A 59,814-nucleotide genomic window follows, 5' to 3' on the forward strand; every position below is an offset into this window, starting at 1 on the left:
GTTTCAAAGGGAGGTTTAACCGCGAGCCCGCGCGTGTCGCTGACTGGTTGGAGCTAGGAGCACGAGGAGCGCAAGCTCATTCTGTAGAACGTGCTATGAACACCAGGAATACTTCGTCTCAACTCAGCATGGACCATTGTTGGTCACACGTGCTAAAAGCGCGAGCTAATTGTTTTGGATGACGCCTCGGCAGGCACACGAGCGCTCGCGGGTGCACAAGCACTAAAACAGCATCTGCGGTTCATTCGGAGGTGAAACTAAGTATAGCGCGTGATGCACGTTAACGACCTCAGGTTAGCGGTCGTGCTGCACTATACTCTGTTTCATACTTAGCGTGCAACGTTGTCGGAGCTACTGGCGCGAGCGTGGGGCTTGATCTCGTTGATCATTTGCACGCGTTCTCGCTCAAACAAAACCATAGATGAAGCCACGCGCTCGCGCCAGTAGCTTTCACAGCGTTGCACGCTAAGTATGAAACAGAGTATAGCTACGCGTGTCTCATGTACAGCGTGAACCAGTGTCGCAAATCTTGAAAGGCAGACCGACCTCACGCCGAATAATCTCTCACGAACAGTTTGACCTTTGAATCGAGTGTACACCAACTCATTGCGTGTAAACAAGCACGCGTTTGCACACAAGAGCTCCGCGCACGACGCGCTGCATGTACCCATTTTCCGAAGTGTGAAGCGTTCGGCCATGCTCCGTTCAACAGGCTGCGCCACCGCCTAAGCGCGACGTCATAGATTTGGTGTAGGTGGGACTCTTGTTTAATTAACGATTCACTATGGCACATCGACTGTAATTTCGCCCTCATTTGTTTTGAAATAATGTTTTCATCCGAAATACTATCTATAGATTACGAATGACGAGTCACTGATCATTTATACGCCAGGCGAGCACGGGATGGCGGCCCCTCTCATTGGAAATGCACCGGTGATTTTGGCACGGATGTTTATTTCAAATTTATAATATAAGCACTCCTGACCTGTCCTATCAAAAAGATGTTTGCTTTTTTTGGCAGCAATGACAGCAGGGTTGCACAGAAGCATATATGCATTTAAGCACGTCCCTTATTATAGGGAAAATTTAATCGAGAAAAGTAATTAAGGTAAATTAACGTAAAGTTCTTTTGTATAAAAATAAAAAAAAATTCTTCGATATAACTGCACACGTCAGTACTTAAATGATTGTGTTGTTATCCATGAAGCGCGCGAGAAAGACCTTCTTGAGAAAAAATGTGAAACAGATACTTTTATAAATATATTAATTAATTCATTTATGTATTTTCCGTGTTCACAAACATAACAAATAAATTATCGTTGTCCTATATATTTATGCATAATTGCGCATGGAATACCTACTATCAATGACACATTCAAAGTGTCACTAAATCTTTGTTCTGTGGAGATGCCAAAACGGTATTCGGTCATATATTCCGAAACCGTTCGTAAAATCAAAAACAGAATTAAAAAAAAAAAATATGGCAGCGCTACTCTTCCTAGGCCCCATCGTTCGCAAGGCATCCGTTCTAAAGTTCCGGGAAGCTTGCTCGTGGGCAAAACGATCTTGTTGCTTTCAAGGTTGGAGGTTTCGCGCGCAGAAAGTGATGTCAGGCGATAACAGGCCGGAAATTGATTGTAGAGGTGAGCTCTTATTTCGTTCATCTCTAAGTTGACAATGCGGTGAAGCTAAGCGTTAGCCAACCATTCAGTGGCCTGACTCCTATCGCTTGATTTCGCTCGCCTCGCGTGTGTATGCGGAGAAGGGGTGACCACGTGGTGCGAGACTGACAGTCAAACGGTCTAACAAGCACGTAGTTTCCACCGCGCTGTCAGCTTACGGGGGTAAAGTCCCCGATCCATGACTAAAGGCTTTGTGTGGCAACTGAGGACAGCGTGTGCTTCCGAAGGCGGTAATCCAGGGAATCCGGACTCAACGGGCGCCTCGCTCGTTCCTTGCGCACCTTGCACCCAGCTTGCACTAATGCTCCATACAAAAAAAAAAAAAATAAGAGAAAAATATTAACGAATTTTAGTGTCCGCAGCATGCCCATTCCACACCATCTTTTTTGCTTATTTATTTGTTTTTTCGAAGTTTTTTTTTAAAGTTTTTTCGTGAAAATATTTGCGTCGTAAAAGAGCTGGTTGGTCGGTGCTGGTTTGTTGTCGATTCGGTAACTAACAAACACAGGAGACCAAATTAAAGTTCACAATCTTTCCACATCATGACTTTCAGCTGGCTGGATTGGTACCAAGACCAAGCTTATAAGTAAATTTGGCTGTCTCTAAAAGACAGATTTATTTATCTTCTAAATTCCTCTAAATTTATTTACTCTCTAATTTCCTCTTGGTCCTAAAAATTTTTTGTGAATCGGATTTCTTTAGCTCACGGATGCGGCAGGCTATGCCTCTCGGGACGCGCTGACCCACGTCTTCTTTACAGCCCATTTAGGGCATTCGGACGGCACTCCAATGCGTGCTTAGAGCATACCTCGGCAAACCTCACTCATGAGGGCCCTCACTCACCCTCACTCACCCTCATCTTCACACGTGAGGTGAGGGTGAGTGAGTTTCTGAACCAGGAAAATTCATGAGCGTGAGGGTGAGTGAGGGTGAGTGAGGGCCGTGAGGGCCGTAAGGGCCGTGAGGGCCGTGAGGGCGGTGAGGGCTGTGAGGGCTGTGAGGGCGGTGAGGGCCGTGAGGGACGTGAGGGCGGTGAGGGCTGTGAGGGCTGTGAGGGCTATGAGGGCGGTGAGGGCCGTGAATGCGGTGAGGGCCGTGAGGGCGGTGAGGGCTGTGAGGGTGGTGAGGGCGGTGAGGGCCGTGAGGGCCATGAGTGCGTGAGGGTGGTGAGTGCGTGAGGCGCCCTTTAGATCGAGCATCTTTCTCAGCAATTTTGGTGTTAATGGCGGGTTGTTCTCTAGCTTTCCCTAGATCGACGCGAATTGCTGAGATCGGGTCCGGCTCGAAATAAGCAAGCAACTCGGAGCAATTCGAATACGTTTGAAGCGGCTGCATCCAATCAGGGACGCAAAATTTTCACGTGATACTTGGTGACGGTGATGATGACACCCAAAGACTTGGTTCTGGTTTGAAATCGATCGTATTTTTTGGAAATAACCTGTTTCAGAAAGGTGCATTAGTATTCTTAACGAGATTTAAATGCATAAAAACACGTTTTAACGCGTAATTGTGTCTAAATAGTGCAAGAAAAATAAAATTTTATGATGACGATGGCAAATTGCAACAATTGGTTGCTGCGTGTGATCGCGGGTGGCCCGTGTTGCTGGTGTTGCGACGTAAAGATTTTGGGCGAAATTGCCCCATCTGAAGCTGGCCTGAGTGGCGTGAGGGCCATGACTGACGTGAGGGGCGTGAGGGGTGTGAGGGCCGCAAGGGCGGTGAGGGGCGTGAGGGCGGTGAGTGGCGTGACGGCGGTGAGTGGCGTGAGGGCGGTGAGTAGCGTGAGGGCGGTGAGTAGCGTGAGGGCGGTGAGTGGCGTGAGGGCGGTGAGTGGCGTGAGGGCCGTGAGGGCGGTGAGGGCGGTGAGTGGCGTGAGGGCTATGAGTGCGTGAGGGCCGTGAGGGCGGTGAGGGCCGTGACGGCGGTGAGGGCGGTGAGTGGCGTGAGGGCTATGAGTGCGTGAGGGCGGTGAGGGCCGTGAGGGCGGTGAGAGGCGTGAGGGCGGTGAGTGGCGTGAGGGCCATGAGTGAGTGAGGGGCGCGAGGGCGGTGAGGGCCGTGAGGGCGGCGAGTGTGTGAGGGCCGTGAGGTTCAGTGAGGGTGAGTGAAGGGCTGAAGGTGAGTGTGACTGTGAGGGTGAGGATGAGTGAGGGGCTGAGGGTGAGTGTAGCTGTGAGGGTGAGGGTGAGTGAGGGGCCTAGGTGAGTGTGGCTGTGAGGGTGAGGGTGAGTGAGGGCGACCTAAAATGCCGACCTCTGGCTTAGAGTGCCATCGGACGTGGGCACTTGAACGCTTGGCAAGAGTACCACGGCACTCTAGACACAGGCTTTTTCAAAGGCCATGCTAGATGGAGGAAGCTACCGCTAGTTACAGAACATATAGACATTTTCGCTCATTCATTTTAACTGAGCTTCTGTCGTCCGTGTTTCGTACCTCGGGGACATTGAACATAAGAAGCTTAGCATACTTTTTAACATATCGTAGGGCGACATAGAGCAGTCTACGTTCTCCCCCAAATAATTGAGCTATCGCTTGCTGTGTAGAATCAACTGAACGTAAGGTGAACCCGTCAATGGCAGTTTACATGTGGCTCTGTTGGACAGCGAAATAAGACTTCTGTAATACACACTAATGTATCTATATTTAAAGCCAGTGAGATCCGTACCACAAATATCGATATCCGGAATGCTACACGGTGCTTCCGCTGTACATTAGGAACTGTTTGATGAACAGCGGAAAAGAGCAGCGATCTTGAATGTTCTCTTATATCGAAAACCTTCCTGTCAAGGGAGCTTCGGAGAGTGAGGTTAAAACAGTTAAAGGATGTAGCTAACTGTGCAGAGTTAAAGGTTTAACCCCCCAGAGCTTTTCTTGAACAGAGCAGAAGACTAATCGACTCCCTCGCTTCGGAAAGTAAAATGTAAATATTGAAAAAAAAGGTAGTAGTCAAGCCAAGTTTATTTAATGACTTAAAACAAAGACCGCATAACAAGTTTGGAAATCATCGCTAACAACTTTTCCAAACGCTCTGGCTCCGTCGTTTATTTTCTCCACGGCGGTGAAAATAAGGGAGCCCCTAGTGTCACGTACCATAAACCTGGCTTGCCGCCATGTATAGGTTTTTTGAACCTATACATGGCTTCGAAACGAACGCCGTGTTTAGGGCGACGCTTTATGAAATGGTCGTCACGTGGCGTATGCAATAGACCGCGCGAAGCCGACCTCTTCTGTCACGGAGGGAGGTTTTCCTCTTTGCTTGCTTTTAATGCGAATGTGGAAAAAATACTTTTTTTTATACATATACCTGTTCCTACGATCAGTGAGGTCGGGCTCAGCAGTAACTTGAAACGACACCCCAAAAATATAACAATGCCCCAAAAACATCCCTGGGCTACATAACAACCCTAGGCACTTATGTAACGAAACATAATCGCACACGCGCGTCAGTATCCGCTCATACACCCGTTTACACACTGATCTACATGTTTATTGTTTAATATATCTGTGTAGCAAAAACATTAATTGCCTATTGCTTGGATAAAGGAGTGTCCCCCGCTCCAATGATCTTCCTGCCGCAGGTAATAGTTAAGTTAATAAATACTGAAATATAAACCCGTCAAGGCAGGATGTACCAACTCATTTATTAAAACATCCTTGCCCATCTCCCCCCCCCCCCCCCCCAAAAAAAAAGAAGAAGAAAAAACAAGAAAAAAAGAAGAGCGGATAGGAAAAAAAGGTTTCTCCGAGAAAACGAAAAAAAATACCTGCGCCGAACTGCGTCGAACTTGCGCCGAACCCATAGCGGCGCCATCTATCGACAGCCCGTGATATCGCGAGGAGAAACTAACTCTCGTTACAGTTACTCTCGAGGTCGAGGGAGGGTTAAGGGAGAGTATCATCGAAAGAAGCGGTCGGGAAAGAGTAACTTCCATGCAGATAGAGTTAAAGGAGAGTAAGTTAGGGCACTTACTCTTTCTTGACACCTTTTTTTTTTTAGAGTGTAGACTGCATGTCCATACTGGCTGGTGTAGTTCGTAAAAAGCTTTCTGATCACTATTTTACTGTCTGTGTCGCAATGCTGGATAACATAGCTGCAGAAAATAAAAATGATAAAAAAGAAATAACAATATTGGACAACAAGAATGTAGATAAATTGATTTCAGAGTTCGACTGGAACTCTTTAGAGCATCTTCCTCACACTCGCATATATGAAACTATGGTTGGAGTGTTCTCTAATATATACAAAAACTCCCAGAAAACTATCAGACTGAAACAGAGAAGTGTGGGTAAAGTATGGATCAACAGTGACATACTAGAGCTGTGTCGACTCAAGGACAAACTATGGACTAGGTGTAAACAAAATCCGGGAAATCAGTCCTTAAAAGATGAATTCCGTTCAGTAAGGAACAAGTTGACAGCTAACCTCAGATTTGCAAAACGCAGTTACTATAAAGAAAAATTTAATAATACTAAAGGTAACGCTAAAGCAGCGTGGAACCTAGTAAATGAGCTAACAGGAAAAGAAACAAAAACAAGCATTGATGATACAATCGCAAGAAACTTCGGTGAATCAGCTTATTGGGTATCGTTATGTGAAACATTCAGTAATAAATTTGCAACTGATGTTGAGGAACTTAAAGCGAAAATGAACTTCCAGCAGCAAACCGGGATATCAAATCTAGCACACAACCTGGAGTCGGCATATCTGCCTTCGATGACTGAAGCAGATTTGCGTTGTATCATAAACACTATGTCGATAAAAAAGCCGGCAGGAATTGACCAGATTCGTTTAAGAGATATTGTACATAATTTTGATAAGCTAAAGGATGTGTTACTATCTGTTCTAAATGGCATATTCGAGACGGGGGTTATTCCAGCTGGGCTTAAAAGTATGATTGTAAGGCCGTTATTCAAAGGAGGAAATAAAAAAGATGTAGGAAATTACAGACCCCTATCGATTATGCCAGTAATCTCCCACATAATGGAGTAGCACATTGCAAACACAATAAACTGTTTCTGTGATAAATTTGATTTAATTAATAAAGCGCAGTACGGTTTTAGGAAAGAGAAAAGCACAACATCGCTTCTTGAGGATTTCACTGATGTTGTGAACGAAACTCTGGATGAAAATAACGTTGGTTTAGCATTGTTTTTAGATCTGTCAAAGGCATTTGACACAATTGACCATTCAAAAATGCTTAAGAAGCTCTTTGCTTTGGGCTTGAGAGGACCTTTTTTCAGTTCTTTAAGAGCTATTTTTCTAACAGAACGCAGAGAGTTAAGGTAAAGAATTATATGAGCAAAACTGTAATGGTAAATTATGGAATACCGCAAGGATCATCATTAGCTTCCTTGTTGTTTAATATTTTTGTTAATGACCTGGGCACACTCAATTTGCAATCGAAATTATTTCTGTATGCGGATGATACGGCCTTAATTCTCCCACATGAAAATTACGAAGTTGCAGTAACAATATTTCAAAATGATATAAACGTATTAATGAACTGGTTTAATGAAAATAGGATATTTGTAAACTCAAAAAAGACCAAATGTATGTGATTTAGGAATCCACATAAGCGAGTAGTTTTGGATCGTTTTTTATACCTATGTGAACCAAAAAGGGGACCTCAAATTTATACCGAAATTAATTATGAGACCAGCGTAAAATATCTAGGGTTGCATTTTGACGAACACATGACCTGGGAATATCACGTGGACTACATAAAAAAGAGGTTGAGAATTGTTTCTTCATACATATATCGAATTGGTACGGCAGCGAGTGCCGCTATAAAACAAAACATCTATCGTGCTCTTGGAGAATCTGTGCTCAGATATGGTATATTAGTTTATGGGTCCTGCTCAAAAACCAGACTACAGACAGTAAATAAATTGATATTTAGGATAGTAAACAACATTTCATATGGGACTCAGTTTCAACAATTAGGTCTGTTTCACAAACTTGAATCATTTAACATAATGCCATTGCATATTCTATTCAAATACATCGTTATAACAACGCATTATTTCTCTAGAACGGAATTCAAACAACCAGTTCGTAAAAGGCCCCTCAGAAAGGCGGAAAGGTTCTATTTGCCAAGAATACATACGCTCTACGGAAAAAGACTAAGATGTTTCTACATTCCCTGCACTTTCAATGATATACCCGAAGAACTTATGGACCTAGGGTCTCTTAAATCAGTAAAAGACAAATTTAGAACATGGTGCTTGCAAAAGTATATTTAGAACGTTTTATGTCTTCCTGTGTGCTGACCTTGATGCCTCTTGTACAGTGATTACAGTATACGTATTAGGTATATGAATTTTAAGGAATATCCTCCTGATCCTTATGTTTGTTGGGCTGATGATCTCTTTATATTGTATAATTCTGTACTCTGGTATATGTGCTGAATTTATGTGTTCAAATTATCAAGTATTTTAATTCAATAATGCCTGTCTCTATTGTGCGAATTGTGTCCTTTATGCTTCAGTTGCTATATAGCACTTACAGGAACTAAGATTTTGTGATGTATCAGACGTTCAGATTAGTGAATGTATATTTGAACTTTTGTCATTTGTCGTTTTGCTCTTTGCAGATGGAAGTCATCGTCCTTTCTTTTGTACTAGGCTTGAAGTTATCTTTTCTTTGTTTTTCTGATTTTGTTCAACGCGAGGAGCAGCTTTTGCTTAGTTTAGTTTTGAGACTGCCGGGCCACGTCATACAAGCCTCATGGGCTTTGACGGACCCGAACTTTGTAAAACGAAAAGAAAACAATAAATTATTAATATTATTATTATTATTATTACTCGCGGCATCGTCATGCCAAACCACGCCAGCCGCCACCCCGACAAAGTCCTGTCGAACACTCTCCGGGACCCTCGCCGCAATCTCGTAGACGGAGGCCAGCTGGTCCACTCATGGTGATGGCGCAGGCGCGCGAACTTGGGGCCTTTAGAGAGAAGGGCAGTCGACTCCGCCGACAGCTTGGTGTCGGACAGGTTGATGGGTGATCCAGGCCTGCCTGGCGGCGGGAAGCAGAACCCGCGAGGATGCCCTGGAGCACGCGTCTCCACGATGTCTCGAGGAGGTTGTCCGAAGATTCCCGTAGAAAAACAAAGGCGGGGTGCGTGTTGGTAGCAAATGCCAAAGCAAGCGCTCGGAGGTGACTTCCGTCGTGGAGGAGCTCCGCCGATCAGATCTGGTGCTCTTGGAGGTGACCCCTACCGACATGCACAAAAAAACACGCGAAGTGCATCCGGCCCTGCACAAGGGAAAAGGTGTATAGTATTCCTCTTGTGTGCGGGGTGTTGTAAAAACGGAAAAGCCCCGGACCAGACCCTCCCTATCTAATCCGTCCGGCAACGGTGAACTCATTGAGTAGCATCGCCACATGGCTCCGGTCGGCTTGCCCGGAAACGAGGCGAGAGGCGACAAGGGGGTGCCGTGGGACCACCGTGTTGGCGTCGCCCCACCTAGGCGCGGAGCTAAGCCGGACCCTTCTTTCTGGCTGCGTTAACGCTGGTCCGAAACGGGGTCAGCCGACTCAAGAACCGGGAGGATTACCGGGCCAGGATTCCGGGTAACGACGCGCCAGCTGCGGGACCTCCGTGAGGGTGAGATTATCCCCGGACGCCACCTGCGGATGATCCGGCCAAGCCCTTTCCCGTGCCTCAACGCCGTCTGATGGAGGGGTCAGCACTACCACGGCCAACGTCGTCACCCGGGCAAACACTGGACCCCTTGCTGTCGCCTCCTCGGCGCAGCTTTCGAGGGCAAGGGTGCCTCGGCGCCGGAGTGTAAAGTCCGGCCACAGCTGCAGTGTGTGCATTTGGGTGTGTGCGTGCTCAGGGGATGAGTGGAGGCGGGGCCTGAACATGATTTGTTGGCAGCTCGGCCACCATTGGCCGCCAGCCGCGAGAGTACCGAAGAGCGACCCTATAAAAGGGGCAAACAGAAGGTCGCATCTGTGCTCTCGGACGTTGTAAATACTTTGTACATATGTATTAAACAAAGTTTCGTTGCGAGAGACCCTCCCGTCTCGTCATGTTCCTGGACGGCAGTCTGCCCGCTGCTCCTTTCCTGGCCTGGCCCTGCGTGACGCTACCCGGAGAACCCCCTCGGTCCCAACAACTGGATGGCAGCGACGGGATCGACTTCGCCGGATCATGACTTCTTGTGTGGGTGAGTGCCCGGCCCTTTCTTTCTCAATCTGCCAGACCCATTAGCTCAAAGTTTTGCCTATGGGGGTTGGAGATAATTGTTGTTAGAAGGACTGTGTGACCGTTCTAACGCGAGCATTTTATGAGAAAGGGGGCCAAGACAAGCTAGATCATGAGTCTAGAGGCGTTCCGTTGGCATGAGCTGGTACAGGTCTGTACCGAATTAGGAATCGATTTGGGGCAGACAAAAAGAAAACCGCACATCATCAAACTCCTTCAGGCCGAAGACGTCAGTGTTGAGGAGTTCGCAGAGGCTCTGGAGGAAGTTCGCGAAAGGGAGCGGGAGGAACGCAGAAAGCGGGCCGACGAGGAGGCTCGCGAGAGGGCTAGAAAGGAACTTGAGAGGGCTCTCGAGGCGGCGAGATGGGAGCTCGAGAAGGGCGAGTATAAGCGCGAAATGGAGCGGCTCAACTACGAGTTCGAGCAGCTTGAGCTCGCGAAGAAAGCGCGGGAGTTGGAGGCTCTTTGTCGGGCAACAACAGGCGTTGAAGCGGTAACAGGGAAGGCGTGTCCGAGAAAGGAGAAAGTGGGAGCTGGGGACACTAGGATGACCGGAGACCAGCGTCTTTCTCCCGACACGGCCGTCACCGTTCTTCGCAAGCCCGACCCGAACTCCGAGCGGCGGGACGGTGAGAGTGACGTGAAAGCAGCAACAGAACTGGTGTGTCAGGAAAAGAGGAAAATGGAAGCTGGGGACACCGAGGTGACCGGAAACCAGCATGTTTCCTCCGACACGACCGACGCTGTTCCACGCAAGACCGACGCCGTTCCGTACAAGACCGACCGAACGCCCGAGCGGCGGGAAAAGGAAGAGAAGGCTCTTCGGGCGTACAGCTGCGACTTCCTGGAGGATGAAGGCAACGCCAAGACAGAGACGACGCCGGGGGAGTCCAGCCAGCTCATGGAGAGCAGCGCCGAGATGCCGGGGAGAACGGCCCAGCAATCAAGCCAGGATCCTGACCGCTCTGATCGGCACGCGTGCGGCTTTGAGGACAAGCCCACGGCGCCATCGCAGGAGTCCAAGCGGCCCACCAGGAGGGAGGTGGTTGAGATTTCCTTCGACGAGATCAACCACACCTGCCTGGAGTGGTTGGGGAACCCGGACTCCAGGTCATTGAGGGAGTCCAGGTGCAGGGAGGACGACGAGTGCGCGTCCGGCAGCGAGTCGTCATCAGGGTTGGAGGACGGGAGACTCCAAGCCGGCCATCCCAGGGGACCTGCAACCGGCGGTGGCTGCGCGGGCAAGGGACCCTCTGGAGTCACGATGGAGCCCGGGCGGGACCAAACAGACCCGACGCAGGTGCCTCTAAGGACGTCGTCGTGCTCGCGGCATGGGGGATCCGCCACCGAGAACTTGGAGGCCGTCATGATCCAGCGACCGAGACTCAAGAGGAAGAGGCGGCGCCGAATCAGCGTTGTACGCTCTAGCAGCAACGCTTCCTGCGAAGAACGCCAAGAAAAGCGCGACGAGCGCCCCCTCAAGAAGAAAAAGCGGTCCTCGAGGCTGGGAGGGGGAAGACTCCGAGACCTTCGTCCCAACGAGCCACGGACCCACAGCTCAAGTACGAGCAAGCAGCCTGGAGGAGGCAACAACGAGCCTGGAACGACTCGGCGAGGTTCCAGACGGAGTCACAGCTCATCGCCTGTAGTTCAGCCTGGCGTCACGTCGGACGCGGAGACTAAGGGAGATCTCCGAGACTGCAACTTCGGGCCTGCACGCAAGTCCAAGGAGAAGAACTTGAACAGTCCGAGTGATGCCAAGAACAAACAGGGCGTGGGTTAGATACAAAGAAGGACTTTCGAGGGACAAGGTGGTTCTTTAAGTGCTATTGAGTCGACTAGGTTATTCGGCAAGTTTATTAGCTTTTCTTTTTTTGGGAGTCCGAGTTTTGCATTTCGTTGTGCTTTAGCTTGTTGTGTTAGCGTTGTTCCTTTAAACCGGTCTTCTCCTCAGTAGAGATTGCATTACGGAGGACGTGATCAAATTTAATAGGGATATACCCTATGTGAGTTACGTTCCGGTTTGTAATGTGGTTTTGTTTTCACGGGAGTCCGTTTTATTTTGGGCTGAGCGTTAGAGGGCTTTTATTGATCTACAAAAGTTTCTTTCGCTAAAACAACCTGTCGTAGGAAATAAGTTTATGTGTGTCTTTCGTTGATAGAATAGCACGGAACTTTCAAGTGGCATTTTTTTATTGTTGTTTAAAAGTGGTCTGGCGGATTGAAGGTATGAAGGGCTGGGCGCTCGCCTGCGCGGAGTCTGGTTCGGTGTTGTGTGTTGCGTTACTGTCACTTCCCAGAGTTTACTCCATCCTGGACCTCAGTCGCCAGCCTTGCCGTGAGACCGCGTCTTTCAAGGGACCAGTGTGGACTGCTCCCCTTCAAGACACTCTTCCCAGCGGCGGAGGAGCTGTTGTGAAAACGGAAAAGCCCCGGACCAGACCCTCCCTATCTAATCCGTCCGGCAACGGTGAACTCATTGAGTAGCATCGCCACATGGCTCCGGTCGGCTTGCCCGGAAACGAGGCGAGAGGCGACAAGGGGGTGCCGTGGGACCACCGTGTTGGTGTCGCCCCACCTAGGCGCGGAGCTAAGCCGGACCCTTCTTTCTGGCTGCGTTAACGCTGGTCCGAAACGGGGTCAGCCGACTCAAGAACCGGGAGGATTAGCGGTCCAGGATTCCGGGTAACGACGCGCCAGCTGCGGGACCTCCATGAGGGTGGGATTATCCCCGGACGCCACCTGCGGATGATCCGGCCAAGCCCTTTCCCGTGCCTCAACGCCGTCTGATGGAGGGGTCAGCACTACCACGGCCAACGTCGTCACCCGGGCAAACACTGGACCCCTTGCTGTCGCCTCCTCGGCGCAGCTTTCGAGGGCAAGGGTGCCTCGGCGCCGGAGTGTAAAGTCCGGCCACAGCTGCAGTGTGTGCATGTGGGTGTGTGCGTGCTCAGGGGATGAGTGGAGGCGGGGCCTGAACATGATTTGTTGGCAGCTTGGCCACCATTGGCTGCCAGCCGCGAGAGTACCGAAGAGCGACCCTATAAAAGGGGCAAACAGAATGTCGCATCTGTGCTCTCGGACGTTGTAAATACTTTGTACATATGTATTAAACAAAGTTTCGTTGCGAGAGACCCTCCCGTCTCGTCATGTTCCTGAACGGGAGTCTGCCCGCTGCTCCTTTCCTGGCCTGGCCCTGCTTGACGCTACCCGGAGAACCCCCTCGGTCCCAACAGGGGCCGAGTACATCGGCCAGACGGGGCGGTGCGTGAATGACCGTCTCCGGGAGCACGCCAAGGAGATCTCGTCTCCCTCTCCGGACTCCTTCCATCCAGTCGTGTTTCAGGCCAAAAAAGACTGCCCCTCGTGCACCCCCGAGTTCTCGAAAACCAAAATTGTCGGCGGGCACAAATCTCGATTCGGCAGGGAAATCCTTGTGTCCCTACATATCAAATCTTCAGTCTTAAACCTGTCGAGCCCATCCCTTTCTCTTTCCGATCGAGAGATTCACTTCCTGCGAAGCCCGAGAGGGTTCCTCCAAAAAACATAAGAAGTCTAAATTCGCGTATATTCTTCTCCTTCTCTTCTCAGCGCCTTCCCCTCCCCCCTCTTCCCTTCCTTCCCCAAGAGAGCATCGCCGGCACATCTTCTCCTGCTCCTCTTCGCCGCGCCTTTCCCCACCCCTCCTCCCGTCTTTCCCAAGGAGGGCACCACCCGCACTCGGGGCTGCGTGTAACGGCGACGTGTCGATTGACACACAGCAGACCCCCCTCCGGCATGCACGCTTAGCTGGGAGCTGGCTCGCGCTTTTCTCACCCACCATCCTCCCTCTCTAACTCCCCGAGCTTCAGGAGGCGAAGTCGAGCCAGTAAACGCTTTGTTGAAAGTCGAAAGCCTGTCTTGTCTGTTTGTCTTAAATGTCCCTCTTTCCTTATCTTAAATTAATAACCAACACGCTCAACCATTTACATTACGTAAGGAGCGTGTTGCTAGAGACTTATGAAAAACAAAGAAGGGATAAACATTTCATACGATTGCGGTGAATAAAGCGGCCGTAAGTGGGCCGTCCTACTTATTGGTAGTAAATCTAGTGAGTCCTACAGGGGAGTTGTCTCAGTGGATCAACTATGGAATCTGGTGGGTCTGATGGTAAAATCGCGTGATTCTAGTAAAACGGCAGTCACTTGATTCTAACGGAGAAAATCCAGCGACTCTTGTGGGGAGTTTAGAAAATTCTTGCAGTGAGTCCTTTGGGGGAGCACTCTGACTCCATCAGATATGGAATCTGGTGACTCATGTTTGGGTCGCGTGAGTCTAGTAAAGCGTAAGTCAAATGATTCTATTTGAGAGAGTGCGCGGACCTTTGTGAAATGTGTGAAAGGCCTGTCTGCATGATTGAAGGGAGTCACTGACGCCACTGGATGATATTATCACCAAATTTCATTGAGTTCAGAATCCAATACTGCCATTGATAACCTACATGAGAAATTTGACTATTTTAGAGGTATCACCAGAGCGATACTGCGAACTCTGCTAAATGGAGTAAGCGTTAACTCCTTTTCTGAGAGTGTGATCAAAGGCTGGCAGCCTGAGGCATTGAAAGTGTGTTATGCCTTCTAGTATTTTAATTACTATACATCGGTGCCGTTCTGATCCAGATACAAATCGCTAAGGCAAGGCGAGCTTCCACAATTTGTTCTGTAAGCAGGGGTGCGGTAGAGCTCTGAAACAACGTCAAACGAGCGCGTATTTTCGTGTTTTCTTTTTCTTTGTTTTTCTTGACAAATAAAGGGAAAGAAACCACGTATATTAATAATCTTTATGTAATGTAGCTTTCTTGAGGCCCAAAGAGGGTTTCGAAATGCGCGAATTGATTCTAAATCATGCGTAATTGTTCTCGATTCAAGTTGTTTTTCTATACGAGACACGCAACTTTATCTGTACGACGAGATTAGCCTAACTGTATTATTTATCTTCTTTTTATTGCATGCCGTAAACAGGAAAGTAGAATAATTAATAGGTACAGCCGTAACCACTGTTACGATAAAGGCCGAATATGGATTCAGCAAAACAGCAATAATTTCAAGTAAAGTTCGCTGCTTATTCATTCACGTATGTGTAATATTTTATGACATGTAAACAATGCTTCTATGGCATAGTTGTAGTTGTTGCATTGTCACTCAACCGGTATTTTTTCCCCACACCTTAGTCTTCATTAAACAGGCGTAAATGACAGGGTAAACTCTAATATACAAGAACAAGGGTGCGTGCTGTTCGTCTTTTAACGTTATGTCTTTCAATGCGAAGAATAGTGCAAATGCAGAGTCTGGTAAAATCGGCAAGTATTTTTGGAGGAAGCAACACAGTTCAGAGGGCGTACCGGTCGCTCTCGAGCAAACGTAAGAGAAGTACTATAACCCCATACCTAGTTGTGAACGATCACTTTCAACTGTGAATTGTTTCGTTAATGTTCCTTGGTCTAGAGGTGCACGCAATTCCTGCCAACATAGGTATTAGAAAAAAAAGTAAGAGAAGATACCACTAAACACAACCGCACAACCAGCTAGCCGGTTTATTTAAAATCAAAAATGGTGCATAGCGAACAACGGGTGCCACCGAAAATGATTTCCACATGTCAGTACATTGCTCTTGGACACCCGAAACCATCTTAGCCTTTCTACGACTCTGGTGAAAGTTAATCCTCGACGACACCAGTATAGGCGGTAAGAGTTCTTTATTATAATTTATCTAAGCAAAGTGTACAAAGGCAGCAGAATTGTATAAGTTCACAGAATGAAAGGCACAACTAAATTTTATCATTTCTGCTGCTGTCCTGACTGTACAAGTACTCATGATATTACCTGTAAAGTTAATGACATAGGCGACAATTCCAGATATGAAATAGCAATTTTTGTTCATAAAATTAAAAATCACTGGAAAATATAAGAGGAAAAGTGCATATCAATGCACATAAGAATATTACGTACAGTTGAAACGGCTGATATTTGGTAATTGAATCATATTTATTGTCATCGATATGAAGAACATCTGAAGTATTCGTCAATAACGAAAATCACTTGCAGTTCTTGTAAGTACCACATAAACACCGCAAACCACTGCTGACATTCCTCTTATTCCCGTCCCCGTAAGTGATCCTTAAAATGGGCAGGTTTTTGTTTAGGTTGCCAAAACGTAAACTTCCGGCGTCTGGCTTTATCGAAGATATATCTGAAATGAATTTCGGACGTGTAAACTCTAAGCTTACTCTAATCTTACACTCACTCAGTCTACCCAGTGCGTTCCAGCGACGCCCTGCCAGTTGGGCCGTTCACAAGCGGACTTCCTAAGTGCAGGCTGATCTTAAGTGAAAGCTGAATAGGTTCTTGAAAAAAAAAAAAAAAAAAAAGAAGGGGCGAATGCATAGTATTCTTCAACCAGTGAATATGAATATCACGTTTGTTTTCTTTAATGATGTAGCTGAAGGCGAAAAAAAAAAAGAAACCTCCGACTAGTCGTTACTCCATTAAAGGGTCATTCGGCCCCAAAGCGCATGTCGCTCGTGTGGGGAGCGCGTGCAGTTGCTAGTTTGCCAAGCATATTCTTCCGCACTGACACCGGCCCTAATATCGTTGCCTGATCTTTATGAAAATATCAAGATTGCACACGATAGCTTTGATAGACGCTGAATATGCGCGAGAGCGGAGATTCCGAAAACTCCTTCTATGACATCACGCGCCGAAAACGAGGGGCTTTAGCGGTATTTAAAATGACATCCTGCAGTCTCCGTGCACCATTCTATAAAATCCCTTATTTTCGCGGCCCCTATTTTTCGCGAATAGGTCATAGAGAACATAAATTCGGCGACTAAATTTCACGAATTCCAGACGCTTGCACTGAAACTCTTAGAGAGCGAAATTTTCGCGTGCCCTTTAATTTTGCGAATTTTTCAATTCGCAAACATTATGGGCTCGCGATGATGAAGCGTTTTACAGTATGCCTTATCATGAGGCCAAATGAAGATGATTTATAAGTTTTAACTGCGAGTCAACACTATTATATTGCCACGAGCGTCGCCGAGCGGGAGCGTGCGTGGCCGAATGGTTACCGCGCTTGACTGTCGCGTGGAAGATCCGGGTTCCTCCGGCGGTAGTGCAGGTTCTTGTAGCGCCAATTTGTTCCCTCCCAGGTCGATGACAGCGGCGTATTCGCACCTTCATTTGATAACTGTGGTGTCAAAATATGCAACGCGCGCGGTTACGCCGACGCCGCTCAATCCGGAGGCGGGCGCACAAGAGCTGCGCTCAAAAAGGAATTACTGCCAAAACAATTGTGCTTTTGGAGAAAAATAACGAACTTCACGTAAATATTTTTTTGTTCTTTTCAAAATACGGTTCTGCTATTGGGAGCCCTCATGAAGTCTACTTAATTGATCAATTAGGGTCAGCCAAGATTGAGCCGCCCTATTCGTTTTCTCTAAAAAGTCACCTGGGGCTCCCTCCCCTTCAAACGCGAGTGAAGCTATCTCGCCTTTGCCTTTTTTATAAAATTTACTACCACTGCCCAGTGCTAAAAGAGCGGCCTTCTCTGACACCCCGATAGAATAGCATCCCCCCTAAATAACACTTAACATCACTCCTAAATAACACACTAACCTCACTCATGCAGCAAAGTTTTATGATCTTCTACAATTCCATTTAAATTGAATACGAGTATTACTTGTGCCGTCTTTATGTTTTGTATTTTGTTACTGTTCTGTTTCTATTGTAATGGCCGATATATTGACCCCTGATGCCATGCCCTAACCGGAGTTTCAAGGTTGAAATAAAGAAATCAATAGAAAAATCAATAAACAAATAAACGTGAAATCTCTATATTTTAGTAATTATTGTCTCACATCTTGGTAAAACCATATTTGAACCTATATTACTAATAAAAGTATTGTCTGCTACTCTCACGACTACACAATTTCTTCTCACACTACAGGAAAAACATTCACCTCAAAGCTTAATTACGCACTAATACCTAAAAAACAAACTTATTAAGCCTTTTATTTCTCTAATTTCCGCGTTTTTATGCTTCAAATCATAAGCAACGCTGGCAACAATTTTTAATTCAGGAAAATGTTTCATAATTACAATATTGTTTAACTTTATCTCGCGAGCTAACTCTAACCGAGGGCCATTAGCGGCACTGTTTGCGGTGTGTTGGTAGAACGAATAACCCCAGGCAGCACGCAGTGTTGGGCCAACATTGGATTTGATGTGGCAAAGAATGACCCAACGATGGCCCAACTGAGCCATATGTTTCCCAATATTGGAAACACATTGGACAATAATGGACTATCAAAGCCAATGGTTTTCCAATATTGGTGATACGTTGGCATATGCTGGTCAACATTGGACTGTCAAAGCCAATAGCTTTCCAATATTGGATATATGCCGGCATAAGTTGTCCAATATTGCACTGTTGCAGCCACTAGCGTTCTGATATTGGCTATACGCCGGCATAAGCTGTCCAATATTGGACTGTCTAAGCCAATAGCTTTCCTAGATTGGATATACGCCGGCATATCCTGTACGATCTTGGACTGTCAGAGCCAATGGTTTTCCGATATTGAATATACGCTGGCTTAAGCTGCTGTCAAAGTCAAGAGTTTTCCAATATTGGTGATGTCTTGGTATAGGCTGGTCAATATTGTACTGCCATAGCCAATGGCTTATCGATATTTGTGTCGCCTAGGCTATAGACCCGCGACTCTCTTTTTTGCATTGCAGAGGTAGGAAATTGGAAAAGAGTCATTCATGAGCTCGCTCAGGCGAGAATTTTGTTTAGCCAACTTCATGGGGCGTACGTCGCCGGCGCTTTATAACCGCGATAACAAATACGTCCTTAGCTGCCTATAGGACTATTGCAGTTTTTTGCCGGCTGCTCTCCCTTCGCATTGCCTTACCTCGGCGTTGACAACTTAATTCCGTTTTTTTAAGATTTAAGTATTTTTTCTTTTCCAATGTATTTTGTATGCATACGTAGCGTTAACGTCTTCTCTTTGTCCGTGCCCCTGCCAAGTTTGTATTTCTTTATGCGTGCTCTATTTTTTTATATTTAATGTTTCTGTGCATATTTAGTCATTGTCGACGCAGGCATCAACGAACATAACGCCGCCGCTTACGCCGCAACCGAAGTGACTTCTACTTTTAGTTTTACGAGAGTCTATCGCGCTATAAAGTCATATATTAAACTCGAGTGAAGTCTCGAGAGGGTTGCTTCTACTGCCAGTGCACATGTCATCAGTGTAGGCAGAGCAACGACGTAGCAATCGCGACGCGAGTGCATACTTCGCCTCGATCTGGCCGGCCGCGCTTGCTCTGCGGAAATATGAGCGTGGGACTCTCGAGCCCCGTTAGCTTACTGAAGCTGCAAGACGCTACTTTATTGTCGCGAATCATTTGCCCTTCGAACGGTCGCGAAGGCGTTGCGCTCGGAGTACCCTACCCAGCATCTTTCAGAAACCGTTCGCGCAGCATCGCAACCTTCTGACTGCGAGCGTCGGCGATTCAGCGTGTGTTGAAAGTCGGACGATGTGCTGTTCGGGGTGTCTCTTATGTGTAACTCTTTCGTAAAAAAATCTGAAGTTTAGAAACGCGAACCTAACAGTGTACAAACAGTTTTAAATTTATTGATAAAAATATATTTATATATTTATAGATATATTTGTGTACATCGTGCGCAAAAACAAGTCGCGCTTAGTTCTTCATTCTAAGTTATAATGTGGGTTATACGGCGTAAAACATATTGTCTTCAAACTTGCCCCGTTTAGAACCACTTTTGGACTGGACAGCTTCGCTAGAAGTTCAAAAGCTGCCCTTCAAAGAGCTGTCCTGTTAAATCGGTATTGACAGCAGGGTAAACTCTATGCGTGTTTAAGGCCAATCGTGTCTCCGGTTAGGGTCACATGACTACTGTCTCGAAGCTGGTGATAAGGCAGAGCACGGAACCTGCCTAAAGCCCAAGGTCACGCATAACATCTACTGAACTATCAACCTTGGGTATAAGTGACAAATTCTCTCGCTGCGTTCATTGTTGAGATGCCCCTGAAGATTAGCCTTTGTAAGCGCACCCCACCCCCGTTCTGGCCAGCTTGCTTTGTATTCCTTCTCTCTTTTTTCTCTCTCTCCCCAAGCTGAAGGCGCGGTAGACGGTGCGTACTCGCCGGACGAATGATTCGTACACGTTTTATAGCTTGAATCCGCTCTCTGTGCGCGGGTAACGGCAGAAACGTGATCACGTGGTTTGACGGATGACGCATTAGCCGTTGACAAACTCGGAATGCCTGCGTCGCAAAGACCGGACCTAGTTTTGCGCGTGATGCGGCCTGCGGGGTGCAGGCCCGCTGTGGATTTCGCTTTTGTGGTAAATGGTATCTCGTTCGAAAAGTCCTATCCGTGTCGATTTCTTCAAAGAAGCCCAAGACATTCTTGTGAATCGTTTAGTGTTCGGTTCGGCAAATGGCAGCGTGTGCTACATCGTGTTGAATCTTCACGGATCACTTCCTTCTATTTTTTGTGTTTGAGTGGTTGTTCTGCAGTGCCCGTGTTGACATATAAGTCGGTTTACATCTTTCAAGTCCGGTATTTTCAACGTCAGTGTGCTGCAACCTACTTGGTGATCATTGTCCGTTTTTGTATGGGTAATCTTCCAGATAACCTCTAGAATTGGGCAGTGCCTATCTCCTGGCAGCCGGGAGAATAATTTTCCCGCAATCTTACCGACAGTCGCCTGCCATTATCTGTCTGAAATAATGTCAGAACTGCAGGTAGAATACTGACTTTTTTATTCTCCCTGCGTTTCAGAAAAACACGTTTCGTGGCCACCTTTGTGGTGGCCACGAAACGTTACGTTTACGTTTCATCGACATTCGTTACGCGAATTGCGCGCTGTAGGGGCGTTTCGTCGCGCGTGTATTCCTGACGCGCAACGTTTCCTCGACATGCGTTACGCGAATTACACGCTGTAGGGGCATTTCAACGCACCTGTATTCCAGAGGCGCGTGCTCACCGAACCAGCCCACCCTTTCACGCCGCTTCATGCTAAGTCTGAAGCGGTTCATTGCAACAATAAAAAAGGAGGAAAAAAAAACATATTTTGAGTTTTTTATGAAACATCGCGTGTTGATGAAACGATCTGTCTATGAAATGTAGTTCGATGAACTGATTGCACCGCCAATGAGGGGCGACTAGCGGTAAAATTTTGGAGAAAAAAATCTGCCAGCTGCCGGGAGACTGGACTCTACCCAAGAATTACCCCGGTTGTTGTTTGCTTTGCAATCTCCTTAGTTGTATCACAGCTGAGTAGTACCTCTTCACATATTACAAATTGCTGAGTTTGTGTTTGTCTACATAATAAGCTGTGTGTAATAAACTTTTAGGGGATTTCAAAACATTCCCTTGTGTCTGTTTACCTTCCTTTTTGCAAACAACTTGGCGAGTGCACTTGCAAAGAGCTGGGCGAGTGCAACGATGGCCAAAAATCAGCATGACGGCCAATATTAGATCGGGTCGCGCTTCCAGTGTTGTCCAATATTACGCCGGTCTTCGCCAATGTGGGAGCACCTTGGCTGGAACCATGGTTTAGCAATGTCTCAACATTGGCACCAATGATGGGGCCGCCATTGGCTGGAACGATGGCTGAACACTGGCCCAACATTGGCACCTATCACTGGGCCAACATTGGAAAGGGTAGCGCTTCCAATATTGAGGCCGGTCTTTTCCAATGTTAGGCCAATGTCGGACCGACATTGGTGTGCTGCCTGGGACCGTAATAGTAGCCGTTGCTTCAGCGCTATCGCCCAGATGGCATCCCAGAGAAACGCTTTAGTGGGCACAATCTTTGATATCCTAGATGCCTAAGTTGGGCCTGATACTGTTTTTTGTCCAAGGCATTTATTAGTGGCTCAGTACTTTTTTTTGCGTTTTTATGAATTTGCTTTGATTTGCGACATAATGGAAAAAGTGACAGACTTAAGCCAAAGATGCCATGCATGAACCGAAGAACAATAGTGAAACACAACTCTGGTTCTTGTTCGGAAAGATAGGCCCAACTTTGCCACCAACCCAACAATCAGATGTAAAGACGAAGAATAAAACTTTATTGTCCCAGTACCGTCCGTGGGGTGACGGGCCAAGCCGCCTCATCCAGTGCCGTCCTAGGAGACGGCCGAGATCCCCTGGACCACCGCGGCTTCTTCGGCTAGACGGGTGGCCCAGACCTGGTCTTGTGGGTCTGAGCTGAGCACTTGACACTCCCACTGCTCGCGGTCTGGGATTTTGTGGTCAAGGGTGGTAGGTGCTGCCCGAGAGTATGCTCATGAGATATGTGGCAGATCCGCCCTATTCATACAAACCTTACAAGTATATTAAAATTGACCCGGGCGTAACCTGCTACAGGCCACCGGGTTCGGCTAGATGTTGGTTTGAAGGAGGCGCCAGACCACCGCCTGCATCCTAATGATTCAGGATGAGCCGGTAGGTACCGGGCCCGTCCCAGCCGATAATAATTCGTTATTTCTAGGTAGGTGAAGATGCGGTCTTCTCGCGTTCCCGGTTGGGTGGGCTCACGGGCTCGGCGTGTAATACCCCGAGCTACTTTGTGAGCCACCTCGGTGCCAGGGAGCGAGGAGTGCTCGGGTGCCCAAGTAATTTGGATCGTCCCGCGTTGCCGCTGTTGGTGGTGCTCACAGTACGCACCTCAAATTTTAAGAGCCTCTGACGAGATGCACCCACTTGCGAAATTTGGAATGACGATGTTTGAGTCGCTTGTATTTATTTTAGCTTTGCTGGATGGCACCGCTAGTGCGATGGCCGCCTCCTCCGCTGTTTCGTGGTTGTCTGTCGCCGCGGTCCCGCACACCAAGGGGTCCCCGTCCGCGCCTACCGCTACGAGGGACATGCCCTTGTAATTTCGATATTCCGCGGTACCTACGCAGACCACGTCGTCGACATCTTGGTATCTTCTCGTGAAGTGGCGAGCTTTTGCCTACCATCTCCTCATAGTATTCCGGGTGCCTGTTCTTGGGCAGTGGAAGGATTTTGAGGTTCTTCCTGATGCTCTATGGTATGTCTCTCTTAGTTACATGTTGTGATTCGTAGTGAATGTTAAGTTTACTTAGAATGTGTCGCGCGGTGGGGCTCTTTGGTAGTCTGTTATATTGTGTAATCGTGTGCGGTTCTACGTGTGCATCTAAAATGTTATGTAAGAGCTTGTTGTTGGGTATTGTGATGGGGACGCCGATTGCTTGCTTGCACTGTCCTTCTATTCTGTGCTTTTTGTCGATCCTGAATTTTAGATATGGCGCCACGTAGGCGACACGGATAATGGTGAGAGTCTGAACTCAGCGAATTAGGACGGCCTCCCTCACGCCGTAACGTCTATCGGCAATCATTTTGATCACCCGAATTGTTTGTTGTGTGCCGTGTTCTAGCGCCTTTAATGTTTCGTTGTTTCTGCCCTCCGCATAAACCAGGGGTCCTAACTCCTTGATTTGTTCCACGATGAGTATCGGGCCCCCGTTAGCACTTATGGTAATACTTGGAGCCCCTCCGTACCGTTTTCTAGTCGCAGGATACAACAACAGAACCTCTGATTTCTGCGGCGAGCAACTGAGTCGCCTCTCAAGCGCGTAGCGCTCGGCTGCCTCCGCTGCTCGCTGTAGCGTTTCTTCTATTTGGGCCTCACTGCCGCCTGTCACCCATAGGGTAACATCGTCGGCGTAGAGACTGTAATTGAGGCCCTCATCTTACCCAGGAATTTCGGCAAGTCAATTATCGCTACTTTTAACAGAGAGGGGACAGTACCAAACCCTGTGGTGTAGCCCTTCTGCCTAGTTCTATCTCTTCGGATTTGATGTCCCCTATAGTGACTTTCCAGAAAGTCTCGGACGTAGGTGAGAAAGTCTCGGACGTAGGCGTAGGCTCCGCGGTCAACCTCCAGGTCTCGGAGGTTCTCTAGAAACGCCTTGTGTGTTGCGTTGTGGAAGGCATCGGTGAGATCCAAGCCCAGAATGGATTTCAGTCCCGTTCCGCTGCCCCGCGCGTCAAGAATTTGGTATTTGATTCGGAGCATTACGTCCTGCGTCAAGAGGTGCGCCCTCAACCCGATCATAGTGAGCGGGTAGAGGTCCGGGACCACCATGTGGTTGTTTAGTCTCGTAAGAACGACGTGCTCCATCAGTTTCCCCACGCACGAAGTCAGGAAAGCGGGCCCGAGATTGTCAATCTGTGATTGTCAATCTGTAGTTTCTTGCCAGATTTGTGGATCATTACCACTAGCGCAGTTTTCCACTGCCGCCGTGTTTCGCCCTGAACCCAGCACTGATTCATGTATCTCCTAAGAGCTTCAATCAACTCGTCGTTCAGGTTTCTGAGTGCCCTGTTGGTGATGCTATCCGGACTCGGCGCTGACTTTGTGCGTAATCGGAATATCTCAGTTTGGTCTCCCTGATTTCTTTTTCTACCGTGGAGTGGTCCCTGCCCAAATAGTCCTCTTGCGTTTCCCTCGTTGCAGTGCCAATGTACTTGTTCTGTATCTCGCGCAAGAGTTGATCGTCTGCACCCTTGTACATGTGTGATGTTAAGAGTCTACCCTTGTAACGTCTCGCTACTGTCGGGGTCTAAGAGACTGAGAAGTAGGTTCCACGTCTTGCGCAGCATGAGTTGGCCCTCCATACTGCTGCAGTTGGACTCCCATTTTTGCGAGCTAGGCGGTTGGCGTGGTCCTCGATGTCTCTGTCCAGCCAATTGCTATACTTCTCCGCAAGTTTTGATTCAGCACCTGTCGTCTCCACCATTTTTGCAGGCTGCTATGAGGCTCCCCCAGAAGGAGGAGTGTGATGTCGGCTGTCTCTAGTGCCGCTTCCTCAGGAATCTCTTACGTGGCTGTTCAACTGTTCTGTATAACTATGCTGTTAAGTGCTCTATGTCTATAGCTGTAGTAGCGTCTGTGTTACTGTCACGTGCTTCTTTCTGTTCATTTTTGTGCGGCCTTTCGCGTTTGCCTCCTTGTAATCTCTCTGAAAGTGTTTCATTCTACCATCGTGAGTATCCTGCCTCGCTCCTCGCCTTTGCTTTTTCATAAAATTTACTACCCTTGCCCAAAGCTGAAAAAGAGCCTTTCTCTCGATAGAATATCATCCCTCTTAAATAACGCTTGACCAATGGACCGAATCTCTCGTAGAACTAATGTGTTTAACAAAGCATTCCTTACTCATGCAATCGCTAAATGGAAGCAACTGCCTTCCTTCATCTATAGCCTCAATGATGCAGCAAAGTTTGTATATTCTAATATGCCACTTCATTTGAATGCAAGCATTACTTGTGCCGTTCTTATGTTTAATATTTTGTTACTGTAGTGCCTCTATTGCACTGGTCTAAACATTGCCCCCTTCCCCTTATCTAATGCCCTAACCGGAACTTCAAGGGTAAAATATATAAATAAATAGGTAAATAAATAGACATGAAAGCTTTTTATTACGTATATTTATTTTCTCACATCTGGATAAAACCATATCTGAACATGTATTGCTAATAAAAGTATTGTGCTCCACTCTCACGATTTCGTGATTTGTTTTCGCACAACAAAAAAACATTCCCCTCAAAGTTTAATTATGCACTATTAAAGAACTTAAAGACACACATTACGCCTTTATTCCTCTTATTTGCGTGGTGTTAAGCTTCAAAGCATTCGCCACACTCGCAACAATTTTTAATTCAGAAAACCTCTTAATAATTGCTTTTCATTACTCTCGCGAGCTAATTTTGAGTTAGGACGATTTGGGGCAGTGTTTGCGGTGTGTTTGTAAAAAGGATTAACTTAATTATGGTTTTTTTCGTCCTATCATTGAGATAGCAACCCAGAGAAATGCTTAAATGGGTACAATGTTGGCAATCCTAGGGACCTAAGTTGGGCCTAAACCAGTTTTGGCACCAGGGATTAGTTAGTGCCACAGTACATTTTTGACGCTTTTATGCCTTTTATTTGACTTGCCACATAATGGCTAAAATGACAGGCTTGAGCCAAAGATGCCACGCATGAACCGAAGAACGAACAGTGCAGCATAAATCTGGTGTTGATTTGGCAATATAGGCACAAAGTTGACACATGGCAACCGAACAATCAGTAGTGGAGCATAATTCTGGTGCTTTTTTAGTTATTTAGGCCCAAATATGAAAGATGACAGTCAAACTAAAAGCAGCGGTCCAACTTTGGCACTTGTACGGCAAATTAGGGCACAATAAGATACTCAGACTCTTGCCAAAGAAGGCCAAGCTCGGCTCTCCCTCAGCTCTCGGCTTTTCAAGGCCGTAAACTTTCAGACAAAATACATTTTGACCCAAATAACTGTGATACCAGGACAGTTACTCTAAATCTATAAATAAATAAGGATGGGTGATAATTCTGACTGAAATGACTCATTCTTGTCATTCATATGTGGTTTGAGGTCAAGATTTTCTCAAATACTTATCGTATGCTCATAGTTGTATGTGCATTCCTTGGATAAGACACGTTTTCTTCAGCGCCTCATACTTCTAATAAAAGAACGGAAAGTCATAGACAAAGCATAGACGCATAAAAGAGCGGAATTCATAGACGAAGCATAGGGAAACATACATACTATTGGCGACTACAAGTTCACGACATAATTTTTTCGGTTTTTATAATCATTTAGGCTGTGAATTTATTTCTTGATTCAAAACGCTAAGTACACGTGTCCTTCAAGAAGATCAAACTCTTCGCTCCACTTTGCTTGTGGCACCAAAGCAGGGGCACATAAAATAAAAGTTTTTTTTTTGTTCAATCATTTTGTCCTGCTCTTAAACTCAGTAAAAACTATACCCCTTTGATGAAGTAAAAACAGCGTGCAACCTAAGCTTGAAAAAGTGGAACGAATGAATATCTGCAATTTTTATAAATATCTACTTTATAGAAAAAAATCATACTTAAAGATATCCAGGGAAGCTTTTTTTTTTTTTAATACATATATGCAGAAGATTAAGCCCCGGTTATGGACCCTGCTCCTGTATGCTGTTCTTCAGACACACGAGGTAAGTAAAACAAAATGCTTCTATTTTAAAGGTTTGATTTCCTTGCACTGTGAGCCCCATTCCTATGCCTAAGCAGAGAACATAATGTTTTGCAGGACCTCATTAGTTCACTTTTTGCTTACAACACCAGTATATTTCGGTAGCAATTTCTGGCTAGCCACACTACAGGAAAATAATTCGCAAGGTGCCTGCATTCTGGACACAAGTGGCTATTCAGGCGAGTTGGTTTAATATTATGAGATATAAACACTGGGCACAAAAGACGTAGAGTGACAAGCTCTGAAATGGGACGAGCCTCACTAAACGCTAAGAAAAAGCAGACTGGCGGTTTGCGGTTTATAGTCAATGAAACCTCAAGAAATGCAGGGCGTTCAAAATCATGTTCAGGATTCTTGCTTCGTAATTCGTTCTTTGGCTTTCTTATCGGCTAGCATGGCAATCTGATCGGCTGTGGAGCAATGTCAAGCTGATCGTTACTTTCCACGCCTTCCATATTTTAAGTTCTGAGTGACTATAGTAATCATTAATAAAACATTATGACTGACTTGTAAACACATTCTCGCGGACTTCTGACTCCCATACCCATAACAAACGCTACATGCTTTAACTTATGTTTAGATAACTGCTCAGCGTCGTTTATATGGGAGGACAATAAAGTTAATGTGTTTTTGTGTTGACAGCGAACTAGTTATACCTCACCTTATCCATGAAATGTTTTTCAAGTAGGCAGGACTCAATCACGTCTGGCCAAAGCGTGGAGGTTATAACTATATTATACAGTACTGAAGTTTGTAGTGTTCATCATATAACGTTTAAAGTTTACTCGGTGATAAAGATATCAACCCTTAAAACGCAACTCTCATTATTTTTTTTATAAGACTGATATTTTTATTTATAAAAATCTAGTGGGTGAGTAAGCAGTAATCAGTTCAACGAATACAATATATCATAAAGAATCATTCGTGTTAAGTGAAAATATCCGTGCCTAAAAAAACGTTCAAAAAGCATTCACGTGATGTCTCTACTCATGTACTCAGCAAAATACATGGCGCTCCTTACTGCTGTGCCTCACTACTTTGATTTATTTAATCCTTTTGTTTGAAATTTTATATGTAAGTTATGACTTCTTATTCTTAATGCTTAACTTCATTTACGTTTAAGTTTTGGGGGTTTTTTTATGAGAAAAAGGTGGTAAAGTAGAGTGCTAAATGACACCAATAGCGGCGTGCTTAAAGACAATTGAAAAATGAGATGTTCATAAAATATTATTCAGTTTTATTTTAGTCAATACAAATTCCGTAAAAGATTTTTTTTGTGTATCCACAGTGTTAGCTAAACGCAGCGTTAAATTTAAAACGTATTTAAATATATGAACTATCGGGTTCGTATAAAATGCGAACAGTGACGCAACTTCCAGCGCACCGCCCGCACTGCGTCAAAGCTTTCGTTCTGCTGGGCGAGGTTCGAATACATCCGAGTAGGGCCCATATGCTCGCAGAGTCCTGCTCTCCATCACGCAGATTCATCAATTTTCAGAGGCCTCCAGGAGGCGCAGCATCTCTCGACATCCACGTGGTCCATTGTTCAGATTTTTTTAAAACACAATTACACACCAGTGGTGCCTAATTAACTATAAAAAAAAACCTGCATTCTGAATCCCGAAAAACCGCTATAAACTGCAAAATTTTAGGGGCACAGAATTTATCGATTTAGTTCGTCTCAAAAAAGTAAAATAATTAACAGAACCCTTAGGGAGAGCTACCTTGTGCGACGCACATCGCTTGAATGCATCCTCTTCCTGTCACCAGGTGTTTTCTTGCCATACCGGCCGACGTACGTAGACCTCAATCGCTTGAATTTTTACTGCACTATGTGGTGGCAGTTGAGATCTTTATAGGTTGAATTCACGTGCTTTGGAGAAAGTTATATTTTTCAGCGAATTTGGGTCGTGTAGCATCACTTGGAGCTTCCGGTAACCGATGTTGATGCTTAGAGTACCATTTCCTTGATATTGATTTCTGAATTTTCGTACATATAATTCAATAGGCCCATTTAATATGGCAGACTTTGAAAACGAATTTATGCATTCACACGTGAATCAGTTAAAGTCATGTCGGAAGTTCTGTAACTATGATATATCAATAGCATTGCGAGCGTTACTCCCACTGAAAACCATTTTGCTGACAATACACAAAATAACAGTCCCATGACTATAACTTACCACTAAATACGGTAATTTTTATTCATAATTGTAAATTTGAGAACATTTAGGTCCACCGAAAAATGATTACAAGGGTTGAAAACAGCTACAATTATTGCCATCAGAAAGCAACATTCTATTCCGTATATGAGAAACAAAGTACTGAATTGGCAACACTGTTACACACTTGAATAGTATTTGTGATGACTCAAAAATAACTCGAAGGAAGGACGACGAGGAATTTTCTCTCGACAAAATAGAATGTGAGATTGATTGATTTCCCGTTTCTTGACGTATCTCTTGTGATGACTGTGAAATACGCACCTTTATACTCGAACATACGTGTTCATGATTTCGGATGCTCCGGTAACAACATCCATGCAAATATCGTGGGATACAATAAAGATGGGTGCCTACATCTTTTCTAGGGATACTCTAGGGGCCTGCCATGTACCCGCAAGCAATGAGTATTGAATTTGACGGAGCTAAATTGATCGTGCAGGTGCGGCCGTGACAAAGGACAAGTCAGATAGTTCTGTATAATTTTAGTATTGCCTATAGGAGCAAACGCCAGCACTCCACATTTGCGTTACCATTGCGTGCTCCACACTACTCATGCGCGTCGTCGCCATGCGTCAATAGAAGACTCAGTTTGTGCCACTGCGCACGCGCAGTATGGTACACGCAACGCTAAAGCAAGCGCACAGTGCTTTTGTTTTCTCGCATGCAGAATATTAAGACGCATTAATAAAGAGATCGTTGTTCAGCTTAGAAAAAACACTGAATGAGCTAAAGTATTTAGCATGACGCCTGATCATGCCAAGTGCCACAGCGCAGATACTTTTGTTTTGTTTTACATTTTGACGTCCATCCACTGACATCGAACTAACGATACCAACTTTTATAAGCGGCTTGATAGTTGTGTGATATAACTTAATGAACATCAACTTTATGCGTGAAATACTGCAGAAAAAGAGACACTCAGGTGATTCCCAAGGTGTGAGATCTACATTACTGAAGGGTGTGTTGGGCCGAAGCAATTTGAAAGACTTAGAGGGTCCCATAACAGAACAGGACTGTTATGGGACGCTCGGTGCTCGGCCGCTCGGTGCTTGGCCGCTCGGTGCTTGGCCGCTCGGTGCTTGGCCGCTCGGTGCTTGGCCGCTCGGTGCTTGGCCGCTCGGTGCTTGGCCGCTCGGTGCTTGGCCGCTCGGTGCTTGGCCGCTCGGTGCTCGGCCGCTCGGTGCTCGGCAGCTCGGTGCTCGGCAGCTCGGTGCTCGGCAGCTCGGTGCTCGGCAGCTCGGTGCTCGGCAGCTCGGTGCTCGGCAGCTCGGTGCTCGGCCGCTCGGTGCTCGGCCGCTCGGTGCTCGGCCGCTCGGTGCTCGGCCGCTCGGTGCTCGGCCGCTCGGTGCTCGGCCGCTCGGTGCTCGGCCGCTCGGTGCTCGGCCGCTCGGTGCTCGGCCGCTCGGTGCTCGGCCGCTCGGTGCTCGGCCGCTCGGTGCTCGCCCGCTCGGTGCTCGGCCGCTCGGTGCTCGGCCGCTCGGTGCTCGGCCGCTCGGTGCTCGGCCGCTCGGTGCTCGGCCGCTCGGTGCTCGGCCGCTCGGTGCTCGGCCGCTCGGTGCTCGGCCGCTCGGTGCTCGGCCGCTCGGTGCTCGGCCGCTCGGTGCTCGGCCGCTCGGTGCTCGGCCGCTCGGTGCTCGGCCGCTCGGTGCCCGGCCGCTTGGTGCTCGGCCGCTCGGTGCTCCGCGGGACAACCCTTGCAAAGTTTCAGCTTTTCTATGTACACGGGAAAACAGTTCAAGTCATCAATTGACTTTAACTCCACAGCAAAGTGCCTTGCGTACACGCTTGACGGCACAACCCGACTCCTAGAACTGACAGACAAACTAAGGCTGCTTGAGACTGTCACAGCCTCCTGGACTCGAAGAACAGAATTTCTCATATCGAGTCTGTACAGTACGATTCTGGCATCAATACTTCCGTATACAAACATTGTTTCTGCTGGTCCGCTTAAGCCACGAGAAAAGCTCACCGCATGGCGGTAGGGCACCGTCGGGTAACACACTGCCGTCCGCGGAATAGACTCTTTCGTCAAAATCGTCGAGGTAGGGGGTTGTGCCTGCTTGGTTACCTTTGCCTTGTCCCTTCCGGCGCTTTGCTTGCGTGGGCGGTCGCTCAGTAGGTGGTTTCCTTTCCCGTGTCGGTTTTGAGAAGTACTTCGGGCAGTTTGGAAACAAACGAGGCACGACGTCGTCTTCCGGGCCCACTTGTCGCGTGGAATTACGACCACGTCACCACGAATGCAGTGCACGAAGCTCTTCGTGATGTCGTCCTCGTGGAAATGCAGATCACAAACCAAAGGAGAGCTTGAAAGCTCCTTGTCTTCTCTTGAAATAGCAGGCTGTTACCTCCGAAGGCCTTCAGGGTCGTTCGGTGGTCTTGTGGTGGGGTTGCCTTGCTGCATGCCCATCCGGGAGGAACAACACGGAGCGGGGTTTCCAAAACGAGAAACTACATTTATTAAAGTAACATCAAAGGGTTGTTAGTAATAAAGTATAATAATGCCGGGCATTCGACCTACACGTCCGTGTGTCGCCGGACCGTCTCCCCGTACTGTGGGCGTGTCCCCCTCTTTTATCCACTTGCGCGACCGGACGTTTGCGCGGCCCAGATGTTCTCTGGGTGGTCGTAGCGGCCTCTGGTGGTGGTGGCCGGCCCTCGCTCCCACACTTCCCCCCCCCCCTAAACGTCTGGCATATCAATGACAGTGTCGTCGTGGTCGTCGCTGGGAGGGGGTCGGCGCAGAAGGTCTGGCCGGCGGCGCTGTACAAGCGCAATGGCGCGCTCGAAGTCGCGGTCGCCGAGACGGTTGATTCGGGCGATCCGCTCTGCGTCAGCCCGCTCCCTATGCAGGGCACCTCGGAGGTGGGCCGCCCGGCATATCTCCGGAACCCCACAGAGCGGGCAGAGGAGGCGCATCTCCTCCGACGTGTAGTGCGCGGCCGGCTCTGTGGGGTGGCGCTCTTCCAGTGTCTGGCCCCGGAACGGTTCCGGTACTGCCTGGGAGGGGCCGGTGCGCTCTGGCCTAGGCTGGTTCTCCCAGCTCAACTCCGAAGCCCAGCCTCGGAAGATGTCCTGGACGAGGACCGTCCAGGTAGCGGCCGTCCTTTGCGGCCGTTCCCGGCATCGCCGGCAGAGGCCGCCTCTGGTGTCCCTGGTCCGTCCTGCCCACTGGCCGCGGTTCCGTGGGGTTGGCCTCGCCGGCTGCCGCCCCCGGTGACTGGGGCCGCCACGTGGTCTGGGACCCTGGCGTTCAGATGCCCGGGATCGGTGGTGGTGTTGCCCGTGATCCATCTTCGTGAATCAGAACAAGCAATTGCCATGGGTTAATCTCATGAGTAACCCCTGGCTCTATGTTGCATAAAAAAAAGGATAAAGGGTCTGGGGTGGGCACACAATCGCGCAATATTTACCATCTCCCCCCTCAGAAAGTCGGTCAGACCCGTGGGATGATATACGATCGAGGTACAACGCTCGAAACCCGAAAGAAAGAAGGGAAAAGAAAAAGGATAATCTTGTCCACCGCTTTACAACTTCTCTCAGCCGTCACCGACGTCGCAGGTTGTACCGCCTGTGTGGCGGCGAGGGGGGGTCCGGGAACGGGCCGTCATCGGCATCGGTCTGATCCTGCGAAAAACCATCTTCCGGGATGTGGAATTGTTTAAGGTCGGTGACATGAGTTGGTCCTGTGGACTCACCACTGAAATGGTGAATTAGTGTGTATGTAAGCGGGGAAAGCTTTTTGCCTACACGAAATGGACCATCCCACCTGTTGGCCAGTGAGGCCGTGAAGCCTTTCGCCGCGTCACTCAGGGGGTGAGTGCGCCTGAGCACCAAGTCTCCCACCTCGAACTGCAGGTCTCGGCGTCCCTGGTTGTACTGGTCGGATTGCTGCAGTCTGGCAACGTCAAGGTTCTCCCGGGCTTCTTTGAGGTTGATGGTGAAACGCTTTCGCAGGTCGTCTGCGAACTTTGTGTAGTTGCGCTCCTGTGCCCTGGGCTCTGTCGAACGGAGAGTGTTAGTGAGAGGGAAAGCAAGCTCTCTGCCAAAATTGAGCTGGGCAGGGGTGAGCCCGGTTGACCGGTTAACCGTGGTGCGAGTGGCGAAGGCCATTTCTGGGAGCTTTGCATCCCAGTCTTTGTGGCGCTCCGTATGAGCAACAAGCATCATCTTAAGGTTTCGATTCTCTCTTTCGGTTATATTTGCCTGGGGATGATACGGCGAAGTTCGTTTATGTTCAATTCCCAGAACCGCGCATGCCTCGACGAACACTTTGCTCGTAAAATACGACGCATTACCCGAAATTAGGCTTGCCGGAAAGCCAAAACGCGCGAAAACTTGAAGTAGGCAGTCCCATATTTTCTGCGAATCCAACTTTCGTAAAGGGAACAGCTCCACTCATTTGGTGAAATGGTCTGTTACTACGAACAAGTACTGGTTTCCGCGTGGGCTACGTGGAAATGTACCCATGACGTCACAGCAACAGATCTGCCAAGGGCTCTGGCTTGCGATCGGTTGCATGAGACCCGGGGGTTGACCACCACCTGGCTTCGCTTTCTGGCATGACGGGCAACTACGCGCATACCTCAGTACATCTTGCCGCATGCCGGGCCACGTCGCAATCTGGGACAACTTGTCGTAAGTCTTGCTCCCACTGCTGTGTCCGGCTAGGGCAGAGCTGTGCATGTATCGGATGAAAAGCTTACGTAGCTTGCGGGGTATCACGGTCCGGAATGCTGAACCATCCGGATCGTCGTCGGCCTGGGGGATGTAGCGCAGCAGGAGGCCGTCGTCGCTCATCAAGTAGGAGTCGAACTCCGTGTCACTTGGGCGGTCGACTGGACCGGACGCTGCCAGCCAGGCAGTCACTTGTTGGCACAACCCATCGTCGTGCTGGGCCTTGAGAAGATCCTCTCTTGAGACCAATGTACCCCACCGTGAGTCAGGTGGTCCCTGTGTTGTATTAACGACTGCGACCAGCCCTGGGGATTCCTGCACGTGGTTCTCAGGAAGGGGGGCGCGGGAAAGTGCATCAGCAATTTGGTTTGTAGCATCCGGCCTGTATACAATAGTGTAATCGTATTGTTGCAGCGTAAGTGCCCAACGAGCGAGGCGACCAGCGGGGTTCTGAAGTCTTTTCAGCCATGACAACGCTAAATGATCACATTGAATTTGGAATGTTGCGCCATCCAAATACATGTCAAATCGCTTTAACGCATACACTATGGCTAAGCATTCCCTTTCTGCAACACTGTAGTTACGCTGTGCGGAATTGAGGGTCTGACTTGCGAAAGCAACCGGGCGAAGTATACCATCATGTTCCTGCAGTAAAACAGCTCCGACGCCACAATCGCTTGCATCTGTCTGTAAAACGAATGGTTGGTTTAGGTCGGGAAGATGCAGACACGCGTTCTCTGTCACTGCCGTTGATAACGCTGCGAATGCGCTTTGTTGTTGTTCGCTCCAACACCATTTGACGCCTTTTCGAAGGAGGTGATTAAGCGGCTGAGAAATCTCGGAGCAGTAAGGAATGAAATCCCTATAGAATGCGATCATTCCGAGATATCGCTGTAAACTTTTCCCGTCATGGGGGCGCGGGTACTCAGTTAGTGCGCGCAGTTTTTCTTCGTTGGGACGGAGCGTGCCGCTATCGACAACAAATCCGAGGAGGTTAATTTTGGGCTCGGCCAGTTGAACTTTCCTCGGATTGATTGTTAGGCCCGCGTTCCGCATCCGCTCAAGCACGATAGTCAAGTGTTCAAGATGCTCTTCGAATGTACGCGAGAAAACAACAACGTCATCCATGTATGCCATCGCGAATTCGTACTTTGCGTTTCCGAGCACAACGTCCATCAGACGTTGAAAGCTCGCTGGCGAGTTGGACAAGCCAAAAGACAAGCGGGTGAACTCGTACAGCCCTCTGTGGCAAATGAAAGCGGTTTTCTGCACGTCTAACGGATGCACCTCGATCTGAAGGAATCCGCGGCTGCAATCCATGCAATGTGGTGAACACCGTCGCGTTGCCGAGCGCGTACATTATAGAGGAAATGCTGGGAAAAGGGTAGCTGTCCCGTACAGACACTTCGTTCAGCCGTCTGTAATCTACGCAGAGTCTGGCAGTTCCATCTTTTTTCGGAGCGAGAACGACAGGAAATGCCCAAGGGCTCTTTGACTCACGTACTGCGCCGGTGTCCAGCATCTCCTGAAGGGCCACGTCCAGGAGTTCTCTTTTGTGCACGCTGATGGGGCGTGGATTGCACCTCCGAGGCGGTGCGTTACCGGTTTCAATCCGATGCAGCAGGATGTCTGTCTTTCCTGGTCGCTCCGTGAACATCGGAGAGAACGGCCGCAGGACGTCCTCCAGCTGTCTCTTCTGGAGGTCAGTGCCCGGACACTTCTGAAGGGTATCCGAGATTTTGGATGGTAGGGCAGCTGCAGGCGTTGTGAAGTGGGCTGGGAGGGTTGGGCCAGCGATGCAGTTCTCTCGTCTGGTGAACGGAGTCAGGTCCGCGTGGTTTCCCAGACGATAGCCGCCACCAGAGAAGTCAAGCGTCATGCTTACGCCTGCGATAAAATCTCGACCCAAGATCACGGGTACGGCGAGCCCCGGAAGATACAGAAAGCGCTGACGCCGTTTCTTCTCATTGAATGAAATTTTAAGCCTTGCGGCTCCGTCTGCCGATATTGTTGACCCGGAGGCTAACTGCAGACGTGTGTCTGCCAAACGAAAGGTTATTTTTTTATTTTTGCATAGTTCATAGGCAGCGTCCCCTATAAGCGAGATAGCAGCCCCGGTATCCAAAAGCGCGGCAAAAGGAAAACCGAGCAAAGTGATCGTCATGCGTGGCTCGATCATTTCGCTGTTAGGCTGAATTCGACATACCGATGGAACAAGTGACGCTGCGTGCGTGATCCCGGCTGTGATAGCGGCCATCGGCGGCTCTGCAGTGGGGCTCATTGCCGCCGGCCGTAATAGTTTCCCGATCGGGATGCCACGTGACCTTCCGGATTTTCACGGCCCATAGGCGCGCGAGGGTTAACCGGATTTCCACAATCCCTCCGCTCACTTCCAGCCCTTCCGCCATTTGTTTCGTTCTGCCTCGGGTTTGTATTTGGGCACTCTCTTTGGAAGTGGCCGCGCTGTCCACAGTTCTGGCATTGGTCCGAATACCTGCTTGAGTCGCCGGCACCAGGGCGCTCTTCGGACGTCCTCCAGTGGCCCCGCATTGAACCAAAACTAGAGCGCCTCCGGCTGCTTTGATTGGGCACTCTGTGCCAGTCCCGTGGAGGTCTTAGCGCCGGGATTGCCTCGGGGCCCTGCCAAGCACATGCGGGTTCGAGAGAGTTTGCGGCCAAAGGCGGTGGGAGATAGCTCTTCTGAGCGAGGAAGATCTCCTCTGTGCTGCGGGCATGCCGGGCTAGCTCTTCAATGGTCTCAAAGGTGCGGCCGTGTAGGTACACGTGGTACTTTGGGTGACATTGTCTGAGGACCCGAGCTATAATCTCCGACTCGAAGGCATTAGGTTGTGCCCTTCGTGTGAGTTCCTGCAACGCGCGAACATACTGAACCAGGCTTTCGTTCGGATGTTGCGTTCGGGACTCGAGTTCTTTCAAGATTTGTAACTCGTAACCAGGTGGCAGGAACTCTGCTCGGAATTGCGGCTCGAACTCCGCTAGGCTGGTGAACGTAGGTTGCAGCCTTAACCAGCACGCGGCGCTAGACTTTAGAGCGAGTGGGAGTATTCTGCTTATCACGAGGGATTCCGAGGCGCCTGAGGCGGCTTTGTAGACGTCGAGCTCACCCAGAAAGTCGGCGACTGACTTGACGTCGTTGTAGCCAGTGTACACCGGCACCGTCAGCTGGGGACGCAGCTCCGGCTCACGTGACTGCTGCACGGCGGGACGCTGTGTAACCGCATCACACATGGCTGCCACCTTCAGTAGCAATTCGGCCTGCGCATCCGCGGGGTCCACGCTTGCTCCAGGCTTTTCGCCATCCTTCGTCTCGGACCGTAGTGTGGGAGACATGGCGGGAAAAAACAGAAACGCCAAGCAGACAAGAAAACGTGTGCGGCAACAGGCAATATACTCCACTCGAGAAAAATAAACACGCCCCCAGAGCGATAAACACGCCCCCGCGTGACTAAGCAATGCTTTGAGGCTCCAATTCAGCGAGCACTCGCGCTGTCGCGAATACCAGCACTACTTGGAAAAGAAACACCGCGATTGAAAAAACTTACCGAGAGAAGAAACCCAGCCCCGTGTCGTTCCGACAGAAGGGCAGCAAAAGCACGTTGGGCGCCATGTGGTGGGGTTGCCTTGCTGCATGCCCATCCGGGAGGAACAACACGGAGCCGGGGTTTCCAAAACGAGAAACTACATTTATTAAAGTAACATCAAAGGGTTGTTAGTAATAAAGTATAATAATGCCGGGCATTCGACCTACACGTCCCTGTGTCGCCGGACCGTCTCCCCCTACTGTGGGCGTGTCCCCCTCTTTTATCCACTTGCGCGGCCGGACGTTTGCGCGGCCCAGATGTTCTCTGGGTGGTCGTAGCGGCCTCTGGTGGTGGTGGCCGGCCCTCGCTCCCACAGTCTAAAGAAGTGCCTCTTTTCGACCGCAGATGCAGATCCCGCGGAATCGTAACCGCTTTTGCACCCTGGCACAAAGCGAAACGGAATTTTTATAACACCACTGGCATGGCACATCAGCACATTCCTGAAGTTATCGATGAGAATGGGGACAAACTTGGTCACATCTGACCGAAATGTGCAAAGAGCGGGCGGCCAGTCGGGCTGCAGGATCGGGAAGCCGGGAGCAAACCGGACAAACCCCGTCGCGCGCGTCCCTCGCGGCGAGCCGCAGAAAGGGTACACACGCCACGCCGGAGTTCAACAAGTGAGAAATGGTCTACTAACGTTGTTGGCACCCACGTCCCAAAGGATGTAGAAGTCCGGAAACTTTCTTATCCAGACTCTTCTAAGTGGGAGGCCTGGCAGCGCACTTAACTTACGCGTTTTGGCCATGGAGAACGGAGTTGCTGGAGCGGAGATAAGCTCTGTTAAGAAGCCGAAACCTAAAAACACGTCCAATTTAATTTTTTTTACACTGTAAAGTGCAGCGCATTTTTTATGTCATTGCAATATGGGCGGATTTAATAATTTTGAAGAATTCGCATCGGTTTTTTTTTTTTTAATCCATACATTTAAAATTAAAATTGGACGCGACCTTAATGTTCAAAGTCCTATACTGCATGAAATGCAGTTATTTAGAAGAGATCACTCAATTGTTTTCTAAAAATATTGTGAGCAGTCATTCCGGGAGCAAAGAACCTCTATTTTTATCAATTTTGGGGAAACTGAGTTCGTTTGTCACGTGAACAGGAAGGGGAGCAAGAAGGGAGGCAAGTGGAGAGGGAGGGGAAAGGGGGCACTTTAGGATGGGGAGGGAGGGGAAAGGGTGAGAGGTGCAGGGAGATTAGGAAAGGGGGCACCTTAAGAGAATGGGGGAGAGTTGGGCAAAAGAGAGAGACGAGGAAGGAGAAAGAGAGAGGGAGAGAGAAAAACAAAGGTAGGAAGAAAATGGGAGGGAGGGAGAGGGGAGAGAGAGGAATGAGAGATAGATGGAGATCGAGGGGAAAGCAGACATATTAGGAGGACACCCTAGGAAGGAGGGGCCGATGGGGAGAGAAAGCAGGGGAAGGGGGGGAGAGAGGGCATAGAGCGAGGCAGTTGAATGTCACGCGACGTATATTTCTTCGTTAAATTTAGCGGGGAAACTGAATTTTTGTATAAGTTACATGATATCAGGTCACGGAACCTCGATTTCTACCGCCAAGTTTAGCAGTGAAACTGCATATGTGTATAGGTCATGTGATGTCAGTTTCCCGCTATATTTAGCGGCAAAACCGAAATGTATAGACCATATGACGTCGATTTCCCCGCTAAACTTAGGGGGAAAGCTCAATTAGAGATTAGGTCACAGGACGTGGATTTTCCGCTAAATTTAGCGAGCAAACTTGAATGACGTATAAGTCACGCGACGCCAATTTCCCCATTTGTTATAAAGGTCACGTGACATTAGGTGCCGTGAGGTCTATTTTTCCCCATAATGAAACAGACAATGCGCGCACAGACTTACAGAGTGTTGAAATTGGGGTTAGCGTGTTAATATAAAAAATTATGAATGTATTACTGAATAGTGATAATGACCCAATTATAGTCATCTTGCATTATTTTCCTTAATCGGCCCTTTGGTTCACACTACCACGGAATCTACCTGTTTTCTTTGCGGTGAGTAGTGTTCGGAGAAGTGATTCGGCATCATTGAGCGCGCGACGCTCAATAATCTTTTGACGAAGAAGTAGAACTTGTACATAAATTGCAACTAGAGCGGTATCATCATCAGCGGGGAACATTTGTTATGGGGAATTAGAGACTGGAACTTAGAGAATACCAAGAAATGCCGCCAAGCCAGGAGCATTGGCTGACCACCACATCGACTTTGTAACCCAACTCCATGGGTTTGTCAACAGGTAACTAACTACGATGGTCCTGGCAACGTTTTCTTCACTTACCAATTCATTTAAGGAAAAAGCTTGTCCATCAAATATTAAGTCATTTGCTGACGAAGAAGGAGACAAACATCAGAGTTGTAATCCTCGAGGTGCGTGAGGCCCAAGTTTATGGCTTCCATGCGGGTCGTTCTACAGGCGACGTGTTTTTTTTTTTCTTTTTTTTTTGTTTTGTTTATAGCGATATCGTTCATACAGACATAGGGGAACAGCTTTCAGAGTAATGTTATCAAAATTAATGATATGCCTGGTTGCTGTCATTTTAATATATCGAGTTGTTTTCATTGCGACCGTGAAAGCAGGACGAGAAACTCCAGGTGCGCATCAAAAAGAATTAAATTGCAAGTTCCCTTTAGACATCAGCTATAAAAAGTGCACCATCGCTGCCCCTTAGCGTCATACAGTCCGTACTGCTTTAACGGGTTTTATGATGTCGCCTGTCCTTATGGTTGCCGCTTTCCAGATTCTTCTGAGATGTAGCGCAACACCGCATTACCCGGAGCTTAATCCTAAGCTCCAAATTTACCAAGACGCATCTAAGGTATGTGTACGTACATACAGTTTCGAGCGGGTTAATAGGAAATCAACTGAAGTGAATATTCATAAAAATAGTTGTAATGAAACTTACTTTGCCCATGAGCACATAGTAACCTGTTGCACAAAGCGTACTGCTAAATTGACGTTTTAAATTGAATTAAGTCATCCTTATTAAAACAAAAATGTTTTAGCAGTTTCGGGTGTTGTGGGATGATTTAGAAGTCGACAACTAAAAGTATATCTTTTTAATAAATATGGAGGGTGCTTGATTTCAATTCGATCTTATTATCGATATTTATTAAAACTTCGTTTCCTATTAAAATTAAATTCAATTTGTATTACAGAACATCTGTGAAAGGTACACTAATGCTGTTTCTGTAGATAAGTCATGTTGCCAAAGGCACATAATATAGAAGTCTAATTCTCAGGAGAAAGGGGAATAATTAAATGAACGATCTCAATTAACTTCTAAATGAGCGAAACTAAACATATGGTTACAATTAGAAACTTGCGGAGCGCCTTCTAAAACCACCAAATTATTCAATGCTATAACGATTTGAGGCACGTAGAAATCGGGGGGGGGGGGGGGGGGGACCAAACAGGTGCAATGCTAGCCACGGTAAAACGCAGAGAATAATCTGAACATCCGCGTTTTCCCTGCGCTAGATTGGCGCCTGTTGCGCGAAAGGTGACTTTGGTGCACCCACGCGCTTCCCACGTACTTTATGCCGTTCTAAAGTTTGATTTAAGGATTTTAAAGGACGCTTAGCAGGTTTTTAATGAAATCCGTATGTTCATTTCCCCCAATTCAGAATTTAATTAAGACATTTTATATAGGTATTCGACTTGTAGTGAGGATTGGCCCTCTATATTATGTCCCCATGGTGGTGTAACTCTCGTGCATAAACCGCAATAATGCACCTTTCAGGAATTGTTCTTTTTTGTAGTAGTAGTAGACAGAAGTATATATAATAGTACTAAATCTGCTCGGATTGAGAATAAAAGAGCCTGCATAATCACGTGTATTCGGCGTAAGCTTTTCCGATCTTGTCATGTACCGCTTCTTTTCTGAGTTTTAGCCGAACAAAGCAGTGTTCTATTGTGTCCTAACCAGCGTAGACCAGGGAAGTTATTTCTTCCGACCAGTAAACCACAGGTTCGTTGTTCAAACGGCCACCTACGCGTGCAGGGGTTCCCGCTCGCCCAGACCTGGTACATGCTGTACAGAAACTATGAGAAGGACCCGGCATTTGGAACATCCAAGTGTTTAAGGCATAGTCATTTGAAGTCGGAAAAGGATGGACAATATCAAACCTTGGCTCAGTACGGAGAAAACCAGTCGGCGTAAGTCACACCTGTGTTGCGTTGATCTCTCTACCTTGCCAATAGGTAGCACACTGTGCATGACGCGCTCCTTGCAGGTAGTCAGTTTGTTTTGACACTAGGAAATAAACTTAGTTTGCTGCAGAGAAAAGTAAAAGGTAACGTGCTTTATTTACTTTCTGTCTGATTTACGAGTTACGGTTCCTCGTTTAATATTTCGAGACATCTAAACCACAGCAACTTTTTCTTTGCCTCAACTCGCGCTGTGGCTTATAAGCCTTAAATGAGCAGTTCGTAGGGAGCGAACAACGTATACCCAGCCTTATTGCTTACGTCATCGGACCTCATTTCTACCCAGGCAGCACCGAGTTCTGGGCCAAAACTTGGCTTGCGTCTGGCAGTTTAGGGCATTAAAAAGCCCGAAGAAGCCAAAGTAGTGCCAAACCTGACCTCCCTTGGCAACAGTCTGGGTATCTTGGCCCTAATTCGCCAAACAAGTGCCAAACTTAGGCTTCGCTGCCGGGTAGTTCGGTTATTATCTGGCATCTTCGGGCCTAAATCGCCTAACAAATGACAGATTTAGGCTTACTGCCCGTTAGTTCGGCAGATCTTTGGCATTTTTGGGCCAAAATCGCCAAACTAATGCCAAAGTTAGGCTTCACTTTTTGATAGTTCGGCTATCACCTGGCACATTCGGGCCAAAATCGCCACAGATGTGCCAGAGTTAGGCTTACTACCTTGTAGTTCGGCAGAGCTTTGGCATTTTTGGGCCAAAATCGCCGAACTAATGCCAAAGTTAGGCTTCACTTTTTGACAGTTCGGCTGTCACCAGGCACATTCGGGCCAAAATCGCCACAGATGTGCCAGAGTTAGGCTTACTACCTTGTAGTTCGGCAGAGCTTTGGCATTTTCGGGCCAAAATCGTCAAGCTAATGCCAAAGTTAGGCTTCACTTTTTGACAGTTCGGCTGTCACCTAGCACATTCGGGCCAAAATCGCCACAAATGTGCCAGAGTTAGGCTTACTACCTCGTAGTTCGGTTGAGATCTGGCATCTTTGGGCCGAAGTCGCCAAGCGAGTGCCCAAGTTAGGCTTCGCTTCCCGATAGTTTGGCTGTGATCTGGCAGCGACGGGCCAAAGGTGCCAAACAAGTGCCAGAACTAGGCTTACTGCCTTGGAGTTCGGCTGATGAGGTATTTGATGTACGCGGGTGGTCTTCATCTTAATTAAATAGAAATCAAGTTTTATTCGGCTGGCAACTTTATCTTATTTTGATTGTCTCTTGATTTCTGCAGTCCAAAGGTTGGCTGAATGTTTTGACGCGGCTGGAGCAGGCTTTGCAAACGCAAATTGTGCCAGATGTTTTACTCGCGCGTAGGTACACAAGCCAATATCGGGACGCGCCGTGAGACTGGTTCGACATTATGGCGCGTTCACACCGGCGACGCGATCTAGTCGCGCCATAACTTTCATCGCAAAAGCGACCATCGCGGGCAAAAAGTGACGGGTTTTGAGCAGTCGCTTGCTGACCCGACGTTTTGCGATGCACTCTAGTCGCGGAGAGGCCGAGCCAACCAACGGCGTTCGGAGCGAGAGTTTTTGAGACGCGACTCGCCAACGAAGGCATTGGACTCGCTCATCGCGCACGCCAAATTGACCAACTAATTACTTTTTTTTTTCTTTTGCGATGCGATTTAGTTGGATCGCGCGACTGCTATCCCCGGTGTGAATCCGCCTTTACAGAAAGCGCTGCCGTTGAGCTAACACTGCGCAAGACGGATGTGTGCACGTCTCAACAAGATATATCATTATTAAGGGGTGTCCAAACAGGACACTACAAAACGCACGACTCCTACAAATCGTGAAAATTGAAGCGGACGCGCCCGCTTCAAGCCCGCTTCAATTTTCACGATTTGTCGGAGTTGTGTCCTGTTTGGACACCCCTTTAGGCGGCGCATTGCAAAAGCGAGCGTGGCTCTGTGCGTGTCTTGCATCGTGATTGAGCACTGTCAAATCCTAGCGATAACAAAGTACGGAAACGACCGTGGCTCTATGGCGCGGTTCCCGCATCACACTTGGGGGATGAAAATGAAATCCCGGAAATTGTACTATTTTAGCGTGTTGATACTTTTTAAACATTAAAAAGTGGAGACACAAAAGGGACGATAAAGACAGGACAATCTTTGAACTTTAAAGGGGCAGTCAAGTGGTTTTTGAGTTCGTGTTTTGATAACGACAGCTGAATTTAGACGCCTTAAGTATCCCTAAAAACCAAAAAGTATAGTCATACGGTGAATATTTCTTTAATAAAAATGTAATTGAAGGCCGCCAAACCTCGGATCCATCCGAAAACGAAACCACTCTCATTGGTCGTCGCACGCTTATCAAAAGGATCTCGGGCCAATGGCGTTGGACGACGTTCCGTCGCGCAGTGATCCCGAGGTAGCCGCATCGGCGGAACCTCTTTGTCATTCGAGCTTCGAGTTTCGATCATGGCGGAGTTCTCTACGCTCGAGGACCTGACGCCGTTAGAGGTTGAAGTTCTTCTTCGGACAGCCGACCTGGGGATGATTTCCTATGACGCCACTCCGACGTGCGATGTGGACGATAGCAGCGCTTCGGAGTCATGTTCGGGTTCCGAGGACGACGAAACGCAGACCTTTTCGGGCGTTCTTCGATTTGCGGTTGGGGCAAGTCGTAACCAAACCAACGTTTGACATCGCAGCGTTACCTCTGGTGCGTGATGTCAAACGATGTCGCCACGTTGACTTTCGCCTCGGGAGAACGGGGGGAAGGCTGGTTCAGACATGTGCAACGAGCGCGTACCTACGACTGCGTCCGTTGCAACCGGAGCGACCGGAACGGCCGCACTGCGCCGCGCGTACCCACACCTGTAACCACTACAACAAGCGCAGCGGGTCGTCAGCACGGCGACCGCTTCTGTACGCCGCCGTCAGCTGTGTCAGCGGCCCCTCTAAAAAAGGGGACGCACTGCTACTCAATGCCGTAACAGAATATAGACGGACAGTTTTCTAGTCTAAAGCTTTATTATTTTTTCTTGATAGGCTTGCAGGGTACAGCGAATGAAAAAAATAAAATAAAAAGTGCAGCGCCGTCCTGGACGATCACGACTCTAATACACGACATTGCAATAGTACAAACATCGCCACACGCCTTTTCTACGATTATAAAAGACAATGTAATCTTAGCAGGGATATAGCAACGTAGAAATATGATTTCGTGATCAGATAGACGTTGCGAGCGTTCAGGATTGCTAACCCTAATCACTTTTCTCCGGTGATGAAAACGCGTGAAAATTCGTATCCTTTATACGGTACGCGCCAGTAATACCTTTAACTTGAGCACACGCATGAAATGCGCCAAATCAGAAATCCGGGCGATGTTTGAGGACACAAATGCTTAGAAAGCACCACTGTAGTCGAAGTAAACAAACACGACGGCACGGGCGTTTCTGCTATCTTGAGAGTGCCGCCACGACATCGCCGCACGAGTAGGTGGATGTTCCCTTCTAGTACGTGCTGGGTTATCATAGCGAAACACGACGAAAATTCACAGTCAAGGATAGCGCTTTTACGCGGAACGATGAGCTTTCACCAGGCCGTCCATTCCGACGATCACCACCGACGCCACGTTTGTGGATAGAAGGAGCCGGCTGGCCCGCGACCGGCACGACCGGCCTGCTACGCGCGGAGATACGTGCGCTTCCGCGCATCCCTGGGCAACGGGAAATTCACCCCCCGCGGAGGAAGGCAAATAGAAAACGTAGTCCCTTGTTTGTGAAACGATAATTGCGCTATCGCGTATTCTAAACTAGAAATATTTTACGTCTTGTGAAATTATCATGCACAACATATTTAAATGAACTGAAAATTGTTTTTTTAGCGAAACTTTAAAAAGACCGCCAAAATTTTCAAACATACGATAATTTCATTGGTCCTCGCAAGTACAGAAAAGAGTCCGCACGTATTTTATTCCTGCGTGATTAATAGGCGTTTCTGCCTTCTAAAACTGAAGATACTCATTCACTGACACTTCCTTAACACCATCGCACCAAAAAGTAGCTTCTCCAAAAACCGCTTGAGTGTCCCTTTAAAGGCCGCTGTACAAACGGGACGTTCTGCAAAGAAGAACCTTCTCTCCCGAAGCCAAGGGACGGGGAGGGAAAGGTCAAGCGTTGGATGAAAAGAGGTTTAGAGAATGGGATTAGCCTCGGGGCGAGCCATCCTCTCGAGAGGGAGTGGGGACGGAACAAAGCTGCCGTGGGGTTCCGGCTAAAAGGTGGAAGAAAGTTAAGCTTGTCAAACGGCGACCTCGGATCCGAGGACGGGCACGCCAGAGAATTTGAAAATAGCTGCTTGATTAGCCGGACGACCCAGTGCGGTCTACTGGTTCTAGAAGGTGACTCGGAAGAAGAAAACTCGTTTTGGTCGAAAACTCTAAAAGCATTCTGGACGTGAACTCTTGCCACAAATTAAAATAACACATGCATGAAAAACTGCGAAGGCACCTAAGCTTTCGCCTATGATATGGGAATGCATGAGCATTACAGGCAGAGTTATGTTGGCGCAACTTGCAATAAAGAAAGAAAAAAAAAGTTATGTTGGCGCAACGGATAGCGCGCTAGTTTCACGATCAAGAGGGCCTAGCTTCGAAACCGGGCAGGGGATGGTTTTTTTTCTCGTGTTATTTTTTTTTCGTTTTTTTTTTTTGTTTGGTCACGTGGCGAGAAAAATCACATGAACAGAATTTTTTTTGGCCAAGTCACCAGAGATTTTTTTTTCTAATTTATCCTTTTCTTCAGTCTTTCTTTCTTTCTTTCTTTTTTTTTCCTTTTTTGCGGTTTACGCTTCCTATCGCAAAACTCTTTGCACCTATTTCGCGTTACATTGGCGTTAGCCAGATCATTTTATTTATGGCAGGGAATTCTGCCGTACGTATCTTATGTTACTATTACCAACCCTGGATTTCGTCCGGCAACCAGTTTGGGAATGACGACGCCAAATTTCTGTTATAATTTCTTTGAGGTCTAAGGCCTCGTTATCCGTCGGTCTCTAAGATTGGCTCTTCAAGTATCTTTTGGGAAAGAGTTGACGACAGGCATTTTTAAGGAGCACGTGTGTCGACCAGAGTGAACATTGCTGAAGCGCCTCTAGTGTGATTTTGGCCGTAAATAACTGGAGGCCCCGGGCAAACCAACCCAATGGAGAAAAGTATCTACCTTTCTGGTTTCATAGCGAGCTATGAAAGTCAAAGGGACGAATCGCAGCCGAGTCAAACTACCGGCTTGCAAACGCAATCGTGTTAATAATAGCGCAAAGGAGTTTGTATGACTCTCTCTGGCGGTGCGCAGAGGGTAAAGGCACGGAGGTAATATATGCTTTTGCCCAGTCACCTCGCGAACGGTTGGGTATTGGCTGCAGAGATCCATTTCGCGTTGTTTTATTACGGGATTATATCTTGATTTCTTTGTTCCTAGTTTCACAGACAGAACGAAATCGCTTTTCTCGTGTGGTGTCACGGCGGGAAGACAGAAATCAATCAGAGTACCGAAATTCGACGCTTGTGCTCGTTCTATAGCGCTTCTAAACACCGCGCAATCACGGCTGTGTATCGTCAACATTGCATAAACTGCCGTTACTTGTACTCGTATTGCATCGTGAGGGAACGACTATGACTGGGTAAACAGAAGTAGGGAGAATGAATGCGTGTGATTTGTTGAAGTTCGAATCAACAAATCGAGCTTCAACGAATGCGATAGTATTGCATTCACTCAACCAGCTATATGAGTTTTCAGATCCTTCCAAGTATGCGATTCGTGTTCTGCCAGTGGTACCTCAGTTAGATTAAAAAGCAAAAGCCACGTTAAAAAAAAAAAAAAAAATTACGGTGACTCGAGTTGCTCCTGCGCCGAATCATGTTTCACGTAAGCGTAATTTTGGGTTCGATGCACGGCGAGGGGTCTTCAATTATAAAAAAAATATTTTGATTACGATTATTTGCGGCGCTAAAAATTTGAAAGCCAAGCAGTGAAGACGATGGTGTTCTTATAAATATTATATACATTTTATTTTACACTGTTTGAATACGCTGCCGTCGTTATGTCCTTGAATTATTGGCTAGCTTGTGGCGGACAGGGAAGTCTTGCAGGACCATATGATAGGACCTACACTAAACCTGCCGCGCTTCGAAAAATGTTAGTCCAATGCATACCAGCTTGTTCAAGGCGGGCGAAGCGTTACGCATCCGGCAAAGCGCATTAAATCGCTGCCCGCGACGTTTTTTTTTTTTTTTATTTATTTATTTATTTATTTTTTTGTGCAGCGAGATAATCTTTAGTCAAGCAGCACGCCCCCTCTACGGCGGGTTATGCCGGATTAACGGAGGCGTCTCCTAATCCATTCTCCGTGTTGGCCCCTCGGGGGAGGGCGGTGAAGGGAGGAAAGGAGGGCAGGAGAGGAGGAAACGCAAAAAAAGTGGAAAGAGCGAACTTTATTTTCGGCTTCAACCTCGAAACCCGCCCGCTCCGTGGGAGTACCGGAAAGAGAAATCTTGGCGGAAGGAGAGGAAGCGAAGGAAGTGTACGCGATCCCCCTGTCCTGCGGGACCAGGTACATCGGGCAAACGGGGCGATGCCTCAACGACCGACTCCGAGAACATCAAATGGACGCCGAAAGAGCTGCTTCGGAGTCCAAGCACCCGATCGTCATTCACGGGAGAAAATGTCCCGGTTGCGCTCCTAATTTATGTAATAACAAAAACGGCTTGACATAACAAAAATAACAATTTAATTAAACGTTTCGCCTCCAATGCGGGAGGCATCTTCAGTAGAGCACAGAGCGAGTGAGAGTCGCACAAGAAAGTTCGGTTATTTAGGCATAAAGTTTGTGTAGACGTCCGGCAGGGGGCCACGGTTCTTGTTTACCAGCGATGAATCACTTCCGCGTTTGTCGTTCTGGATGAACCAAGATTCCAGCAGCTTCCTCGGTTCCCACCTTTTATCCCCCTCCAAGGTCGATGCCTTGTCAATGTCAAATTGGTGTCCTGACGTCCATGCGGGTCGACGAGTTCGGACTTGAAGCCGAACGCTGACAGGCTAGGCAAGGCGACAAGGTCACCGGCAGAAGCGGCCTTTCCTTTTATGCGTTGTTGATGCCCCTTCGACCTCGCCTTTTGCAAATCCTCCCCACCTGGTTTTGCGTCTTCGTGTGGCTGTCAGCGAGCTCGACAGCCGCTTTAAGCAAATCAAAAGGATGAAGCGAAACGCGTGACTCAGCGTGACCTCTCTACATAGGACGCGTAGGACAAAAACGTTTGGACGAAAATTTGTCACGTGACTTTCTCTGTCACGCTGATGGGATCTCTGGGGCTGTCGTTTTCGCCGTTTGCCTAGTTATAGAAATAAGCAGGCCACGTAGGTCCGGTTTTCGAACTGGGCTCTTCAGTGTTCTGTTGCTTTCGTGCGTTGCAGACGCGGCCGTGTTTTTTCGTCGTAAACGGTCGGAATACGTCCATGCCAATTTTTCGGTAACAGTCATTTTTTGCACCGGAGTTCGTGGAATACTTGTGATGTGTTTGTTGGACACGCTTCGACAAAAACTGCTCTTCGCCGACGACGAGACGTCAGTTGAATGTGCGCAACCTTCTTCCTCGAATGTGTTTGTGGGGTGCCTGAGTTGGATTATGCATCTATCAAGGATTACATGATATCGCTCTTTTATTAGTAAGTGCACTGCAAGCATGATTCTGATAGTCGTCATGCTTTCCTTTCATTCTCGGCGGTTTTACGTGTGATGAGTTTTGCTTGGCATGAGGACAGTGTTAATTGTGTTTTATAATTTGCTTTTCGTTTTACAGAGAAGTGTGACCTTGTAAATATGTTGAGAATACACTGTGTGTAATGATAGTTGTTTAATAAACTTCTGGGAGCGATCGAAAAAATTTGTTTGTCCGTATAAGTGATTGGATATGCAACAAATGACATGCAACGTACACATACTTGCACGACGTTCCGCCAATACGAAGCAGACGCATCGTAGAGTTTTCGCACAATATTACGTGAACGCTAGGCCGGGGCGAAACAGCTGTACGGCAATACCTGCCGGGTATCAAACGGTGGTGCAAAACTGGACAGTTGAGCGATATTGGAACCGACTTTCGGCCGGCACTGGCACGATACTGCAAAGTATTGCCGTGCTGCTTGGGAACGGACGTGATGACATCTTACTATCGTGCTTCCAACGCTTATTTATTTTATTTCTCTTCTGGGACGCGTAAAAGAGCACTTCTGTGACACACCAGAGATATTCGAAACTTGGGCTGGCCTCTCGACTTTCTTTGCCACTTTTAGCACTTACTTGGCACTTCAGTGGGTAGCCAGGAAAGAGCCAAACTTCGGCATGCCCCGAATCGACAAATTAAGATTTACTGCGGCAGTTATGGCTCAAGTCTGGCACTTACTTTGGCACAACTGTGGCGGAACAGAGAAAAGCCAAACTCGGCGAGGCTGAAATACCGAAATTAGGCGTTGCTTTGGTAGTTATGGCTCAAGTATGGCACACTTCGGCACTCCTGTGGCATATCAGAGAAACGCCAAATTTTGGCGTGTCCGAAATACCCAAATTAGGCGTTGCTCTGGCAGTTATGGCTGAATTATTGCATCAACTTTGGCGCTCCTCTGGCGGACCAGAGAAACGCCAAACCTTAGCACGTCCCAAATACCGAAATGAGGCGTTGCTTTGGCAGCTATGGCTGAAGTATGGCACCAACTTTGGCGCTCCTCTGGCGGACCAGAGAAACGCCAAACCTTGGCACGTCCCAAATACCGAAATTAGGCGTTGCTCTGGCAGTTATGGCTGAAGTATGGCACCAACTTTGGCGCTCCTCTGGCGGACCAGAGAAACGCCAAACCTTGGCATGCCCCGAATTCCCAGTTTAGGTTTTACTATGGCAGTTATGGCTCAAATCTGGCACCAACTTTAGCGCTCCTCTGGCGGACCAGAGCAACGCCACACTTTGGCATGTCCAAAATACCCAAATTGGGCATCGCTCTGGCAGTTATAGCTCTAGTATTGCACTACTTCGGCAATCCTGTGGCGGACCCGAGAAAAGCCAAACTTTGGCACGTCCCAAATACCGAAATTAGGCGTTGCTCTGGCAGTTATGGCTGAAGTATGGCACCAACTTTGGCGCTCCTCTGGCGGACCAGAGAAACGCCAAACCTTGGCACGTCCCAAATACCGAAATTAGGCGTTGCTCTGGCAGTTATGGCTGAAGTATGGCACCAACTTTGGCGCTCCTCTGGCAGACCAGAGAAATGCCAAACCTCGGCACGCCCCGAATTCCCAGATTAGGATTTACTATGGCAGTTATGGCTCAAGTTCGGCTCCAACTTTGGCACTCCTCTGGCGTACCTGAGAAGAGCCAAACTTTGGCATGCCATAGGATCGCCCAACTAAGGCTATAGTTAGGCACCGTACTTTGGCACTGATGAATGCCATGGTGCAAAAACCTAACTGCGCCAAAGTTGGGCCCTTATGTTTGCCAGACCTTTGCCCAAGTTGGGCATTCCTCTGGCGTGCTACCTGGGTATGTAAATGTGTCTCTTCGCCTGCGACCGGAAGAAGAAGAAAAAAAGGGTGTCGTCGATGTTTTGTCCCCTTTTAAAACGTGCGCCTATCTTTCTTATCAAGCTTCACTCCAGCATACTAAGGGTAGTCCGCACTTAAAAGTGAGGGTTGCTACCATCTTCTGAACAAAATCCATTCCAATTCCCACTATTTACAGTAGGGATTGACGTACGCCAATGAAACCCTGTCTTTCCAACATTTTGCTGACTCGCGAGAGCAATGCAAGTTATTTTTGTGTGTTTAGCTATCACGGTATTTTTGAAAAATAGTATGCGCACCCAAAACCCAAAAGGCGATTATTGAGCGCTAGCGCAATGGCGATGACGCTCTTTGCTTGGGTAGGAAAAGCGTTCGGGTGCAACAGCCTTTTTTTTTTTTTTTTTGCTATTCTGTCTCTAAACAAACAAAATCAGAAGCTTGTAACCGATTAAGGAATACCCTTTTCAACTAATATTTCACTTGATATGAAGCAACTTACTGGTTAATCAAAGTTGTATTTTGTGATCATGAACCAATACTGAAATTCAGCTGACGTCAGTATTGCTGCCGTTTTTACTTCCACGCTGACACAATTAACGCAACTACAAATTTTGCCAGGAATGTTAAATAAACAATTCCCACCAAGGCATTATTACGAATAAATATGAAAATGTTTATTTTAGCCGCTGAATAAAGTAAAAATAATGAATGAAAAGTAAAAAGCATATAACTTTAATTACGCCGATATCATGAATACGCCCCTTGACATAGGCAAATTTTAAAAGCGAAAGGCGTTATCTTTGTTTGATAAACGCTGACGTTTGTAAAAACTACAACTTTCCTTTTTCACTCTACGGACGAATATCATCTCATTATTACATTCATAATTTATAATACCTGGCTTTTTTGCAGTAAGGCACGGACAACGCTAGAGTCCACTGAAGGATATACAGCCAAAAATCAGATAAACATTCATCCCGAAGGCCGTGAGTATATTTTTGCCGATTATGAACCTCTAGGTTGCTCTTGAATAAAACCAAGTAGATTATAGTTATTCTAATGTGCCCGCAAGGTTCAGATAGTGCTAGTGTCTACGCGACTTAAAGTTGAAAACTTGAAGCACATAACAAATATGGTGTTCCTGTGTATTCCTATACTATAGACGATTGCAAGCAAGGTCATTGGCCGCCTCCATGTGTCTCCGCGTGCGGACAAGCCGGCGAAATTTCAAGCTTGCCAAAGCTATGCTTAGGAGCAAGCTTCGCGTGCTTGCACTCATGGGGCACCAGGCGGTGCGCCGTGCTTGCAATTGTGTATACTCGGTTTCACTTTAAATAGAAACTTAAAAGTCCTTGAAAAAAAAAAAAAAAAAGAGCTAGAGGTGAGTTCTAGAGTATTTTTATCCCGAGAATCCGGATATCATGCTCGTTTTCCGCGAAGATACAAACTAATCGCGAGAAAGCACGAGAAACCTCCGTCGCTACGTCATACCCAAATCTTTCGGCCGCCAAGCGCGTGTCACTCGTGTGGGCGGCGCGTAAAATTGCAAGCTTGCCAGGCATATTCCCCGCACTCGCACCAGTCGTCGCATCTTCTTCGGTCCTTTTAAGAATATAGCAAAAGTGTTCGTGCATACATTTTATAGGCGCTGAATATGCGCGAGAGCGGAGATTGCAAAAGCTCGGAATAGGACGTCCCGCTCTTAAAAAGGAGCGTGACTTCAGCGCTTCTTTGAAAATGAATTCCTGCAACCTCCGTGCACAAAACTGAAAAAAAAAATCAATATTCGTGATCTTGGAGGCCACATAAAGACGATTTAAGTGTTTCTACTCAAATTCATAAGCGCTTCGGCTTCCCTCTCAACTCCAACGACAGCCGACGCTTAGATCCGATGAAGCCAAGGTAGAAGCGCCAAAAGGACATCGTTGTGCTATTTGTGCCCCTGTGATTGGTTAATCTCATTATAGCAACCCTACGAAAACAGTAAAAGCCGTGATTATACACTTTTGGCACATCTTGATCAGCTCCCTTGAACCGTAAGGTCGGCTGCCTTCGGACTTTTAAAGTTAAACATTGAATTCGGTGAACACAGCGCCAAACTGCTACGTCCACTAAGCGATCGTCGTTTTTTTTTTTCTGAAATTTTCTTCTTTTTGGAATGGGAACGTTGTCGTCGAGAGTTTTACAGGGTGGAATATTTTCGTTGGGCGCACTCACCTAAGCGGTAGAGTCTGGTCTCAACCAACGCATAAAATTTAAAAAAAAGTCGTTTTTTTGCATTAAGAGTGTAGCGCAATGTACCCGTACGAAGAGCAGGTCAACCAAAAGGCGTCCGCTTGTACATGTTACTCAAGGCGCACAAAAATGAAAAGTGTTTTGTCACCTTTCAGTCGAAGTACCACACTTTTGGGTGACACTCTTTTGAATGGGGTCTCGGCCATTAGTCCTTCGTTGGTATTAGCGCGTCTGTTAGTATTTAATGTGCAGAAACTACGTAACATTTGAAGTAAATGCGAGACAGTCATTGCGGCTGCATGAGTACTGCATACACCGCGCAAGGAGCATCCGAAATTGCTTGCTTTGATAGGAGGATAGGAAGTTGTACAGTCAAAGACACAGTGCCTGCCAACTATTTAACCTACAATAGCATTACCGGGAATCGGTCTTAATCTGGTTCCTGTCTGCTTTTCATTTGCCACACCATACTAGAGTTAGCTGAACATCTAGCATACATTAAAATAAGTGATTTTCTTCGCGCGTGCCTGAATAATGCTTGTATTTACTAGAAAATCCACCATACTTGGTGCATTTTGTTTCAGGGTGAGTGTGTTGCTTTCGGCCCGCCTAATATGTATGCTGCTTTTTGTTTAATCTATACAGATAGTGCGATTAGAAAAAAAGCCGTAAAATCTACATGTATGCGGTTTGTGTATGCGAACTATCCGGCCAAGGGGACATAGTATATGGGACAAATCATAACGATCGGTCGGGTAATTAAGTATTTTAATTAACATTTTGATTAGTAATAATAGACATATGGTTCCAGTTAGAAACTTGCTGAGCGTCATCCAAAACCAATAAATCAATGCATTTTAGATATAGTTTGAGCGCACGGGGAGCTCAGTAGTGAACTACGTCTACCACTCGTGAGGCAGCTACAAAGTTGGGCTATGATAAGAGACGAATAAGCCTTGTGCCTGCTCCACGAGCGGTAACTTTAGTGTGCTACTGTGCTTCTCATGCGCTCAAAGTTTTTTTCTGAAAACTGATTTTCTGTTTTTCGATGACGCTCAGCGAATTTCTAATTGAAACCTTATGTCCATTTTTACTCATCAAAAAGTTTATTCACATTTCTTGTTAATTAGCCGACCGATCGTTAGGATTAGCCCCTATACTATGTACCTTTGGCAGTATAACTCATACGCACAAACCGCATAAGTGTAGCTTTCACGGCTTTCTTAAAAGAAATACGTTGATCTAAAAACAAAATTGTATGTGGTGAATATCAAATAAGCTCTTCTCAACCCGTATTTTTCAGGAAATATCACGCTTTCTTATTACATCTCTTTCCTGGATGTGAAAAAATGCGCTGTCAGCAGGAACATCTACGTCAATGGTACGAACTTTTTGACGTATGGGTGTGCATTCAGTATCTGCGCTGCATGGAATATTGGAAGCAATCTTTCTATACAGAAATATAGTTTTAATCCGACATATTACCTTAAATTATATCTTGAAAAGTTCACTATTTCTGTCTCTGCACGTGAGTTATACGGCCAGGGGCTCATTCATTTTATGGGGGAGGGGGTTGCTAAGTGTCACATTAAATGTGATAATTAATAATTTTTGTTAATTCACAATTTTAATTTGCGAAATTGACCTCATGGGTTTAATTAGAACCTTGGTGAGCATCATCGCAAATCACTAAATCATCAAATTTAAGAAAGATGCGCGGAGGTGCGTTAAGCTTACAACTCATACAACGTACGCAAGGCTGGCGGTGCAGAAACGCGGATGATAGTATATTATGCGTGTAGTTTGCACCACCAGACTTTTACAGGTTGCACGATAGGTAATTACTTAGGTACACATCCGCGCATTTTCTCTGCAGCGACCCATTAGTAAATTTGGTTTACTGGTATTGGTGAGTCCCAGGAAATTTCTGATTGGAACCATGGGTTTAGTTTTAATAATTACGCCATTTAACAAATGTTAGTTAATTATTCAATTTGTAATGATCAGCACTTATATTGTATACCATAGGCCGTATGACTCACCTAGACAAACCGATTTGAGTACGTTTCACTACTTTTTTTTTATAAATCTGTTCGAAGTAAAATTAAACACTTTGTATATAAGCCCTTATGTGAGACGAGTTAGTGTCCAGGCCAGCTCAGTGAATTTGTCATGTTGAACGTCCAGGGCAACTCAACGACAGAAAAAAGGTACACTATATCACATAAACGGGAGTTGCATTTTAGAGCGCAGCACTTAGGGGCCCGTTCCCGGCTTGAGCGGCGTCGGCGTCGCCGTCGCCGTCGGCGTAACCAAGGTCATCCCAAGGTCACTTGACCCCCAAGGTCACCCCAAGGTCACGTGACCCCTCCCCCAGGGTCACGTAAGCCCTGGGGTCACGTGACCCCCGCTGACGTCATCAGTGACGTCACTGATGACGTCACCGGTATCCGCATCGTCATCGTCATCATCACTGATGACGTCATCAGTGACGTCACTGATGACGTCACCGGCATCCGCATCATCATCGACATCATCACTGATGACGTCATCAGTGACGTCACTGATGACGTCACCGGCATCCGCATCGTCATCGACATCATCACTGATGACGTCATCAGTGACGTCACTGATGACGTCACCGGCATCCGCATCGTCATCGTCATCATCACTGATGACGTCACCGGCATCCGCATCGTCATTGTCATCATCACTGATGAGGTCATCAGTGATGTCACTGATGACGTCATCGGTATCCGCATCGTCATCGTTACTGATGACGTCATCGGCATCCGCATCGTCATCGTTACTGATGACATCATCAGCATCGTCATCGTCACGTGACCCCTCTAGGTCACGTGACCCCCACCCAAGGTCACTTGACCCCCCCCCCCCAGTACCCTTCCCTCCTCCTCCTCAAGAGCTGCGCTCTAATTCGGCGTTACAGGGAGTTGTAAACGGCTTTCACTTTTTTTAATGAATATTTTATATGCATTTTAAAATCCGTGCGGAAAACAAGTGGCGCCGCGGCATTGTTCCCAAGGGACCACGCCGCGGCGCCCCTTGAAAGAGCCGATGTTCAGCAAGAGTATTGCGTAGGCAGAGAGCGAAACTTTGAAATATCTATTACACGAACTGCTGCGTTGGCAGGTGACCAAATCATTACAAAAATAGCCCTTCAGCTAAGTCTTCCTCGTTTTTAGTCGCTGCATGCCTGTAATAAAAAAAGGGGGCCACACAAAATTATTTCGTTTTTGCAACCGCGGCCGGAGGCCGAACGGGCCGTAGTAATCTCTTTAAACAGATGTCAGCTAAGATTAGCACACCGCAACACACCACGCATGGTGGTACAGTCCGCGCGTACCATTCTATACTATAGACCAGTGGTTCTGAAATAGGGGTCCGCGGACCCTCTGGGATCCGCGAAGGCATTCTAGGGGTCCGCGAAGCATCGCCTCATCAGTCAAGCTCGGCAGTAAAAGTCGTACTCTTTTCAGATTGAGAAGAAATATTCCAATTTTCGAGTTAGTTTTCTGGTGTGTATGTCAATGAAAGAAGTCTACTTCAAACTAGCCCCTAGTTATATTTATTTATTAAATATTTATCGACATTTACGTGTACATTTTCCCTCCTCTCATCATGGACGGCGTCCCCCATCTTCTCCGCCGATCCACAAGGGGTCCGCGAAACATCAATGGTTGAGAAACACTGCTATAGACGGCCATGGAAAGCACACAATCACTTCATGCACTTTTGAAAGCCAGGGAAACAGCAGCGACCATCGCTTTGCAGTTATGCCCACTCACTCCACTATGGAGCGAAACGTTATTTAAGAAAAGGGGGGCAAAAACTACTCCTCATATCAATTTCATTCGCGACTGTGACTGGTGAGTGTTGTCCATTAGTAATTCACAAATTTCTGGTTAAAAATAAATTACTACAATTGAATGACTAAGTTTTGCAATTTTGGAACAAATTCGAATTCTAATTTACCAATTCTACTCAAACGAATACTTTTTTTTTTATAATTTTGTAACACTGCCACCTGATTATGTAAAACCATTGAGATACAGAAATTCACTAAGCACCTAACTCCCTGCCCATCTGCGGACTCGTGGGTCTTAGAAAGCGTCAACCACAACCGTTTGCGCAGAACTGACCAACAGTCGGAGCCACAGCACGCACAGGGGAACATAAAAGGTGTTACATAAAAGTACAATGTCCACCATTTTTAGGATTGAGAGAAATGACAAACATTATAATTTCGATGTGCACATTGAATATTTTGCAGTGACGCATGTCTGACACCAAGCTGAACTTCTATTTCACAATTACAGCGATGACAAACACTGTTGCATCTACACTGTTGCACTGTTGCACAAACACTGTTGCACGTTTCATTCACGCTGTCGGTGAACCACATTTGCGAGGTTGTTGCGAACGTAATTGGATTAAAATTCCTTTTAGTTTCACGCACATCTGAAAATGGAACTGTGCGGCTCTGAAACGCAACCGTGAAAGCAGCATAACATCTACCCAACCACAAGCAAAAGAATTAAAATAAGTTTATTATTTTTGCAGTAATTATAAAATAACTGTCAAGTATCATACTGAGAACTTGTCTTCCTATTACACCGATTTAAAATAGGTGAATCGAAATCCCCAATATGTGGTGAAGGTAAGGTCCTGTACATCGAACAATACACGGTTTACACACAAGCCAGGGTGTTTGGCCACAGTGGGTGTGGGCAATGCTCGTGCGCAAAAACCAGATTCGCGTGAGGCAAAGCACCTGCGCATGCGCAGTGCCGAACAGCGCCAGCATCTGCGCATGCGCATTGTCGACAGCAGCGCGACCGTAGTGGCGTGACGTTACAGAGTTGAGTTGACCAATTTGTAGCACATCGTATACAAATCTCTCGGCGCCGTTGCAAAAACTTAACAACTTCACTTCGGTGCGGAAAAGTACTATTTTATTATATCATTTAATAGGATAACATGAAAAGGAAAGTAATTGCAATATAGTTGCATCATTTTGTCAAATTAGGGAACTTTTAAAGTGCCTCTTGTTAGCTAGTGATTCTAATTTTACGTGATTAACTGCTTTTGTAAAAAAAATTAGTTTCAAATGTAATCATTCTGCAGTGTATTTGTGACCCAGTTTACCACAGTATAGCAGTTTCCTTTTCATCGTACACACAGTCACATCATGGAAGGAGATTAAAGCTGACTTGGACGTAGTTCAACTACTCTACTCAAACTACTGTAGTTTAACTACTTTTCCGAGTAACTTGGTAACTTTCAATTACAACTTTATTTAAGTAATTAGTAGTTTAATTTAACTACATTTTTCAGGTAACTTCTACTCAAACTACTGTTGTCAACAACAGGAGCCGTCGGCACATGTGCGCGAGAACCGCGGAACGCATGCCGCAACCGATCCACGCGATGTGGTATCATCGGCGTGTGACGTCACTTAGATAGGCTGTGTGTGGACAACGAAAAAGAGGAGGTAGACTCGAGATGAACGAGATTCGGAAGGTAGGTACCCGTCTCGGTGACGAGCGGGTATCGTCGAAATAAACCGCTTGTTTTTTTAAGAAAATGAAGAACGAAACGTCTGTGTGACTTTGCCTCGGTGAAAGCGAATTATTGGAGAGAGCACGGCTTGACGAGAGACGTTTGGCGCCGTTTTTATTCGTTCACCGTGACCACGATCTCGCCTATTGCCTCGGTGAAAGCGAATTATTGGAGTAAGCACGGCCTGACGAGAGACGTTTGGCGCCGTTTTATTCGTTCACCGTGACCACGATCTCGCCTATTGCCTCGGTGAAAGCGAATTATTGGAGAGAGCACGGCCTGACGAGAGACGTTCGGCGCGGTTTTATTCGTTCACCGTGACCACGATCTCGCCTATTGCCTCGGTGAAAGCGAATTATTGGAGAGCACGGCCTGACGAGAGACGTTTGGCGCCGTTTTATTCGTTCACCGTGACCACGATCTCGCCTATTGCCTCGGTGAAAGCGAAATATTGGAGTAAGCACGGCCTGACGAGAGACGTTCGGCGCGGTTTTATTCGTTCACCGTGACCACGATCTCGCCTATTGCCTCGGTGAAAGCGAATTATTGGAGAGAGCACGGCCTGACGAGAGACGTTCGGCGCGGTTTTATTCGTTCACCGTGACCACGATCTCGCCTATTGCCTCGGTGAAAGCGAATTATTGGAGAGAGCACGGCCTGACGAGAGACGTTTGGCGCCGTTTTAT

The 59,814-nt window shown here is 47.2% G+C and overlaps 2 protein-coding genes across 2 annotated transcripts; both read left to right on the forward strand.

The window, feature by feature from the left end:
- The first annotated feature begins 10,010 nt into the window (after nucleotides 1–10,010).
- On the forward strand, nucleotides 10,011–11,681 carry LOC115325206 (zinc finger CCCH domain-containing protein 13-like). The gene has a single exon (XM_029985889.2). It carries the CDS (start codon nucleotides 10,011–10,013, stop codon nucleotides 11,679–11,681), a length of 1,671 nt encoding a protein of 556 aa, XP_029841749.2.
- Nucleotides 11,682–40,258: 28,577 nt separating this feature from the next.
- Nucleotides 40,259–54,929, forward strand: LOC121834403 (the record flags this gene model as incomplete). Its single annotated transcript, XM_042288094.1, has 4 exons — nucleotides 40,259–40,369; nucleotides 41,555–41,709; nucleotides 52,226–52,299; nucleotides 54,852–54,929. Coding segments are annotated over exons 1-4 (418 nt in total), but the record flags the coding sequence as incomplete, so codon positions are not given.
- Between the last annotated feature and the right edge of the window lie 4,885 nt (nucleotides 54,930–59,814).

Source organism: Ixodes scapularis, unplaced genomic scaffold, assembly GCF_016920785.2.
Source record: "Ixodes scapularis isolate PalLabHiFi unplaced genomic scaffold, ASM1692078v2 ptg001152l_1__unscaffolded, whole genome shotgun sequence".
NCBI classification, from domain to species: Eukaryota; Metazoa; Arthropoda; class Arachnida; order Ixodida; family Ixodidae; genus Ixodes; species Ixodes scapularis.

Bases quoted from the DNA above. Each gene is read 5' to 3' on its own strand.
- LOC115325206 (XM_029985889.2), top strand. From the start codon at position 10,011: ATGAGTCTAGAGGCGTTCCGTTGGCATGAGCTGGTACAGGTCTGTACC.